Raw genomic sequence first — 72,089 nt, 5'->3', positions numbered from 1 at the left:
TAGCAAATTCTTGTTTTAAGCAACTGAATGTTAAGGTGGTTTGCTATACAACCATCAATAAATAAGACACTTTACTTTTAGAATGAATTATGAGACTGAAACAAGAAAGAATATAATTAAGTGTGTAATTTAATGTTTTTTAGTGTATTCACAGAGTTGTGAAACTATGACCACGACCACATTTAGAATATTTTCATTACTCCAAAAAGCAAAACCAAAACCACAAAAAACCTTAAATCCCTGAGTATTCAAACTATCAGTCTCCATTTCTCCTTCAACCATCCCTGCTCTAGACAAGTGCAAATATACTTTGTACTTCTATAGATTTGCCTATTCTGTGTGTTTCATGTAAATTTAATAATACAACATGTAGTTTTCAGTAACTGGCTTCTTTCACTTAGCATGTTTTCAAAATTCACTATATTGTAGTATATTTATAAATACTTTATTCCTTATAATTGCTGACTAGTATTATACTCTATGGATATGCCACATTTTACTTACCCATCTTTTCATGGTTATTTGGATTATTTCCACTTTTGGCTATTACTAGTAATACTGCTATTCATGTGCAAGTTTTTGTGTGAACATATTTTATTGTCTCTTAGATATATATCTAGGAATGGAATTGCTGACTATATGGTAACTCTGTTTAACCTTTTGACAAAGTACCAGACTGTTTTCCAAAGTGTCTTTAACATTTTGCTTTTCCACCAACAGTATAGGAGGATTCAAATTTCTCCACTCCTTGCTAACACCTGTCTTTTTAAATCTTTTTTTCAGTTATAATCATACATAGGTATGAGGTGGTATCTTACTATGGTTTTGAGTTGCATTTATGTAATAGCAAATATGTTGAGCATTTTTCCTTGTGCTTGTCAATCATTTGTATATATTGTTTGAAAAAAAATGTCTATTCCAATCATGTACTCATTTTTTAAACTGCATTATCTACCTTTTCGTTACTGAGTTGTTAGAGTTCAGGAGGCAAGTCCCTTATGAAATACATGATATGCAAACATTTTCTCAAATTTTGTTATTTTTGCACCATCTTGATGGTGTCCTTTGAAAAACAAATGTTTTTAATCTTGATGAAGCTAACTTCCTTTTATCACCCTCTTGTTATTTGTGTTTTTGGCATGATAGATAAAAATACTTTGCCTGATCCACGGCCATGAATTATTTCTCTTATGTATTTTTCTAAGAGTTTTATACTTTCAGCTCTTACATTTAGGTCTATGATACATTTTGAATTAATACTTTATCTGGTATAAAGAAAGGTTCCAGGGGTGCCTGGGTGGCTCAGTCATTAAGCGTCTGCCCTCAGCTCAGGTCATGGTCTCAGGGTCTTGGGATCGAGCCCCACATCAGGCTCCCTGCTCAGAGGGAAGCCTGCTTCTCCCTCTCCCACTCCCCCTGCTTGTGTTCCCTCTCTTGCTGTGTCTCTCTCTGTCAAATAAATAAAAAAATCTTTAAAAACAGAAAAAAAAAAGAAAGAAAGAAAGAATGGTTCCAAATTCATTCTATTACATGTGCATATCTAATTGTCCCAATTTCATTTGTTGAAAATCAGAGTATTTTTTCCTGACAGAATTTTCTTGGAAACTTTGTCAAAATCAATTTATTGATTGTCAATGTAAAAGTTGATATATGAACTCTCAGTCCTATTCCCTTTATATATATGTTTAACCCTATTCCAGCACTAAACAGTGTTGACAACTGTATCCTTTTTTGCCTTTTTGATTCACTCATTTACTTTTTTAATACTACCTTGTTGTTTAATACAGTACCTTTGTAGTAGCACTGAAATAGAAACTGTGACTCTTCCAACTTTATTTATTTTAATATTGTTCTCTCAACTGGAATCTCTTGCAATTCCATATAAACTTGAGGATGTACATTTACATTTCTGAAAAATAGCTGTTAGAATATTTATAAGAATGGCATTAAATCAGTAGATCACTTTGAGTATAACTTTCATCTTAACAATATTAACTTTCCCAGTCCATGAACATAGAATGGCTTTCATTTAATTAGGTCTTTTTAAAGTTCTTTCATCAATGTTTCATAGTTATAAGTGTACAAGCCTTTCACCTTCTTGGTTAAATTTATTCCTAGGTATTTGATTTCTTTTGATGTTATTGTAAATGTAATTATTTCCTCAATTTCATTTTTAATATTTTATTGGTAATATAATTTATTTTTGTACATTCATCTTTTGTCCTAAAACCTTGACAAAATGTTCATTAGAGTTAGTGAGAGGTTGTGTGCGTATGTGTGCATATATGCCTTAGGATTTCCTATATATAACATTGTTTCCTTCCAATAGTGATGATTTTTTTTTTCTATTTCAATCTCAATCCTTTTTATTTTATTCTTTTGCTTAACTGTCCTGACTAGTACTTACTATATAATGGTGAATATTAGTGGTGAGAGAAGACATACTTGTTTTGTTCTTGATCTTATGAGAAAACTTTCAATATTTCACAAATAAATATTATGTTATCTATTGGTTTTGTTTAAATGCCTTTCGCTAGTTAGTGAACTTCCTTTCTTCCCTAGTTTGTTGAATACTTTTATTCAGAAGAAGTGTTAGAAGTTGTCAAATTCTTTACCCAGTCTGACAACCTTTGTCTTTGCATTGAATTGTCTTATCTGTGTACATTAGTGTCATCATTATTCATATAATTGGCTTTATATCTCCTGATTAAATTTTCCTAATATGTCCTATAACTTTTTCCAAATTTTTTTCACTACTTTCCTTGGCATTAAGTGGGTATTTTCTAGTGTAACATCATAATGCCTTAATGATTTTTTATCATTATATTCTTCTGAATTGTTTTTTTTTCCAGTGGTTTGTCTAAGGTTTACCTTATAAGTCTTAATAGTATACTTCAGATTTCTGCTAACTTAATTCCAGTGAGAAGTCAAAATGTAGAAACATTACTCTGTAATGTAGCTTTCTTCCTCCCTTTTGTGTTATCATCTCTCTGCATGTTACATCTACATATGTTACATATCCAACAATGTATTCATATAATCATTAATTTATAAAACTTAATATTTTTAAAAAAACTGAAATAAGAGAAAAGTAAGTACATACTTCTTGAGTTTGTTATATCAACCTTCTTATTTACAATTTCTGATTCTCATCATTGTTCCCTTTTCATCCTTGGATAACAATGGTTTTAGCAGGACTTTCTTGGATTTTCTCTTTTCCTGATCTGTTAGGTCATCTGCCTCACACCCAGCTGTTAGGCTCCACTAATTGCAAGTTATGTTCTCTACTGTTTTCAAAATGTCCTGTTGTAGAAATTGCACTACAGTCTGAACCAAATAAATTCTGACCCCTTTTTTAGTATAGATTTTGAGGCCAGACTTTAATGTTTAAACATTAACTTCATGGCTACTTCTTTCCCTGAATCTCCCTAGAAATGTAACTGGCTTAAGGAAGCTGGTTGCTTTCATGAAGCTAGCAGGTCCATCATAATTGTTTACTACCCAAATCTCTACTGTTTCAAGAACTCCTTTAGATTTAAAATTTTTCACATTGTATTCCAACTAATTAATTAAAAAATAATTAATTTGGGGACAGCTCTGGAGCTCTTTGTTCTTATGGACTGTCTCTGTACCTGGACAACATCTCCGAGCTATTCTCCATAAAGGAGGTGGGAAAAATGCCCTGCTTCTCTCAGTGTGACACTTCTGCTTTACAAGCACAAAATTTGGCAATGATGGTAGCCTCTTGTCATCTTACTATGAAATCATCTCCTCATAAGGGAGATGGGTAGGGAGAACTTGAGCCCCAGTATTCAGTCTGCCATGCCTGAAGTTGAGACTCTACCCTAATCCAGAGACTGGGTGGAGGAATGAAGCCCCAGACTTCTCAGTTCCCTTGTGTAGAATTTAACTTATTTACGAAAAGCTGAGAGATGAAATATGTTGGCTTTCTGCTCTTCCTGACTAGCAGCTGTGGTCACTTTCATGGTCACAAACACCCAGAATGAAGCTTCCATCATGCCAACTTGAGGGGTGGAGGAAGTCAGGGAGGCATGAACCGTGGCTCAGTGTCACAGACTTTCCCTCTTCTTACCAGTATTTAGTATGTTTTCATTAAGAATGTATATTAATTGGTTTTTTTCCCCTCAGGAAAATTTCCAGAAACTTTTTTTTCTTTTAATTTTTACTAGGTAAGGTTCTTTTTTTCCACTAGAGTGTAGGTCCATGAAGCTCCTCATAGTCACCACTCCTTCCAAGGTCTGTCCTCACAGTCTCACAGTGTGGTTTCAAAGATTGATGTAATGATTATATATAAGTATATATAATATATATTTTGATTGTTTACATTTTGACCAAGTATATAATTAAATTATATAAGTATATGACCAAGTATATAATTAAATTAATGTTGTAATGCTTATAATATAACTTGTTGTATTCAAGATTAAAAAAAAATGACTGAAAGTAAAAATATGGGAGTTTAGTCAAGAAAGCAATTAGAACACCCAAAAGCCTGCAGTGATCAGGTAGCCACAGAAAAGTCTTGTTCAAAATTATAACTAACAAATTTTTTTAAATTCTGCTTTGCCTACTTTTTCCCCTTCAATATTCTTTCTATATAGCCAGAAAAATATCATATCTTATACTACACATGTGAACTAAATGATTTTCATAATATTCTCTTAAAGGACCTCTACTGCTGATGATAGTCAACTAGGAAAACATCTGCTCATCAGAATTTTTAATGTTTCTTACCAAATCACAAAATGAACACTACTAAGACTTCTGTTGCTTTACAAAAATAAAATAATACTAGACTGCTAAATATCAAGTGGATACACGTATTAATGAAGTTGTCTTTGTATGTTTTTGTCCTGGCTTCATAGTAAATATTCACAGAAAATAAGATGTATGTTTTAAAAATGGTGTTCATATCATTTTAGTCAGTTCTGGAATTTAAATAACAGCCTCAGGCAGTGAAAGTTAAATCTCAAAACCTGTGATCCACCTGCATCCCTTCTTGTAATGGACTCTGCAATAATATGACTTTCATAAATATTATAGTAAGAGCTTCACCTTGAAGCAGTTGAATTTCACAACATAAGTTAATGGAGAAATGAAAAAAATGCAGTCATATCTGTATTGTGTTGTGCCTACAAGGTTCAAATAAAATGAGATTAAAACACTGCAAGTTCAGGATATTTTGGCCAATTATTGCTAAGGTATTCAATAAATACTGTCAACCCCCAAATAGGATGCTGGGAACAATAACATAGCTTTCCAAGTGTGTGTATAGAATAACAAATTAAGAATATAGGAGACATATAAGAAATCAACTATTTTTGCACATTAAAAAAAAACACACACACACACAAAAACTTCACTCCTACCATACAATTAAAAAGGTATTTTTGCTGTAATGGTTAAATACCTCCTATTAGATTAACCAGTTCTTCTTCTAAATAACTATAAGTTATGGGGGAAAAAACCACAACTAATTGACAGCATTAGAGAATGAACAAAAGCAGGCAGATACTGGAGGAGTGTTGTCCCTTGTCAGAAGGAAAATATACTGAGTTACTGATATTTTGTCCTCAAGAACAGGCTCCAACTGTACCCTGTGGGCTAGTTAAATCCAAAGCAGAAGTCCTACAGTCTTTAAAGAATTAAAGGACTGAGTTTGGGAAGTCTACAAAAAGGGAAAATCTTGGAAAGGAGGAACTTATGGAGAGAACTCAAATCTTTGTATAGACTCTGTACAAATCTCTGGCTGATATCTGTAGAATGCATGCACAGACACAATCCAAGCAGCCAGGTAAAGCTAAAGTAACTGAGCTGAGTAAAGCCTAGTTGCTGCCTGATTAAAACAGCAAAAAAAAAAAAAAATTATCTTTGAGAAACATAACAGAGTCCAAAGTCTACAAACTGTATCATTCATAATATATCTGTTTAAGATTTATTTTATTTTAGAGAGAGAGAGAGAGAGCACAAGTGGGGGAGGGGCAGAGGGAGGGGAAGGAGACTCCCCACTGAGTGGGGAGCCTGATGCAGGGCTCTATCCCATGACCCCGACATCATGACTCCAGCTGAAATCGAAAGTCAAGTGTCCAACCGACTTAGCTATCCAGGTGCCCCCATAATATCTTTGTTAGAATCCAAAGTTACCAGGCACATAAGGAAAACAGCAAATGCGACCCGAACTGAAGAAAAAGAACAATAAATGGAGACCAACCCAGAGGTAATTTAGGTGTTGGAATGAATACACCATAAACTATTATATCTGTTCTCAAGGATATAAAGGAGAATATGTTTGTTATAAAAGGAAAATAAAAATTAAAGAACTAAAAATACAATATAGGAAATTAAAAAAAAGATCACTGGGTGAGCCTAACATAAGATTGGAGATGACAGACAATTAAGAGTGAAAGTAGATCAACAAAATAGTTATCCAATCTGAAGTTTAAAAAGAAATAAGACTGGGAAAAAATAATGAACATAACACCAAGGACTTATGAGGCAATATAAAAATACTTGACATAGTCTTAATTGGTGACCAAAAAGAGGAGGAGAAATCAAACATTCAGGGAAACTATTTTAAGAGATAATGGCCAAGCATTTACCCCAGATTATGGAAAGATGGAAATTTACATAGTGAAGAGGATTAGAAAAGCACAATCAATAAGAAAGAAGATTACACCAACCACATTATAGGCCAATTTCTGAACTCCAAAAATAAAGACAATGTCTTAAAAGGGGGCAGAGAAAAATACCCCAATGTATAAAGGACAAAAACAATTTACATAACTGCTTTCCTTTTATCAAAATGAGTGGATACCAGAAGATGGTGGAATAATATCTAAAAACTGTTAGAAAGAAAAAAGCAAACAAATCGAAATCAAAAGAAAACAATAAAACAGTTTTACATTCAGTGAACATACCCTTCAATATGTAAGTTAAATAAAAGACTTTCCAAATATAAAAAAGAAGATTTGCATAATAAAAAATACTAAAAGAAGTCCTTCAAGCAAAAGGGAAATTATACAAAATGGATAAGTGGATTTTAAGGAAAGAATAAAAAGGACGGGAAATATAAAATATTTGAGTAAAAATAAAAGATATGTTCTTCATCTATGTTTCTTAAAAATAAATGACTGTTTAAAGCAAAAATTATAAGACTGTCTTACAAGATTTGTGAGGAACAGAGGCATAAAACATATGGTAACAATGGCATACGGAATGGCAGAGGTAATAAACTATCCTACACTGTTGTACATTTTCTACATTTGACATGAGGTTGTAGAGTATTAACTCTAAGTAGACTGTAAAAAGTTACAAATGTAGATTATAATCCTAAAGCAACAAATAAAATAATGCAAATAGGTAAATATTAAATGCCAAGAGAGAAAAGATAATTCTAATTAAGTGTCTGAAATAAATATTCTTTCAAATAAAGAAAAGAAGAAAAAAGAAACCAAAAAGAAAAAGGAGCAAAAAAAAAAAAAAAGAAAATTCTGGACATAATACAACTAAAAGGATTGTAACTTTAAATGACAATGGACTAAACACTCTTATTAAAAGACAAAGAGTGAAAAAAAGGAATAAAATTGTAAAACCTAAGTGCATGTGGTCTGCAAGGACAAGTTTTAAACATAAAATACAGATAATGTGAAAATAAAAGGAGAGAATTACATCATGCAGTGGGTACACATAAAAACAATGAAATGGCCACATTATTATGGAACACAGAAGACTCTTAGACAAAAGTACTATCAGAAATAAAGAGGGACATTTATAAAAGTCTCAAGACATCATGAAGACATAACAATCATGAACATGTGCCTAATAGTAAAATAACAAAATTTACCAAATTAAAAAAAATAAACAAAACCATTATCCTAGTTAAAGATTTTAATACCCTTCTCTAAGCATCTGATAAAATTAAACAAATAAATCCGAAAATCCACAGATGATTTGGAGTATACTGTCAATTACTTTGACGAAACTGACATTTACAGAACACAGAACTCACTGAGAACATAATTTTTTTCTCAAAAGCACAAGTAATACTCACCCAAATTCGACAATTATCTTAGTCATAGAATAATAAACCAATAAATCCAAAAGATTGAAACACTGTAGAGTATATTGTCTAATCAAAAGGGAATTAAAATAAAAATAAACAACATAAGCTATCAAGGACAACCTCAAATAATTGGAAATTAAAATAATCCATGGATGGAAGATAAATCAAAAAGAAAATTTAAAAAAACATTTAAATGTGAAAGATGATAAAAACTGCATTACGAATAATCAGGAAGTGAAAGTGCGCTCATAGGTTTCCTTTAAACTTGAAATACTTGGTGTAGAAACAAAGTTCACATTACCCTTAATAAAATCTTAGATGGTTAATTCTTAGCTCATTTATCAGTAATTGTTTTGATTATACCTGAGATGTCACATGTGATAATTATATTGCACATATGCACCATTTTGGTATGTGCTGTAAGGATTGTAGGGCACAACCTTTGTGATCTGAACTCATCATTTCTTACAAATCTTAAATCTTTCTTTGCCTTCTTATTCAAAGGATAAAAAATTCTGAGAATTTTTTAAGTAACCCATTGTTCATATAGCTCTTCAGATTTACATTTTTTAATTGTTTGCAGTATTTCATTTTATTTTACTGGAAATAGAAACTCAGTCAGTTATATATTAACTTTATTTCAATGAAGTATGTGCATTAAAATGGCTGAGGATGAAAAATTTTGAGAAAAAATTATTATAGAAATCACTAGAGCAAATGAAGAAGTATGCCATAAGAACAGTATTTTATAAAAGTTAGAAGACAAAGTTATATTTAGATTAAAGCCTAGATATTTTACTGTTTTGTCAGTTCAAATAGTCTCCCATATGAAAAACTGCTTTATCTCTTCCATTTCACAGTTCCAATACAGTCGGTGGTACAGTGTCAGACAGACCCTAGGTTTGCCATGAAGTTCCCAAAATCTATTCTCACTAGTATATCTTGTAATCTATTATTTTCTTGTGCACCCAACTGCTATGCTGAGAGTAATTACAGTGGTAAATGATAATGTTTCTATTATAAATAATTTCATTTGATACTTTGATCTCTCTTATCAAGAACAGTAAGACATAATTTATACAAAAACTTCTCAACTGCATTTCATGTGTTATTCACAGGAATTTTAAGGAACACTTAAAGCATTCTAATTAATTGACTGCATGTGCTAAAATATATATATTATATAAAATATATATTTATATAAAATATATATAGTTTGCCTTTAAATTATAAAGGACATCTCAATCTTACATATATATGTATATATATATTTACAATCAACATAGAAGAAAAGTAAGCAGACAATTGTAAACGTGTTTTGACATTGTCAATACAGGTTGTGAGAAATGATCAGAAAATGTCTTTTAGAAGAAGTCATAAATAATGTATACATGGAAATCTGAAAAATAAAGGCATTTTAGCAGGTTATATAAAGAGAACTGGATGAACCAGAAGGAATTAGAAATGCCTAAATAAAGGGAACAAAATTTACAAAGAACCAGAAGTAAACGAGAGCATAGATTTTAGGGAAGAATAAGTAATGTAGAATGAATATCGTCTTTTCCCAGATGTCATATACGTGGAATGATATAACTTATAGCCTTTACTTCAGACTTCTTTCACTTTGCATAATGCATTTGAGATTCATCTACGTTGTTGCATGTATCATTAGTCCATTTATTTTAATGCCAAAGTAGTCATCCATGGTGTGGGTACAGCATAGATTTTATCTATTTACTAATGGACATTTCATTTGTTTTCAGTTTTCAGCATTTATGGATTACCACCAAATGAACACTACCACTATAAATATTGGCTTCTATGGGCGCCTGGGTGGCTCAGTTGGTTAAGCGACTGCCTTTGGCTCAGGTCATGATCCTGGAGTTCCCGCATCGGGCTCCCTGCTCAGCAGGGAGTCTGCTTCTCCCTCTGACCCTCTTCCCTCTTGTGCTCTCTATCTCTCATTCTCCCTCTCTCAAATAAATAAATAAAATCTTAAAATAAATAAATAAATAATAAATAAATATTGGCTTCTAAGCTTTTGGGTGAAGATGCTTTTCTTTCTCTTAGTAAACACCTAGGCATGGGATTTTGGGTCACCTGCTAAGTATATTTTTAAATTTATTCAGAAACATTTTCCAAGGTGGCTATAATTTTTGCATTTCCACCAAGAATATATGAGTTACCACATCCTTATCAATACTTTACATGGTAAGTTTGTTTTTTGTTGTTGTTTGTTTTTGCTTTTCCTTTGCTATTCTAATAGGTGCACAGTGGTACTCATTGTGACTTGAATTCCTCTAATGGTAACTGGAAGAATCTTAGGCAAATAAGTCACCAGTAGGTAGAAGCATGGACTAGTTTGTTCTGCCTTTGTAGGAAGGCAGGGAAATAGTTTACATGTTTATGATCATGAAGGAAAGAATATATGATTTATGTACGGAAGCATAAATTTAAACCTGCATACCTGAAGAAAAAGAGAGAACTGCTTGGCAATACTGGCCTGTCCTTCATTCCTTTTTTTTTTTTTTCTTTTTCCTTTTTTTAAGGATTTGATTTATTTGAGAGAGAGAGAAAAAAAAAAACAGGTGTGGGGAGGGGCAAACAGAGAGGGAGAAACAGTCTCTCTGCTGAGCAGGGAGCCCCAGACGGTCGTGGGGCTCGATTCCACGAGCTCGCCAGACATGGGGCTCTATCCCAGGAGCCTGGAATCATGACCTGAGGTGAAGGCAGACACTTAACCAACTAAGCCACCCAGGTGCCCCTGGCCCGTCCTTCATTCTGCTGATTGGTCAAGCTCCGTGTAGGAATCAATTCCCTTACCTTTGTCCAGCTGACTTGCGGTTGCACCTATTGCCCCTCTGGATTCCAAGACTGTCCAGGGGTTCAGAGGAACCTATTTAGTTTGCTGTCTGACTTGCTCTTTCTGAAGTTTTGTTCCTTACTAAGTGTGGGGGAAAGGTAAGTGGATAAAGGCAAGGATTTAATAAAATACATCAATAGTTTTGAAACAAATTTCTTGGCAATAAGAAATTTCATTTATTAACAATTTGAACTAAATTCTCACTAGTCTCCTGTTGGTTTTGTATCAACATAGCTAACTAAGAAGACTGGTATTCAAGAGTCCATTTATTAAAATAAAAGACAATTTAGGGAGGACTTTCAGTGTGCTCTATGGTAGTAATTAAGCTAAATAACATTTAAAAAAAACACTCAAAGGGCTTAAAGTTTAGTGATATGTAAAAATATAAACAGGTAATTGTAATGACATGTAGAAAATCTTAACACTGGGGTACTTATAAAGTGCCTTGAAAATGTAATGAAGACCAACGGATTCAACTTGAGATTCAAGAAAGAATTTTCTCAAGGACATTGCCTCTGAAATTGGTCTACAGGCTGACTGAGAAAGTATTAGTAAGACAATGAATCCTAAGAAATGGTGAGAAAATATACAAAAAAATACAAGCAAAGTAACAAGAATTGTGTAGTACCACAGTGTGCAGAAAGTATGGTAATTCGGGTGTCAAGAGTGTGTAGGGAAAGTGTCCTGGAGTAAGCTAAAGACGTTGGGAACATGAGCTCTTAAAGGTTCTTTTAAGAAAACTAAAGACTCATACTTAGATCTTAGAGATCAGTGATTTTTACATTTTCGTTCTTTTTCTTTGAGAATCTCATTAAAGTTTTGGTCTCCCTTCCTAGAAAAATCTATATTTTACTTACACACACACATACACACACACATATGCATATGTATGTATATGTATTTAAATGACTATATATAGATATATATAAAATAGTTAACTCTGGTTAACTCTGGAAAACACATGTTTGAACTATGTGGGTTCATTTATATGCAGATCCTTTATAGGACAGTACAGTAAATGTCTGCTCTCTTCTTTATGATTTGCTTAGTAACATTTTCTCCAGCTTATTTTATTGTAAGACTATAGTACATAATAAATATAATATACAAAATATGTGTTATTTGTGTTATCTGTAAGGCCTCTAGTCAATGATAGGCTATTAAAGTTTTGGGGAAGTCAAAAGTTACATGCAGATTTTTGACTGTGCAAGGGGTTGTCGTCCTTACTTGCCATGTTGCTCAAGGGTCAACTGTATTTATAAAAACATTTATGTTTACTTGAGTCCACAGATGGTGCATTTAAACTCACTCATAATCATCATCTCCAGCTCCCTATGTAGACAAGGGACTATCACTACTTTATAAGCAGAAGACTGTTTCTGTCTACTGAATTGAGAAAGAATTTAATGGCTACAAATCTGGATGTGGAAAACATCATGATGACAATAACAATAATTCAAATGACAAAAAAAGAGCTACCAATGCAAACTTTGTAGTAACGAACTCAGCTTATTAGTTGCACATAAAAACAGTATTTGTGACATAAAAAGTCATGAAAGTTAACATTTAATTGAAAAATTAAATGGGAAAACTAGGAAGTTTTATATATAAATATATATATTATACATATGTTCAATTTGACAAACCTATCACACTATATATAATTCTAGCAAATGGTTAGCAAGCAGATTTAAGGGTTTATATAGTTTCTATAATTAAATTAAATAATTTGAAAAGCATTTATGCATAATATATTAAATTTTTAAACACCAATAAACAAAGCCTTCCCACGTATAAATCTAATAAATTAAACATGTAAATATGGTTAATATTATGCTTTCTAAACATGTAGGTGGTATTTAAAAATTTGCAGTTCTCTTTTATCTTTAAATCTGAAGTTTGAATCTGTTACTCAATATTTGTAAGAGTAATTTATTTGATACTCTATTACACTTGGATCTCTTAGAGATGCTAAGTGATTAAAATGCAGAGATAATTCCTACAATATTTTATTAAAATGTTTTAATTATTTTTATTTATATTTAACTTTAAATTTTCCAGTGTTAAAGAAAATAATCCACCAAGAAAATTATTTTACAATCCTAAAAAATGTTTTTACAACTCTCCCAAAACTGAATTAGGATAACTTTCTTGGTAGGCTGAAATTGTTTATAGTCCTGAAAATTTGATCAGAATGCAAAATTTGGACCTGTAGAAACTCAAGGAAATATTTCTTTTTCTCTATTATCATGTTATGTTAGTCACCATACAATACATCATTTAGTTTTTGATGTTGTGTTCCATGATTCATTGTTTGCGTGTAATACCCAGTGCAAAAATATTTCTAATGATTATAAGAGTCAAGGTTGAGTCTTCCTTTATAGAACCAACAGGAGCTGCCAGCCCATGGTCTATCAGTGTAGGAGTCCCACAACCCAAGTTCTCTGTGCTCAAGTATAAAAATTTCTAATGCTCATTTTGCCCTGAGACTACAGCTCCTTATCCAGGTTGCTTTATCATTGTTTTAAACTCAACATATTGATCACTTCTTTCTATTCTGAATTATATTATATTTTTCCTACCCAAGACAATGTGACATGTTATTAGATTCTGTGTGTTTCTCGTGTTTGGCCCAAAAGCCATGTTCTTAGCTCATTCCTATAACAAAAGTCTGGTCTAGGGCAGTAGGAGAACTGATAAAGTGAGTAAATAATTTCTTTTTTTTTAAATAAAATCTACAGTCCTAATAGTTCTTCTTTGAAAAATAATGCAATATCATTTACTGTGGAGTGGATAAAGAAGGATAAACAATTTTTAGTGATTTTCACTTTGGGTATTATGAGTTTGCAGTTCTCTGATATAAGATGTTTTAATATTTTCATATGGGTATCTGAGGCACTTGACATTGGAAATTTTGATTTTAAGGCATTTACTTGATTGCAAATTTATTTTGTAATGTTTTGAGTTTGCAGTTCTGTATTTGAGACTAGTTGGAAAGGTAAGGTTTGAATACATGTACAAATCTAACCACAGGTGAGCTCCAGGTGATGAGCCAAGAAGGGCAAGGAGATTGACATGTTCCAAGAATGTACCACTGGACAACACTAAGGTTTAAAGGGAAATATCTAGGGGCACCTGGGTGACTCAGTCAGTTAGGCCTCTACCTTCTGCTCAGGTCATGATCCCAGGGTCCGGGAATTGAGCCCGCATGGAGCCCCTACATCAGGCTCCTGGCTCAGTGGGGAGTCTATTACTCCCCTGATTACTATTGACCTGAAGGTATGTTAAATACCTCTGTGACTAAGAGAAAGCCTAAAAGACACACAAAAGTCTTTTCTGCAGCAACAGTATATATACAAGTGAGTACCTGTATACACACGGATGCCCATGTTAAAGTGGGCTATTTTCTTGCAGTCAGGGTGGGATCTAAGAGTTCTTAATAGGAGGTAACATATACATGTCAGCAAGTCCAAGATTATTCTTCTACTAAATAAAATCACAATAAAACCCTAAACCAGAGAATTCTGAATCCATTTTGAATTGTATTGGCCAACTATGACTTAATCATGTTTTCATCTTTGATGAAAATTTAAGAAGCAGTTTTAAGAGTACTGACTTTGGGTTTGGTGCAAAAATCACTAAAGTTATAATTGTTTATATTGCTTAGTGTAGAATTTGATTCCAGGAAATAATTTCCATTATCTGGTTTTTAAACATCCTTCCTTTTAATAAACAAATGATAACAATCTAGCTCATTATATTCACTCTTTGCCTTGGTTACTAGAAACCTTGGGGCTAAGTTTGTTTTCTGTTTCTGCAGTTTTCCATAGATAGTATTTTCTGCTATAATTTTGCTCTTCTTTTTATTATATTAAATCATGTCCCTTTGTTATGATCCCTAGTTTATTAGACAGGTGCTTTAATATGACCCTTTTATGTGTTTAAATAAAGCTTCTATAAACATTGTACAAATCTTCTACTGACATTAAAAAAAAAAATTCTCTTGGGAAAATACCTAAAAGTGAAATTGCCAGATCAGAGGGTAGGTACTTACCTTTAAAAAACAAAAGAAAAAAGGTAAAATATTTGCACTAATTTACCCTAGCTCCCAGCAGTATATGAATGAGAGTGTTGGTTCTTACACACTGTCACCAAAATTTGTTGTTGCCAGTCTATTTAAATTTTAGCTGCTCTAGTTAATGCAGAGTTGACTCTATTACATCCCCTGCTGACCGATGATGAATAATGATGCTGAACACATTTTCGTACACTTTTGAGGCCTTGGCGTATTTTCCTTTGTGAGATATTTGTTCAGGTCTTTTGTTAACATTTTATTACCTTAAACATCTTGTTCTTGATTTGAAGGATTTCTTTATATATGTTGAATATAAGCCCTACCCAAAGTTATGAATATATTCTATATTTTTCCTAGTATCCGTATAGCTTTTGCCATATTTAAACTACTTAGACTAATTAAGACCATAAATTTGGATTATAAATCCTATGCATTAATATATGTATGGTATAAGACACTGTTTGCAGCTTTTGTCTCAAATCCATCCTGGTTTGATCCCTCCAACTTTGTACTTTTTCTCATGATTGTTTTGCTTCATCTTCTCATTTAGTTCTCTCTGTAAGGTTTAGAGTCAACTTTTTAATTGGTACGAAATAGTGTGTTGGCACAAAAATAGACTCAAAATGGGTGAAAGACCTAAATGTGAGACAGAAATCCATCAAAATTCTTGAGGAGAACACAGACAGCAACCTCTTGGACCTCAGCCGCAGCAACCTCTTGGACCTCAGCCACAGCAACTTCTTCCTAGACACATCACCAAAGGCAAGGGAAGCAAGGGCAAGAATGAACTATTAGGACTTCATCAAGATAAAAAGCTTTTGCACAGCAAAGGAAACAGTCAACAAAAACCAAAAGACAACCTACAGAATGGGAAAAGATATTTGCAAATGACATATCAGATAAAGGGTTAGTTTCCAAAATCTATAAAGAACTTATCCAACTCAACACCCAAAGAACAAATAATCCAATCAAGAAATGGGCAGAAGCCATGAACACACATTTTTCCAAAGAAGACATCCAAATGGCCAACAGACATATGAAAAAGTGCTCAACATAGCTCCACATCAGGGAAATCCAAATCAAAACTTCAATGAGATACCACCTCACACCAGTCAGAATAGCTAAAATTAACAAGTCAGGAAATGACTGGTGTTGGCAAGGATGCAGAGAAAGGGGAACCCTCCTACTCTGTTGGTGGGAATGCAAGCTGGTGCAGCCACTCTGGAAAACAGTATGGAGGTTCTTCAGAAAGTTGAAAATAGAGCTTCCCTATGACCCAGCGATTGCAATACTGGGTATTTACCCCAAAGATAGAAATGTAGTGATCCAAAGGGGTACATGCACCCCAATGTTTATAGCAGCAATGTCCACGATAACCAAACTATGGAAAGAGCCAAGATGTCCATCAACAGATGAATAGATCAAGATGTGGTATATATATATATATATATATATATATATATATATATATGTGTGTGTGTGTGTGTGTGTGTGTGTGTGTGTGTGTGTGTGTATATACACACACAATGAAATATTATGCAACCATCAAAAAACATGAAATCTTGCCATTTGTAATGACATGGATGGAACTAGAAGGTATTATGCTAAGTGAAATAAGTCAATCAGAGAAAGACAAGTATCATATGATCTCACTGATATGAGGAATTCTTAATCTCAGGAAACAAACTGAGGGTTGCTGGAGTGGTGGGGGGTGGGAGGGATGGGGTGGCTGGGTGATAGACATTGGGGAGGGTATGTGCTATAGTGAGCACTGTGAATTGTGCAAGACTGTTGAATCACAGATCTGTACCTCTGAAACAAATAACACATTATATGTTAAAAAAAAAAGAAGAAGAAGATAGTAGGAAGGGAAAAATGAAGGGGGGGAATCAGAGGGGGAGACGAACCATGAGAGACTATGGACTGAGAAACAAACAGGGTTTTAGAGGGGAGGGGTTGGGAGGATGGGTTAACTTGATGATGGGTATTAAAGAGGGCACATTCTGCATGGAGCACTGGGTGTTATATGCAAACAAGGAACCATGGAACACTGCATCAAAAACGAATGATGTAATGTATGGTGACTAACATAACAAAATAAAATAGAAAGAAAAGGAGTGTGTTGGGATTTTGATTGGAATTGCATTATGCCTATAAATTAACTTGAGGTCAATTGTCTTAAATTCAATTAATAATGCTGGTATTTGGTTTATGTATTTATTTTTAAATTTTTTCTCCAATGTTTTATAGTTTTCAGTGGAAGATTTGTAAATATCATTCATTCTTTTGTTATGTATTTTGATTATTTCACATATTGAATCTTTATTTTCCATTTTGGGGCTTCAACTATTTAGGAATAAAACAGTTTTTTGTATGTTGAACTTGTATCCTATGACCTTCTTAACCTATCTGTAAATTCTGCTCATTTATCCAAGTGATCTAATTAGAGACATAAAATTTATAAAATTAGAAGCCGAAAAAATCAGATCAAAGTGTAAGATATTATTTACAAATATAAGATATAATAAAGAAAAATACAGAGGATTTGATCCTGTAACTTCATGTAATAAATGTTTTTATTTGAATATGTAACATCTATTTTCCCGGACAAGTCAAATTCTAGAGGTTCTTCTCATACACATACAGAAATAATGTTTCACCAAATATCTGGGCATCTCGTAACCTGGTCAAGTTGACACATAAAATTAACCATCACATTATTTCTGTTTCTTGATATTTTACTTCAAGAATTATTTTATTTTCTTAATCGTGTTTATTACCTTCAATAGTCATTCAGATGAATTGTCTATTATTACATCTTAGCCAGTAGGCAAGAAGCTAGAGGTATTGACACATTGAGATAATGACTCGGATATGGGAAGGGTCACCCAATTATATATTAATTTATGAGTGAATACCTCAGTAATCGGTTTGAAAATTTCCATATATCCATGTCTAGTGTGAACACTGGATATCCACTATCCACCTGTAGCATGGTCATCTGGTAACAGATACCCAAATTAATTACATTACAACATCCTTAGGATAAAAGGGGTCTCTGTCTCTAAGGAGTGCTCTACCTAGGGCTGTCTCTTCACGATGGTCAAGCAATTTGAAGCAATTCCCTAACCAGTGACTAACAGAAATTTGATTTTAAGGAAAATAGTGTGCCCTGGGAGAAGGTTCTAAAATGATGTCAGGGTCCTGATTGAGGTAGATTTCTGGGACTATTTCCAGTCCCAGTGGAGAATTGGAATATTCATTAATAAACCCTAAGATAATATACTTTTTTGTACTGGATCTACAGACATATATATAGGTGAAGTCATAAGGTTAGTGCATAAAATTTAGCCCTGTACATAGCCAAAGGTTACAGTGAACAGTAGAACTGATTCTAGGATCCATCTGGTAATGGAAACAAAATTCTTAATATCCTGCCAAATTTTAGTCAAAAGAAACACAATGTTTTGGTATTTGATATAATAAACTTATATTGGAGATGTAAGAAAAGAACATGCATTGACTGAATCATTTTAAAAGATATTTGTCTTTTAAAATACCAGATTAGAAAATACATATGCCATCATTTCAACACATGTATTTAGATTTATATTTTCAAAATAGTTTTTAGAAATCTAAATAATGGATGCAGTATTTAAATATACTTCTCAAGTTAGATGCTAAATATTTAAGTTTAGCACAAAAATAATCCCTATGACCTCTAATATTATTTCATAGTTTTAGACAAAATTATCAATAGATGCTCTCTTTCCAGGATTGAAATGATTTTGCATATAGGCACTTTTCCGTCCTAAAAATATTTTATTTCTATACAAATGACTGTCAGAAATGTGTTCTAATATATATTGATGTGGTTATTACCCCATGAAGTAAAAGATTGTATAGGTACAAAACTTGGTACAAAAAAAAATAGTTATTTTTTTTCAAATGTGTGACTAACAACTACATCTAATTTATAAATATACATCTGCCACAGGATTTGTTACTTTGGGGAGTTTTTAATGTTCATTTCAAAAGACATCACAACTTGGAGTCAATTTAAAATATACAGTTTTTTCATATTTTGATTTCTTACAAAATGTTCTCTCAATTTAAGGAACATATGGCTCATTTTTTTTTTCCTATCAACCTGCTGACTAAATAATGAAACATTCCAAAACATTTTAAAATGTATAATCCAAATGCTATAAAAGAACAACAGTTTCAGTTGAAAGCAGCATTTATAGACAGACACAGAACAGGTTAACTATCCCAAGTGTTACACATAGCACACGGAGGGAACAGAGAATGATGCAAACAATTAAAGAGGAGGAAAATTGAAATAAAGGATGTATCAATATGGTACAAAACAGAAGAGAACTTACTGCATTTACAGTTGCAGGTTTAATTTCAAAAAATGCTTTCAGATTTACAAATTATATGTATCTTCTTACCACTGTCTATCATGCTTTAATATTTTGTTCCTCAATAAACCATAATAAAATAGAATCAAGTTAGAAAAAAAAGCAACAATATGGTTTATTCTTAGGATAGTACATTCCTTTTAAATGAAACATTGGCTAGAAAAACTTTAATAATATGACATATGCATAAACTCTATCTTGCATTTTTTATTCATTAATTGATGCTTCTCCATTCGATATCAAAAAAGTTCAGTTGTATTTTATTTGTACTCATAACTTTACAAGGGAGTTATAAGGATATGGTCTTCACCTTCTAACATAAAACTTATGATGATTCATTACCCCCCAAATTAATTTTTTCTATAGTCATTTATCGTCATCAAGTTTCTATCCTGTGTCAGGTTAGTTTGTCACGGCCATCACTGCATCCTCCATAGATTGACTTCTCAATGACAAGACATGCATTTTCAAGGTCACATTATCCTCCAGATATTTAGAACAGCACCACTCCACCCAGCATGTATTTATACGCATAGAAATGATTTGGCTTGTTTTAAAGCATATTTAGAGAGGTGGGTGGGGAGAAAATCAAGTCTCTATACTTAAAAGTGTTGTGCCTAGTATAGAATTTTGTGTCCCAAATATAATGGAACCCTAATATGCTCCCAAATGACAAGTTCACGTCTGTGGGTCTGGACGGTGGTGGGACCCATCCTGGCCTGGAGTGCCCTGGCAGCTGCTATTTTTACTTCAGTGATACAGGCTGCCAAGTGTTAGCCCCAAAGTACAGACCTTATCAGGTTCGCTGTGGGCTCCCTCATTCCCTCTGACACATACCTTCTCTACCTGTACCAAAAAGCAAATTGTTTTCTGTTTCATGAGCCACTTTGTACCAGAAGCTTGGTCAAAAGAAAGAGCAATGAATGCAAACTACAAAATAAATATGGAACACAAGAGTATCACTTAAGCTGGAGGGAAAAGAAATAATTATGATATAAGTAGTTAAAGTTACTGAAAGAGGGGTGCCTGGGTGGTGCTGTCAGTTAAACATCTGCTTTCGTGATCTCAGGGTCCTGGGTTTGAGCCCAGTGTTGGGCTCCGTGCTCAATGCAGAGTCTGCTTCTCCTTCACCCTCTGCCCCTCCCCCACTATGCATGTGCACGCTCTCTCTCTCTCTCTCTCTCTCTCAAATAAATAAAATCTTAAAAAAAAGTTATCGAATAGAGCTCAACTAAAATGAAGAGAAGAAATAATAACTAGAAGTTACCATCACTTGAAATTGACAAAGAACCACTGTTCTTAAAGAGATGTTTTTTAAAGTGTGAGACTCACCATCTTATTGGTTTCTTTAAAGTGGTCTATTCAGCTCAGTTAGTTAAACATGTGTTAACAACAAAGAATGTGCATAGAGTTTATTAGTTTGGTGGACTAGTCTGGCTCTAGCTGTACTGCCAGTCAGTCACTGCCTAAGGCAGACACTCCCATAACAAGAGAAAGCACAGAAATAAGTCATCAAGATTTAGTCTGTAAGTTACAGTTTGCAAAGCACTGTTTCTGGGCACTGAACTGTGACACCTCCCAAATCCATACGTTGAAGCCCTCACTCCAAATGTGGCTATCTTTGGAAATAGGGCCTACAAGAAAGTAATAAAGGGTAAATGAGGTTACAAGGATGAGGTCTTAATCTGATGGGACTGGTGTCCTGATAAGAAGAGAAAGAGAATCCAGGATCTCTCTCCATACCCAGAGAAGAAAGACCATATGAGGACACAGCAAGAAGGTGGCTATTTGAAAGCTAGAAAGAGAGGCCTCACCAGACACTGAAGCCTGATGGTGACCTTGATCTTGGACCCGTAGCCTCCAGAACTCTGAGGAAATAAATTTCTGTTGTTGAAGCCATTTATTCTGAAAACCTGTCTTGGCAGCCCAGGCTAATATAACTGTCATATTTATTTTTATTTGGCATAATAATAAAGCAAAATGGTTAACTATTATTGTTATATCAGTACTGGACCTAAGGAAATTAAGTGTCAGAAAGTTTGAGTGATTTGCCTCAAATTACCTAGGTAGTAAGTGATGGATTTATGATTCAAGATCCATTCCTTTTCATATAGAAAAGCTTTATATTTTACCAAGCGGCCCAGTAAAACACCACGAGTTTGGAAAATAGCCATATCTGGGTGGCTCAACAACAGCATTTTCATATGCGAGAGAAAATATTTTGAAAGAAACTTTTCCTTGAAATTAGAGCAAAATAAAAATATCAAAATATACAGCTGTAATATAGTTAGCCTGTCAATAGCTTAAAATATTGGAGGGTAATGAAATGATATGAAAGTTATCACCGTGAAGATGATATAGATTTGAGCCTTACTGACTTCAGTATGTTGAGACACTGTAAAAGGAAAATCACTGCTTTATGTCTTTTTGAAGCAATTTGCTAAACATGCTACACCCATTTTGACCTGCAAAAATCTAACATATAAATTTCTGTAACATCTTCACACTTTCTGAAAGATATTTCCATATTGATTCATAAATCTAAAAGATGTCTGTATCAGTTCTAGTGTCATCTGAGTTCTCTTTTTTGGATACCTCTTGATTTTACATTTCCTCACACGTAGCTACTTACTGGGGGAACACTGTGGTTTTAAAATTCATGTTGGCCACATTTATATCTAATTAACCTCCATATGCTGGAGTTACTCCCAACAAATTATATGGATATGTATCCTTATAGAGAATACAATTTCTCATAACTACGCCCCCACGAGTCCTATTTTTGAAGAAATCACTCAGTATAAGTAGCAGGGTAGTTAGGATAGAAACTGTTTAAAGAGCACACTTCTGTTACCATAGCAACTATAACTTCACGAGGTTCAAATCCAGAGTTTATATGGAAGCAACAGAATACTGACATTGACTTTTTTCCAGTTTGATTTTCTTTGAAAGTTAAAGAAAATCACTAAAGAACAAATTAATGAGAAAACATAACTCTTCTCTGTATTAGCCTGTGGTGACCTGAGCCAAGAAATTAGAAGTTATCTTACATATCACAGCAACAAAACAAGTAGTATCTAATGTGAATAGTAGCCTGTTTCTCTCTAATGGTACAGATCCCTTAGTGCTTATATTTTGAAACTGTAAATTTAACGTAAATTCATTTTAATAGTAACATGGGAAAATATTAATCACGATTTTAAGGAAACTACCCATTTGTCCCACACACAATCACTTATGTCTTAAATGAGATGTAAAACAATCCCAAAAGCAAATAAATTAATTTTTAAAACACTATTTTCATTGTTATGTTTCAAAATATATCTGATGCTTGGGGTGCCTGGGTGGCTCAGTTGTTAAGCTTCTGCTTTCGGCTCAGGTCATGATTCCAAGGTCCTGGGTTCGAGCCCCGCATGGGGCTCCCTGTTCAGCAGGAAGCCTGCTTCTCCTTCTCCCACTCCCTCTCTCGCTGTCTCTCTCTGTCAAATAAATAAAATCTTTAAAAAAGAATCCGATGCTTAGTAAGCTCCCACTTGATTTAGAAATATGTATTTGACAATTTCCAACAAGCTAAGAATACAAATTAATGAACTGAAATATAATGTAATGGGTAATTTCTGGGACTAAGGACCTCATTTGTGAAGGAGATGGACAATTAAGAGAAGAGAAGATATAAGTATTTTGAGCAATTCGGAGGAAATGTTTAATTTTAAGGTGCATTTGTATGTAACACACGGTACAATAATTCTAGCAGAATTTTTCAGCATCAGTAACTTTAAGTACGGAAAAAAAAACAAGTTAGAAGATGTTTCAGTTTTTTGCATACAATATTTTGTTAGGTTTTTAAATAATTGTTTTTCTCACCTGAATTACAATTAGATAATCTCATATAGCTTTTGATCAGAATTGTGAAAAATACATCCACCTATTCCACACTCAGAAAGCCTGGTAATCGCATGCAAGTTCATGCAGTTAATCTGTGATAAATACTTTGGCATATGTTAGAAATTCTAAAAGAATAATTTATAACAGGCACGACATCTGTTTAAAAAAGACAACTTGCTAATCAAATTCCATTTACTCTTTCTGTGCTCATTTTTCAGGATGGCGATGAGATGAACACCAGGCTGCGGCACAGGTGTGCCATCTGCATCACAAACACCACATCTTGGCTAAAATTCATGCACACGACTTTGATTTTATTCCCAGAAATGTTCTGGCACAAAACTATAAATGGCAGGTGGATTTAACTTATGTGGACATTTGAAGGGAAAAGGTCTTTTTTTCGTAGTATTATAGTGTTAGGTGTGAATTCCACTAGGCTTTTCTTATTAAGCAGGCTAAAGCTCTACCCTACTATACTCCCCAATACATAGAGCAACCAATAGATATTTTTTTAAAGATTTTATTTATTTATTCATGAGAGACAGAGAGAGAGAGAGAGAAGCAGAGGGAGAAGCAGGCTCCCAAGGAGGAAGGAGCCTGATGCGGGACTCAATCCCAGGACCCTGGGATCATGACCTGAGCTGAAGGCATACACTTAACCATCTGAGCCACCCAGGGGCCCCCCAATAGATATATTTGTACAAAACATATAAACTTGAAATAATCTGCCTCTTACCAGTTGCAAGCTTCCTGAGGACGGTAACTCTTAAAATATTTAAAACCTGTCCCAGTCTTTAGCATAGAGTGGGCACTGAATTTGTATCCATGGCTGGAATGCATGTGACTGAATCACGGGACAACAATATCCCCTGAAAGGGAGACACAGCTATTCGTTTTTGCATCTCATGTATTCACTCTGCAGACACATACTAGTTTGACCTGTGCATCTACAATTGCTGATGGAAAAAAGAGTTCTTTGTATCACCCTGACAGCAATTTTCATGGTAGAAAGAAATAATTCCAAGGTGTCATACATTTTCTTTTAACTACTATTTCCTCTAGTTCCTTAAAAACAAACATCAGGAATGTTAAAACTATCCCTTATAGGAAAATGGTGCAAAGGAAAAGCAAGTAGAATTCAGATCTCACAGACTCTTTATATTTCAAAATATTTGTTTGATTTAGGAGAAAGAAACAAATAAAATACTTGCATATCTTGAAAGAAAAGCTATTCAATAAGCTAACATACTCATCATTTCATTAAAAAAAATTGGAACTAGAATGTACATCCAACAAATAAGGAGCTCATTGAGCATAGATTTTAAAATTGTTTCAAAATCACCTAAGGACATGTAAAGAAGGTGTAAACTGCATTGCTTTATAATACCATACAATTGTTAGAGGCTTTTGTCTTATTTTCCTTCTGAAGCTGTTGACATGTAAGTGAGCTGAATTTTTATAGACATTTAATATCATCAGATTCTAAAAATCAGGAAGAGAAATTTTTTCACAATGAGTTATTCTTTGAAGTATTTACTTACTGAAATAACATTTAAAAAATTAATGAGGGAAATATCAAAATCATAAAAAACAGACAAATAAAACAAAACCAGGAAACTGCGAGGGTCAAGAATAGCCTAAGGAAACAAAACAAGTTAATGTAATATGGTATCCTTGATGGGATTTGGAAACAGAAAAGGGAGAGTAGGTAAAAAATAAGAAAATCTAAATGAACTACAGATGTTAGTAAATAAAAAAGGTATTAAATTTAGTTCATTAATTATAACAAATAAACCATATTAATGTAAAATGTTAATAATAGTAGAAACTGGATATGTAGTAAGTGGAAACTTTCTGTGCTATCTTCTCCATTTTTTTTTGTAAAAATAAAGCTGTTTTTAAAAGTGAAGTTTAGTAAATATTAATAAAAACATGTATATCAGGACACACATTTTCCCTTTCTCCTTGAGTTCAATATAACTCCACCAGACACTGGCCATGTTCTTAACTCGTTCTACTGGAAGGTCCCAATATTTTGTATGTTTGTTTCTTGATTGTTTACTGAGTGTCTCCCTTTTCTCTGAATTAGTCATAAGAGTTCTTCTCAGACACAATCCTTAATCTGTAAAAATACTACATCATGCTATGGTTACAAGTCATCAATCCCTTCCAAAGATGATACTTCTGCAAATAATAATAATTGGATAAAGGAGTCTTGCAAACCACTTCTGTAACTTATGAGTTACAAAAAATAAAATTCCACAATAATAAAGAGCAGCACTCTTAGTTACCAAACACACACACATAAAATAAATCAGTGCTTAAAACATTTTATCAACACAAAGGACTCCATCATAATTCAACTTGTATAACTGAAGATGATTTCTTGACAAGTTAAAAAGAGTGTCAAAGAAAAATATGAGCAAAGATGATAACCTGTGATTCTAAGGTAATATTTGATGAGTACTCATCAGAAAACAAGGTATAAGTTCCATACGGGAGAATAACCTTAAAAGAAAACAAATTTTAAAAGTAGCAGCAGCTCTTGGAGATGTTCTGAAATTAAGGAGGGACCAGTTAGTGTGATTTTGTGTTTGACTGAATGAGAGTTTATTTTTCTTCCAAATGAGCAAACCAATGCAAGGACGAGACAAGGGAGGGTGAGGGTAAAAGCAAGGAAAAACTAATTCTCACCCTATTCTGAATAAGGTAGAAAGTGTGGGTGTTGGTAAGTGGGGGATAAGAAACTATAAAGAGTTGATAAAATCAATATAAGAACAATTTCAGGAGCGATTAAATGATTCTTGGTGAAAGTAGACTATACAGAAAAATGGTGATTGGAAAGGGATTACTAAAAATCTGTATTTAAATTTGAAAATGACTGCCCAGATTTCTGACTTAAGAAAATAAATAAATGGTAATGCCACTAATTAGTATGGTCAACAGAATAGGATGAGCAGATCTGGGGGAAATTGTACTTAGTTAATGATGAGTTTAAGTTACTTGTGTAATAGTTTCCCTGTAGGTAGTTCAATATGAAAATGTACAGGTGGGGCGCCTGGGTGGCTCAGTCGGTTGGGCGACTGCCTTCGGCTGGGGTCATGATCCTGGAGTCCCGGAATCGAGTCCTGCATCGGGCTTCCCGCTTGGCAGAGAGTCTGCTTCTCCCTCTGACCCTCCCCCCTCTCATGTGCTGTCTCTCTCTCTCTCATTCTTGCTCTCTCAAATAAATAAATAAAATCTTTTTAAAAAAAAGGAAATGTACAGAAAACTACTTAAGTCTGGCATAGAGACCTATTTTTGTTGGTTATTATTCTTGGCAGGGTGATTTTTAGGTAAGATGGAGAATTCCCAGGAAGACTGTGTTCTCTGAAAACTAAGGGCAAAATACCTGTGATTATCAACACTTAATAAGTGCGTGAGGAACAGTAGTCAACAATATGATTGAAGGGCTGGTCTGAAAACGGGGAGAAAAACTGGCATTAAGCAGTATCATTTAAGATTATCAAGTCAGGGCACCTGGGTGTCTCAGTCGGTTAAGTGTCTACCTTCAGCTCAGGTCATGATCCCAGGGTCCTGGGTTGGAGCCCTGCGTCAGGCTCCCTGCTCACCTGAGAGCCTGCTTCTCCCTCTCTGCGGCTGTCTCTGTGCTTGCTCTCTGTTAAGTCAATAAATAAAATCTTAAAAAAAATTAAGATCATCAAGTGATGAATGTCAAAAAAAAAAAGGAAGGTTACAAGAGTATCTTGTGCGAACATAAACAATAAAAAATAGGGCAGAACAAGAGGAAAACTAAGACGTGGCCATGATTTTTACCTAATTGGAGAAAACTTGTTTCAGTAGCAAGTCTGGGCACCAGCTATAATTCCTCCAGGTTCTGCTCTCTGCATTATTGTGCAGAGATGAAAATCAGAATGTGAAAACATAAAGAAAAATGGACATTCAGACTGCACACAGCTGAATGGAGCCTAGAGGCAGAAGATCTTAAAATTTCCTGAGTCAGAGAAACCTCAACAAGAAGGTAATATTTGTGATAAATCTTGGAAGGAGAACATATATTTACCTGGCAAGGAGAACTGAAAGACAGTATTCCAGATGGAAGTAACATGTGTAAATTATAAGTTTTTGTCAGTAAAAGCAGAAGGTGCTCTGTATGGTACTTGTGTAGTAGATATTTTATGTACTTGTCAAAAATCTGTAATACTGTACATCATAAAAAGTGAATTTCAATATAAGCAAATAAAACAAAACAACCAATCAGTATATTGGAGAATCTTGAGCTGGGATGGAATGCAGACTGCGCTAAATGAATCTGGGTTATAAATATATGATATAACCTCACGAAAAGGGTTGGGAAATAAACAAACAAACAAACAAACAAAACAGAATACCTAACTAAGTAACTGTGGATAACAGTATTTTGACTGGAAAACTGTAAGACAATTACAACTGTATATAAACACTGCACTATGGTCTATAAATCTGAGTCTCATGAGGGAATGGATTAAAAATTCTGAAAGAACATTACATCTGTATCAGAGTTGAAAACAAAAGGTAAACAAATGTTAGGTAATTGAAGCCAGATTTCTTGCTGTCAGGAAAAAAAAAGTTACAAATAAGCAGAGAGGCTAGAATAAACCATTGGACGAGTTGGCAATATTTAATGTTTAATAGGTAGAAAGATAGATGAAAGGACAGAAAGGACAGATAGATAATTATAAATACATAGATATAAATGGGCTAGGCTACAAACACACATTTCCTATGATTAGAATTGCTCATTGGGCCTAGAAGCAGTAACATGCCAAGAGATCTTCATTTCTACGTATTATTCTCCAACAAATGGATCTATGCTTCTTTGGGGAAATTCGTGATTATAGTGCAGGGGCAGGAATGTGCAAGATAGGCCTGGAATACCTCATTGTGTCAGAGAATAAGGAAGTGTTCAAAACCCAAAACAAAAGACATGTGTCAAAGGGGACACAGGAGCTAAGTTGAAAAAGCTCCTGAGGGATTTAGAAAAATTTGAACAAAATAAATGATGTAGTATTGGATTTAACCAAAAATAATATAAGTAAACAAGAACACACTGATATAAATGATTAAAAACAAACAAACAAGAAGAGACAAAGTGTCCTTAAAGAATTCCATATAATATGTAGATACTGCCCTCTTCAGGAGGTGGATTTTAATCTTCTACCCATCCTCAAGTATGGAATATTCTTAGTGAGTATAGAAAGGGAAAAAATAGAAACTTCAGAATGGACAGACCTGGCAGACAATTTCTCAATCAAATGATCAAGTTAGGCACCAGAAGTGATGAGTCATGTTGATCACGTGCCCCATTCTATCACTGATGTCTCCCTTCATGTGACTAGAGATGAGAAAAGCATTTCACCTCTGTGGTATTCTTCCTAAAATCCAATCACCCCAGACCAAATATGAGGAAGACATGAGACCCATCCCAATTGAGGAGCATTTATCAAAATACCTTACTGGTTCCCTTCCAAACTGTCAAGGTCATGAAAGGCAAGGAAAAACTGATAAACTGTCATATGCCAGGGAGACTAAGGAGACATGGATGGCTAAATGCAAAGTGGGAACTTTAACTGGATCCTGGAACAGAAAAAGCATATAGCGAGAAAACTGATGTCAAAATAAAACCTGACTGTAGTCAAAAGTAAGGTGCCTGTGTTAGTCTCTCAGTTTGACACTAGTACCAAAGTTATGTGTTACTATTAAGAGAAACTAGGTCAAGGGTATATGAAAATTCTGTAGTATCTTGGCAAAGTTTTTATAAATATGAAAGTACAGCAAAATAAAAAATTTAAACATACGAGTAACCCTCACATCTCTTCAAAACTCATTTTCCATGCATCCATATACTGTATATTATAAAACGATATGTTTGGGTATATATAAAGGAACAAAAGATTTATAAAAGGAAATTATCTTTGAAATAAAGCATTTTGGCTCTAAGGTAACATATCAAATTTGCTTTGAGGTTCCATGGATATTGTAGTTGTGGTCCTTATCTTTTGTCAGTATACATTCAACCATATGAAGATGAGCTTTTTTAGGTGCTAATGTCTGACTTGTGTTCATAGCACACCTAAGCAGGAATTCTGCATGATCTAGATTTTCTTGAACCCCATCACATCATTTTTGAGTAGTCCAGAGCACTTCAGAACCTTCTTTCTGTTTCTTACCCATAGGATTCCTGACATCTTTTTTTTATCTTTCCTTTTTTTTTTTTAGAAGCGTGGAGAAATTCCCTTTAATTGTTCAGCTAAAACACCCCCATCCCAAAGCATGCTCTTTGTGTGTATTTTATTGACCTCGGATAAAGGAGACACTAGTGCTGGGTCTACACCACAGAGTGCAGAGAATCTTTAACCACTTAGAAAGAAGGCAGAAAGTGTGTACAATGTTCCACTGCAATAAAAGGTGGTCTAAAAAGAAAAATGAGTGTCTGCAGATGCAGAACACACAGAAGTGCAGATTAAGAGTAGTCCCAGGAGATTTCTTCACAGAGATAGAGAATATCCAGTGACAGTGCTGCCAGCCTCGTTTTCTAACCTGTTCAATCAGAGTTCAAGTTCCTTAGACAGGGCATAAAAGTCTGGCCAGCAACTAGCAGGAAAGTACAACTTTTCTGAAAATTTTGTGGGCTTTTTTTAATGCACTTTAAAGATTTTAGCAACTTACTTGAATTCACTTTAATATTCATAATCAAACAAATCAACATTCACATGTTCTCTGAAGTCCATAGAGTTGCAAATGGAATTTCAACGATGATTTAAAACTTCATTTTGTTTAGTTTTATCAGGCATGGTTGCTCTATCTTTCAAAAAAGAAATCACCATCACCATTTATCTTTTCTGTTGATAAAGTGTTTCTAGATGGATGACTGTTGTACTTTCCATCATAGCTGTGTACTTAAAAAACAGCTCTCATCAATAAGTACGAGTCACACTGGCCATAGCAAAGATACCATTTCCTTAGATTCCTAATGAAGAATGGATTTTTCGAAATTTAATTTCTTAAAAATTGTTATCCATATGCATATCTTTTCTCTTAAGCATAACAGAACATTTAAAAAAAGAAATGTGAATAAAAACATAAACTTTAATTTTCTTGTATCCTTCTCTAAGGTATAAAGAGATGTGATTTTAAGACAGATTTTAATAATTTGGAATGATCTTTCCTGATGATATAATCAGAAAAAAAATCAATCTGGTAGATGGCCATTTATTTTGAGTATAGTTCTATGTTCCATCAAAGCATGAATTAGTACTTATAATTACTATGTCAATTGAGAAAAAAAATCATAGCAATTAATGACTCTTCCTATGGAATTCTAAATAGGCAGGCAAGATATACCTGCTATTTAGGTCAGGATAAACCTTTGAATCAGATATTTTAGCTTACTGTGGTAGAATTTTTATACTTCCTAACATGTTATTCACTATTTTTTTTAAATGACTTAATATGTTAAAATGTTTGTTTGCATTTCGGAAACTTCAGATAGAACTTTAGAGTAGAAATGTCCAAACCAATCATTTTATTATGAAAGAATCCAATGACCCAAAAAATCCTTTCATAGCTATATACCCTAGAAACTCTTACATGTGTCCACCATGAGATTAATATATTTAAAAGAAAATAAACTATGGTTTCATGAATCTTACAAATATAGTCTAACAGGGAAAAAAAAAAGGCAGCCCTAGAACTTTCCATAGAGTACGAAACCATTTTATTTATTTATCTACTTGAGAGAGTGAGAGAGGTGGAGAGGTGGGGCAGAGGGAGAGGAGGGAAAGAACCTTAAACAGGCTCCACACCCAGCACAGAACCCCAGGCGGGCCTCGATCTCACAAACTTTGAGATCATGAAATAAGTAGAAATTAAGAGTCGGACACTTAACTAACTGAGCCATCCAGGCACACCTGAAGCTATTTTTATGAGTAAATATAAGCAAAACTAAATAACATATTATTTATAAGATCCTAACATTGATAAAATTATTAAGGAGTAAAGAAACTGATAAACAAAATTCTCATCAGTGGTTTTCTATGTGGAATGATGCAGGGATGGTGACAACAAGAGACATGGAAGAAATACAGATATCACCTCGATGTTATTAATAATAGTATTGGTGTGGTTTTGTGCTCCATAAGTATTCAATTCCCTGCAATGCTTTATGGCTTAGATATACATTCCACATATATTCTTGTATATTTCAGATATTTGTCAAAAAGGTATTTTTAAAAAGCCTTTGTTGATTGATACTGAGCTATTAAACCAAAGGGCACTTGACCTCCAAATCATACACAAATGTTTCATATGATCTCCAAGTTTAAAAAAAAATAAATGTCCACCATCCTTTCTACTTAAGAAGGGTAAAATAGTCAAGAATGTGCTTGTTCCCTCATAGTAGAGGAATTTCTTGTTGCTAATACCATTGTTATTTTTGTTGATAGCTGATGCTGTCATCTACCTATGCCCTGGGACGAAGTTTCAACTTGTTCTAACATCCCTTTGGGTAAAAAACATGGCCGTGCAAATTTAATGGCTTAGGCCTGACAAATACGTAGGATTGGCTACCTTTCTCAATTCCCACTGAGACATCCCCCCAACATAGTGCTTTAATTTTAGGGACTTGCTATTTATTGATTTTCTATTTCTTGGCATAATATTCTTATTTTCCCTTCAGCGGTTTTCCTACTAAATTAGATCTGAGTCCATTTGGATTATAATTAGGCATTAAAAAAGGAATATTTATAAGGGGAAATATCATTCCTAAATGATCTCCTAATTAATTAAACTTTTTAAAAAAGGATTATAGGGATGCCTGGATGGCTCAGTCAGTTAAGCTCTGCCTTCGGCTCAGGTCACCATCCTAGGGTCCTGGGATAGAGCCCTGCATAGGGCTCCCTGCTCAGCAGGTAGCCTGCTTCCCCCTCTGCTCCTCCCCCCACTCGTGCTTTCTCTCTCTCTCAAATAAATAAATAAAATAATAAAAAATAATTATACTGTGAAGTAGATCAGATGGTCAATATTGGTATGATGTATTAAACAAGAAAGATAATGGACAACTTTAAACTTGCTACTGTACTTTTTTGTATTGTCATTTGTTGCTTGTTCCACATTTCCAGTGAGGTATGGGTATTCACATATGAGGAATTTAATTATCATATCATTGATCAGAGTACAGATGAAATTAACTACACTTATTTCTTTAAAATCTATATGTGACAAAGCTTGATTTAATTTCACACATGAAATATCAGATATGGATAAAGTGAGCTGACAATACCAATTTTCTCTTGCAGGATTTTTGAAGATTTACTTGTCTACTTTGGCTTTAAAGATATAAAAGACCACTCTAGTTACCTAGCAGCTGTCATTACACAAGAGATACTATTCATCTAACCTTGAATTTCAAAATATTTAACAAGAATCAGAAAGGACCTGAAAAGACTGGAGGCCTCAAATATGTGAAATGAATCTTTATAAAAAAATGTTATTCTGGATTATAAAGATTAAATAAATCCAGAAATGTCACTAAATAACCTAGAACTCCAAATCATCATAGTTCCCTGTTGTTTGTTAAGTAATATAGAATTATCCACTTCATTACCATGATGATCTTCATTACTAGATTTCAGGAAGGAATATGAATAATGTTTTCTTATTTTTTGTATTTTTGTTTACTTTTCTATAACCAATTTGCTATAATTCCTGTGCAATTAAGCTCAGATGGGGTTTTCCAGAACACTGAGAATCCTGGCTTCTGGAAGCATAATATGTGTATGTAGTAATTAGAGGAAAATATATAAAACTGAGGTTCAGGGCCAGAAATGGTTTTGAATGTCAGGGGCTTTAGACGAATACATTGTGTATATGGTCATCTGTTTAAAAAACAAATGAAGGCTATCTAAAGAGAGTTTATTGTTCTTGCATACCATGAAATTGCAAAGTAAGACATTACTGCCATTGATTCAGTTACTTAAAAATGTTAGCAAGGACTCCAGCGATTAATATATTCTGTGCTATCTTTAGGCGTATTGGCTTTTTCTTCATGATTGTGGCTTTTGGAATTGAGATGTCTGCTGCAATTTTATGCATTATGTTCCTACAATCAAGGAGAGATGTGGATGGGTGACATCAGCTACATCACTCCCATTTTATCAGGAAATTTTAAAACTTTCCCACAAATTCCAAGTAGACTTATGATTATATCTCATTAACCAAACCTGTCACAGAGCTCGTGTTACTGAATGGTTGTTCCCAAATGAATATGTATCAAGGTTCATAATCACGCAAATGTAATTTACAACCTATTTTCATTTAAAGGCTCCTGTTTGAGATGGAGTTTGCATAGGTAAATCATAATGATTGTCAGGGACTCAAGGAAGTATTTAGCATGTGAGACTCATCTAGAACTAAGAATGAGAAATATTAATCAGACAATGGAGTGGAGGCTTTTGTTTTGTTTTGATGGCAATGACAACTTGCTGGGAAAATGACCATAGAAACGAAAACTAAAAGAAAGGGAAGTGATGGTTAATAGCTGTTAGTAATTCAAATGATATGGGGGAATAAGAAAATTAAATGTTAAAACACACATCTAAAGTTTGAGATTCATTGATTTGGAGCTTTAAGAAAAATACAAAATATAAAAAGAAAATACAAAATACAGAAAATACAAAAGCTAAAAAGAAAGCTTTATGGGAAATGGTGATAATGAGAAGAGAAACTTAGCTGCTTAGAGTATCCTGGTTTATATACAGTCAGCTTGAAATACAGCATTGGATCTTGGGACTAGAGATGCAGTCCTATCACCAGCTGAACATTAATAATAAGTGAAAATGTGGCAAGAGGAAAGTATAGAAGAAGTGTAAAAAGTGAAGTAAAACCAACACCTGGCATTCTAGTTTGTAGATGGTCAAAGGAAGCAGAGAAGAAACAAGGATAAAACAAAACAAAACAAAACAGAAAGAAGGAATCTAGACCCTTTATGCAATGGACAATGACAACATAGGAAAATACAGGTCCTAATTGCCAACATATGGTGCTCCCTTTATGGCAGCTTCATCCAGATACGGACTCATTAGAGATTAAAAGATTGTTTACTTAAAGAGATGGTGTCTTAGCTAAAAAAAAAAAAAAATCAGTTGTATATGTACACCACAATTTATCAATTTATCTATTAAGAGACAGATTATTTCTGTATCTCGGCTATCACAAATAAGGCTGCAATGGACACAGGAGTTTAGATATGTCTTTGAAATCCTGTTTTTAATTCTTGTGGATATATACTCAGAAGTGGCATATTTGTATCACATGGTAGTTCTCATTTTAGTTTTTTTCTTGAGGAGCATCCATACTGTTTTTTATAGTGGCTACACCATTTTACATTCCCACCAACATTGGACATGAGTTCCAGTTTCTTCACATTATTCACCAATACTTAGGTTTTGATTTTTTATTTTAATCTAATACATGAAAACCTTATTTGGATACATGAAGTACATGAAAACATTATTTGAATAAACAAAGAAATTATGAAAAAAAGAGTAACAGTAAGAAGAATTTGTCAATTGACATAGATGCCAAGAAAATGAGGAACTTAATGGCACACTTACAACTATATGTGAACCTAGGAGCTCAGTGATGTTCCTCCAGAAAGCATTTCTGATTTGGTGTGGGGGTAAGGAAGGGGTTAGATTGCAGAATATATTAAGTACTCTGTATATAGCAGGGACACCAGAGAGCAAATACAGAGTATTCTTTTGAGAAACCTGTTGTTGAAGAAAAGGAAAAAGATAAAGATATAAATAAGTATGAGTATGGAAGCTAATACTAGTTTTATTTTTAGGTACAAGTGAATATTGCTTTAGATATTTAATATATTTCATATATATATATATAAGCCTATATTCCCTGTTTCTTTCTTCCTTATTAAATTTAAACTCTCAAATAACCAAAGAAATACCTATTTATGTTTTAACTTTCTCAAAGGTTGAAATAAGCTGTATTTAAAAACAAATTGCACACATTGCAGAAACACTGTTTAAAGTAACATAAATCAGTGTTTCTAACAGTGTTTTATGGACGGTGTAATGTCACACCAGGACACAAGTTAAATAATTAGTGATTCCACAAAATCCTAAGTGATGAGGCTCTCAAATGATGTTCAATGTAAGTGGTATAGAACAGAGCCCAAGTTTGGCTAGACTAGACACCAGTACCTTGCAGTTCCCCTGGTAGAATGGAGTAACCTACATGTAAGCAGTATTACATTTACTATAAACAATATAGAAAAATTACATAGTTGAAGTTTATTGTTTGTTTTTAACATTGTAGTAGTTTGACTTAAGCTATTTTTAGAAAGCCTGAGACAAATTTGTGTGTGTGCGTGTGTGCGTGTGTGCGTGTGTGTGTGTGTGTGTGTGTGTGTACGTGAAAGGAAGTAGACTGGGGTGACTGAGTTGGTGCCACAGGTACGAAAGCCACCTGGCACATGCTTTTTTCATAGCTATCTGTCACCGATAAGGGGTGAATCCCTGACTTGCATTATACCTTAATAGTTATGCAAAACTATTGAATGACAATGAAGTGCAGAAGTTACAGAATAAATTAAAAACTTAATTTTAAAATACTTCTTATTTTCATTAATTTGCTACTTCTAGGAAAATGTTACCTTCAATATGTGAAGTTTCTGTCTGATTTTCCCCCCTAGACTCCATTAACTTAATCAAATCATTGTAACTTGGTGCTTGCCAACCACATTATCATGCATTATGTAGTTGTCTTTTAAATTCATTAGACAGAGACCTTCCATTTAAAGCACATTAGTTCCTCCACTCTTCTGAAACCTTTAGCCAGAGGTGGAAATTTATAAGGTCTAACACCATACCCAAAAAGAAAGACATTTGATTTGGTATTTTGTACTGAAGGGATAGCTGAAGCAGTTTTACCTATGAAATTAAAGAAGCTTAGCCTTCAGAGTCCCTCACTTATTCCTGTATCTAATTTTATATTTTAAATGGTCATTCTTTAATATAAAGTAGCATTTCTCAACAGGAGCACTGTTAGCATTTTGGATGAATAATTCTGTTTTGTGGGGGGCTGTTCTGTGCATGATAGGTTACTCGATAGCATCCATATATTCTACCCACTAGATTCTGATAACTATGACAATAAAAAATGTCCAGATAGCTCTAAAATCCCCAACCAGAGAACTGGGGAGGATGGTCCCATTTAAGAATCACATACTTAAAGATCCCTCCTCTCAAACTGTATAAGCTTCAACTACACAAAATCTAAGCTACATCTGGTTTAGACAGCAACTAGCAAAAGGAAGCATCAAAGAAGTTATAATATTACTTTAGTTATAAACCAGATATTATTTGTCCTTGAGTTTTTAAAATTCATACATTTTTATAACTTTTAACTAGTAAAATAGCTTAGAAGCTTGAGTTGTCTAACTTGTAAGTGACAGGCTTGCTAACTTGTCAGTGACACAGCTTTAAATAAACTTTTTACATTACACAGAAAACATCATTAAAATGACTGTGGACTGAATTCAGGCTACATACACCATTTATGCCTTAAGTGCAATGAAGAGTAAAGCACGGAAACTAGAAGTGGCTATTTCTATAATTGATGAAGTTAAATGTAAAACACTAGTTTCTTCATGTTATGCAATAACTTATTTCTTCCACAAACTGAAAACTTGATAAAGAAATGTAAATCCTTGAACCTAACCATACATTGTTATCAATGCATTCAGTCACGACATAAGGATATTTTTCCCTTCTTGGAGAATTCATTAGTACCTAGAACTCATAAAACAACAGTATATATGGAAGTACTGCCTCCATGAAAAATTGTGTTGATAAAAAGATCTTTCTATGCATAAGGATTCCTTGATTTAAAACATTTTAATGTTTGTAGTATTCCTTTTTGGTTTCTAAAAAGTGGCCATTTGAAGATGGGATAAATGGCATGAAGTAAAAATGTAAACCATGAAAGGATAAAATAGCTAAATTATTTGCTTCTGAAATCAATGAAAAATCAATGTCAATTTAAGTCAAAACTCCTAATTTTTGTTACTATCTTTAAAAACAGTCAATAAAGTATCATTGTTAAACAGGAGTATCAAGGGTGCCTGGGTGGCTCAGTTGCTTAAGCGACTGCCTTTGGCTCGGGTCATGATCCTGGAGTCCCAGGATCGAGTCCCACATTGGGCGGGATCCCTGCTCAGCAGGGAGTCTGCTTCTCCCTCTGACCCTTCCCCCTCTCATGTGCTCTCTCTCTCTCATTCTCGCTTTCTCAAATAAATAAATAAATAAATCTTTAAATAAATAAATAAATAAACAGGAGTATCAATTTAAATATATTTGCTGTTTAACAAAATAACATAACTCTGTAACAGCGACAGTAAATAAATATATCTGGTAATTATACATTATTTCTTTTAGATTTTCTGATTTCTCTTTCAATACTACCTAGAATCCTCTTTAACCTAAAGTATCGATAAGTCTTAAATATCTACTTTTGGGATAATACACTGAATCTTACTATCATTGCTTAAGAAAGGAAATATCACCACCAAGTGTGATTAACTAGTATCATCAGGTAGAGGGAAACTATTCCTTAGATGCCTCTCAATAAATACATTTCTTGATGTCAAAGAAGATATTAAGGGTAGCCATTAGCAATACTCAAAGATGAAAACAGAAGTGTTTTCCATCACACAAGAGACAGTAAGTATGAAAACTACAATTAGGAAAAAGTTTGTGTGTCTTTGTGTCTGTTGTAAGAGAGAAAGAGAGAGAAGGACAGAGATAGAGACAGAAAACCAGAGAGGGTCAGGGAGAAAAAAAGGCATTGGATTTTATGGGTGAAACATAAAACTGACCCCTTTAGAATCCTGGAAGTTATAGACATTCTAGAGAAAAGAGTGTTTAAGTGGTCATGAGTACTTTTCTAAGAGAAGAAATTATCTGTTTTTTTTTCTCAGCTTCCCACTTTTTTTTTTTCTCAGCTTTCCACTAAATAAGGATTTAGTGATCTAGAGATGTGAATATAGCTTATAATTAACTGGTTTGGTATAATTAGCTTTCTGGAACATAGTGTTTAGTGAAATGGAGAGAAAAAAATTCTACCTAATTATTGTAGTCCACAAGTGCTTAACTAGTATACAATTAATTGACTAATTGGTACATCTCTGAATCTGAAGGAACTTCACTCCAAATAATCTAGAGAATGATTCCTCAAAACTTGTCATTATTGGGGTACCTGCGTGGCTCAGTCAGTTAAGTATCCAACTCTTGATTTCGGCTTAGGTCATGATCTCAGGGGCATCAGATCGAGCCCCACGTGGGGCTCCATGCTCAGCGGGGAGTCTGCTTGAGATTTTCTCTCTTCTCTCCCTCTGCTCCTCCCTCGACTCTGCTGACATGAACCTGTGCCTTTTCTTTAAAAGAAAACAAAACAAAACAACAAAAAAACTTGTCATTATTTCCATATGTTCTGCAGCACCCAAAGATGAAAAATATTCCTTTGCAGCAATACTTAATAAATAATAAAGGCTCATACTTATTGGTAATTATGCTCAACACTAAGCTGAGAGCTCTCCAGGAGATCTCATGTCTCTTTTAATCTTTCCAACAAGCTAGTGAAGTCGGAACTGTTATTATATGCATTGTATTGATTGGAAAACTTAAGTTGAAAGGAATTGATTTACTAATGTTCAAGGTACTACTATAGGAAAAAAAGTGTGTTTCAAGTGTAACGTAGTTGCAAGTCCTATGGTGCTGTGACTGACCTCTCTATCACTGCTATGTGTTACTGTGGTACTGAATTATTAAATGAGCTTAATCGAAGGGAACCATCAAACAAATGTATTCAAGCTTATATTAGCCATTGTGTGAACAACTTTTCCAGACACTCAACATTGCCAATAATTTCTTCCTTCCAGACTTTGCAGCCAAAAGCAGAAGTATCTAAAAACATGTGTAAAAAATTTTTGACAAACCTGCACCAGAGGATTTTCCAAGTTATGTATAGGATTCTGAGGAAGGCTTTGTGCAGAAATACCAGTCATTGAAGAATTGGTCTAATTGAACTTGAACATATCTGAAGCAGACAGGAAACACTGGAAAGGCATTGTAAGATAACTGATATTTTTTGACTCCACCCAATGAGGAAACTGATTTCAAAGCACATTCCAATCAAATACTGGTTCTTCACACTACAATGGCTTAAGCACTCCACCTTTTGTGGAGAGCACCAGCAGCTTGAAGAGGCAAATGGTCGAGGATCATCAAATCTCAGAACATATACACCCAAACCACTACACAAAAAAACACTTCAAAGTTGCTAAGAGACCAGACCTTAATTGTTCTCACGACAAAGAAGAAATGGTAATTATGTGACGTGATAGAGGTGCTAGCTAATGTTGTGGTGCTGATCATATTGCAGTATATAAAATATGCCAAATCAGCATATTGTACACCTTAAACTTACACAATGTTATATGTCTATTATATCTCAATGATAAGAATAATAATCACTTCCAAGCAAGTAGCTTCTCTTTCAGAAGACTGCCTTGACTCAGCTTATTTTTTCTATATAGGTCACTCATTGCATACTTTATCTCAATTCAAACTTGCTTAATCTAAGTAAAATCTGTGTAAAGTGGATATTATTTCATATACATAAAAACCAAAGTTTAAGGTTATCAAAACACTTGCTCAAAACCTGTTTTGCTGAGGGACGCCTGGGTGGCTCAGTCGTTGGGCGTCTGCCTTTGGCTCAGGTCATGGTCCCAGGGTTCTGGGATCGAGTCCTGCATCAGGCTCCCCGCTTGGTGGGAGGCCTGCTTCTCCCTCCCCCACTCCCCCTGCTGGTGTTCCCTCTCTCGCTGTGTATTTTTCTGTCAAATAAATGGATAAAATCTTTAAAAAAAACAAACAAACTTGTTTTGATGTCATCTTTTGTTTTTATTATCTTTTCTAGTCTATCCTAAATTCTAACATGGCCATCCAGGCAATGGATATTAATATACTCTATTGCTTAATAATGTAAATTGAAACATGTAATTTCACAGTTGAATGTGACTAAGAGGACATATAAACTGGATGCATAATAAAAGGATGAGATCACCTGAATACTAAATTAAAGTTCCATAATCTATCTTTTTAAGACATACAAAATGTGTCAAAATGGACATATAGAAGAGAAAATTGACTTAATTTATACTGTTTCAAGGAGCTAAACTTAGAACAATATATAGACTCAATGGGGAAACATAGTTTGGAAGACTTTTCTAGCTGCCAAAATAAAATTACTTTTCTTTTGAGACATTTAGATTCCTAGATGGCAGGTGTTCAAGCAAATGGAGAATGCCTTGGGAGATAAGATGTGCAGTCAACTTTAGTGTCCAACAGTTTCTTCTACTAGATGATATTTTCACTTATATTCAACTGAGATGTTCTTTGAGTTGCTTTGTCATTATTCTAATGCAAGGAAATTTAAGCAAATGTAATGTTCTCATTCTAGAAAAGCCAATACATGGGCATTAGAATACAAATTATCCCTGATACCAAGCAATCCAGTTAGAATCTTAACATTTCCATGAAAATAATACCAGAGATTGATCAAACGTTTTTGTCTTTGGCATGAATACTTTTGATCCCTGATTCTTCACCTAGATTAATGTTTCTAAATTTCCAAGTCAGGTGTTAACTTTACAAAGACTTCTATTACACTCTCTACTCTCTTTATTAATCCTGGCCGAGTTTCTCACTTCCTCAGTTAGGCAACTTCTCCTTTGTAATTATTGCGTCCATGTTCTATCTCATCTACAAACTAATGTGCTACCTGGAGAAGAAAATAAAAAGTCATTTCTTATTGGTCTTTATTCTTAGCTCCCTAGTACAATATTTTGCAAGTACTGGGGGTCAAAGAATTATTTATTTTATAGATAAAAAAATTAATGATTACCTGAATAAAAATTATTTGATATTATTATATAATATATCAATTACATAGAAACATAATAAAGGGTTAAGATTTCATAAAGATACCTAACAAATTAATAACCTATTAAAAATAAATGAAGAAATTATCAATTTTTTGAAAAGATGTAGAAAGAAATTGGATCAGGAGGCAGAAAATTTGGATTTACATCCTTTTTTATTTTATCACTTAAGAATGCTGGGTCCTTGTTTCCTTCAGCTTTAAAATGAACTTATGTTATGCCTAAATGTTATCTATAAATACCCTTTAAATTTGCAATGTATGTTGCCTTCAGGCATTGAAGATACCTGATTAAACTTTTAACAAACAGATAAGGTCTCTCTGATTACAAGGAAGCATGACATTTGTATGGTGAAGATGCTATTTGAGGTCCCATATGCTAGAAAATATTTTAAAAATGTGTTAAGATCCAGAGAATAAGGTATGTTTGTTAATTCATTTTCATAATATTCAAAATAATATTGGTATTAGCAATTTCAGCACATTAAGATGAATTGACTTAAAAGATTACAGAAGTTTCTTTTTTTTTCTTTTTCACCTTTTTGCTGTAAACGTTAATTCAAAATATATGTGTAATGTGTGTTTCCAATAGCCATTGTAGAACCAGACTAAAATGGAGTCATTTATGTCAAGGACAAAATGGAGACAGTTGACACAGGTGAATAAAAGAAACTTAAACTAATCTTACAGGAATTTACAGCTCATCTCAGAATTTAGCAGAGGACACCATCCAATTGCCAAACACCAAGTTTGTTTATGCTATCTCTGGACTTACTATTTCTTTGACTGAACTACCCTGATCCAGAGAACAAAGAACACCACTAGGCAACCAATCAGCTGAAAAAGTCAAATAACTTCTACATTTGTCCCATCAGAACCCTTAGTCTGTGAGCAACTTAACTGATTGCTCCTAGAGCCTTGAGTTTTCTAACTTGTAAGTTAAAAGCCTTGCGATGAAGTCATCTCTCTGCCTTATTTATTCAATATGCAAAGCTTGGTTTTTGACACCACATAAGCACAGGCTCAAAGATCTCAAAGGACCTTATTGACAAAACAGATCATAAGAGGTTCCAACAAGCTGTTATAGCCTAGTGGGCTAAAGCCTTCCTTAATACTGATTTATAAGACAGTAAGTGCTATTAAAGAACAAAACATGGTAATATTTTTAAAATGATTTATTGGTTTACCTATCAGCACAAGAATAATGAATAATAAGCATCTTAATAGTGTATAAATGTGTGAAAAGTTTGTATTTCCATACATTACTGAGAACATATCACCATTCAAGGGAGAGAGTAATTTTTATAACAAAAGAAAAAGTTGAGAAAATAAGGATTAGAGTTTGAGTCAACCTCAGTAGATTTAGCTTAGTATATTTCAGAATATAGTTGCTTTAGTTCAAATTTTTGACTTTGTGGCTCACCAAATACAGCTAACAGAAAAATATGTTCCATGTGGAGAAATAAATTTTCATTTACAAAATTCTAAATTTATAGGTAAGTTCAAAGACAGAACTCATAAATCAGCATATGGTTTTAGTTTAGGAATGTAATTTTGAAATGTCTTTAACTGTCCTAAATAAACTTCCTGATTCAAACCACCCAAAGATAAATCATATTTGCCAAAGGCTAAAATTAAAGTGCATAATATGTCTAAGCAAGATTGTGTATTTAGATTGACTTATAGATATTTAACAATTATATAAAGTGATAATTGAATGATTCTGCAGAAACAACATCACCACTTAGATCCAAATCCTCACTTTATCATTGTATTTAGATTAAAAAAAAAAGATGAATTCCTTCTTCAAGGACTTAAAATGGTAGGAATAATATTCAAATATAATTTGAACTGCAAATACAAGAGTATACAATAAGGGTCTTAAAAGCCTGGTATTTTAGAAACTGTTGTGGTCAGCCTACATAGGCATGGGTGGCATAGATTCCCACACCCCAAACTGGTTCAAATGTTGAAACTGATGACATCGTACCCACAAAAATGAGGAGGGGAGGGAAAACATCATTATTACTCATCTAATTGAAGCTTTCTGGGGAAAGGAGAGAAGGCTTCCCAGAAGGTCTCAAACTGGGTTAAGAGAAAGGAAAGGAAGTTAATTTGCAGTTTTCTTGTGATTAGGGGGCAGGCATGAGATGAATGTTCCTCCATGCTGCTGAACTGGAGCACCGACCCCCATAACTTCCACTCCATTTCTACCCATCCATTCCTTTACAGATTTCATAAGTTCCTGTTATTTTTCCTTTATTTAAGAAAAAAATCCTCAAAAGCTATGCATGCTACATTTTTTCTGTTTTTTCATTTTCATTTAATATATCCTAAAAAAATCACCCCATATCAGTTCACAGTTTATTCAACCCTAATTTATTGAATCAATTTCATTTATGGTCAAGTAAGGTTTTTCCTCTTTATTTTGCAATAATAAATAATGGCCCAAAGGACATCATACATATTTTTGTAATATTAGAAATATTACCTGAGTAACTTTTCAGAAGTAAGATTAGCTGGGTCAAAGACTAAGTGGGTAGATACTAATGATACAGTTCTAATATCCCTCCAAAGAAGATTGTATCAGAATGCTTATTTCCCACAGCATTGTTAACCTAAGGTATTGTCAAGCTTTGGCTCTGTTGTCAAATTAATAAGCTAATAATATATATTTGTGATTAATCTATATAATCTATATAATGCAATAGCTGTTAGCATTTTATGCATTCTATAGATATTAAAAACTTTAAACTTAAACTCATCCTAGAGAACTGTGCATATATACATATTGCTCACTTAAACAAAGTTTTATTTAAAAACTTCAGGCTGCCTGCCTTAACTTGTCATGGAAATTTACTTTTAACATGCTCTATTTCTTCAGAGAAGTCTTAAAAGCTATATACCTCATGTTCTGTAGATAATTAGTACACGATGGCCAATAAGTGAGAATGCGGTTTGTTGGAGAATCCAGCTATATGTAACACAACGGAAAAAATATGTATACATGTATGCAATAAAGGAAAATGTGCCCCTTTTTTCTTCCTGCCTGATTACTTCAGCTGCCAACATTGATCTGCCTTGGTGATCCCACTTCTCAGGCCTTTGGACTTGGTCTGAATTATATCACTGTTTCTCCCGGGTCTTCAGTTCACAGATAGTAAATTGTAGGACTTCTCACTCTTCTCAGTTGTGTGAGCCAATTCCTTATAACAAATATTTTCTTATACATATGTCCTGCTTGTCCTATTTCTCTGGAGAACCCTGACTAATACAGCTTCCTAAGACTGTGGCCACCAGGAAATTCTCATTTTCAAGCTAACGCCACAGTTCATTCTCCATGAATTCATCAAAATTACCATTTAAGTGTTCCTATGACATTATGGTCCCAATAGCTTCTGCTCCAGGCAGTCAGAGCTTGTAACTCTCTCTCTCTGAATGCTTCAAATCTACAAAGTCAGATTTTGGCGTAGTGGTTTACCCTGCAACCTCGGTTCTCTGAAGGGTCCAAGAAAAATATTTATTTCCAGTTTATCTTTTTTTTATTCTCTTAAAGACAAGAGTGGTGACTTCCAAGATCTTTACATATTAGAGGTGAAGTTGAAGTACTATTATTTTTCTTAATAAATTCTTAAATTATAGCTTTATATAAAATCCAAAATATATACAGATTATGAATGTGTGTCTCACTGATAATTATGAAGTAATTACAATTGTGTCAGTGTGACTTAAAGTTATAGAATTTGAACAGTACCCCATAAGTACCCCTATTGTCCCTTCTCAATCACTAGTCTATCCTTTTTCTTCAAGGTAACTGTTATACGGACTATGCTATACTACTACACCTTCATAGAGTGTTGCTTATTTTTGTAATGTGTATAAATGACATCATTCACCATTTATTATTTTGTGTCTGGCTCATTCAATTACTCCTTTTGAGATTTATGCGTGAGATACCACAATCAAATACTTTTTACTACTCAATGGCAATTCACACACCCCCATTTTTAATCATATATATTTTGGCATAGTTTAGGATTATGAGTTACATGAATATTTTATTTTAGTAGATAGTGTCAATCAGCTCTCCAAAGCATTTGCACAAATTTACACATTTTAAGACATTTCATTGTATGTGTTATATGAACTTAAAACAATAAACTTGTGGTATAAAAGGAAGAAAAATCATATATAAGTTAATTCATTATAATTATCATAAGTTAAATTCATTAAAAATTATAATTTTTTAAAGTTTTACCAAATCAAGTTTTACAACTCTTACTGGAGATCTGTCACTTAAGAATAGATACCCATCTGCTATTATGCCTACATGAAGGTGGCTGGGATGTTTTGAAAATGACATGGTGATTTTTAAGTCATTTTATATTCCTTGTCATTCAACCTCAATTATTCATCCTTGGTTTGGAATCACTATTTACTACTAATTAAATTAACAATGATGCATACCTCTTTCATTTTATCATAGAGAACTTGTATTTTAAAGTTACCTATTCATTTTATTAGGTTTAAAATACTATTATAAGCACCATCATAGGTGCTTTCCTTACTCTGGCATGCCTATAAGTTAACGTTAACCTTTTAAATTTAAATACTTACACAACAGGAGATTCATATATTTATGTGTATGTGTGTACACATGTGATGTGGAGCAAGCAAGCTGGGCCCATGGATGTGAGTGCTGCCGGCCTCCTGGGCTGTGCTCTGCATTGCTCCTATGCTCCCTGTACCCTGGAGGGCCATCAGAAAGGACCATACTGCCTGCACACCACCAGCTGAAGGTCTGCACAATGTGGAGGCTTCACCACCAGGACTCTGGCCTTGTCGCTCTCAGCCCTTGGCACAGGGCTTCATGCAGTCTGCTGCTGAGAGTGATAGGCATGTGCAGCAGGGACCTCTTCTGGGCAAATACCAAATGCAAATACAGCACAGGGGCAGGCTCTGCTGGCATCTGCCGGTCTCTTAGGACCCAGGGCTCCTTTGTCAACCCAGCCCAGCTCAGATCTATATTCTAGGAAGTTTTGGTTTTAGTCCTGGGGGCAGGTGGGTTCTGCAATGGGCAACGGTGCTAGCATAGCAGCAGAAGCTGCTGCTCCCCTTCCCCAGGCCTGGGCAGGGCTGGATCTGGTATCCAGTATTCAGAAGTCTACCACAGCATCTTTTGTACAGGTTATTTCAGTATCCCTGGTACACTTACATTACGAGGCCATGTGGATACTTTTGTGGGAGACTGGCAGGCACTGCACCTGTGTTTTAGCCCCTTACAAGGGTGGAGCCTTGAAAGGCCAGTCCCTTCCTGCATGGGCGCCTCAGTGCTGGTGCTTCAAGCTGCTTTTGCACCCCCCTCCCAGCCCTCCACGGGGATGAAATAAGTATGAGTGTGCTGGGATCTTAATGTGAGATATAAAGGAATTGTATCCTCAGTTGCAGAAGGCAATCTACTTTAGTGAAGCCACTGATTCAAATTCTAATCTTTCTCAGAAATATCCTCCTAGACACATCCATAAATAATGTTTAATTGAGCACCCTGTGGACAGTCAAATTGACACACAAAATTAACCATCACCTACGCCCCCACTATTGCATGGGCTTTAACTCCAGGAATCCCACCAGGTTCTTAAGATGAAGATTTCAGAAAGATTCCCTCTTGGCTCTGACAGAGGGAGGGGACAACTAATCATTTTTAAATCCTTTTAGAAATTTCTGTATAACAAAGACAGATTTTTCGGCAGGAAAGACTTTACCAGAGTCTTACCCACTGAGGAAGAGGTCTCCACCAACCATAGCTTCCTTTTACCGTCCTATCTCAACTAAAGTATGAAATAGCTACACCACTACAGAAAGACGTGTGAAGGTCACACCCCAGAGACACAGGCCTGGCAAAAGACTGACAGTTAATTGTTAAGATTCTTTCCCCACACATCTTATTATGACACCAGCAGGAACAAAGTATAGTCGATTGCCTGGTAACACAAGTGTGTTCACTTCATGACAACTTATTGGCCAACACTGAACATGTGTGTGCTTTTCTGTATGTTAAAAAAATTATTAGTGGATTCTGTATTTGAATATTTACCTACTTCTTAAAATTTATTTATGACCTCAAAATCAAGACTTAGGGAGACTGATTATTTACAGCTATGCACAGAATGGTTAAGAATTTTAGTTTCCTGCCTGAGTGGCTCAGTTGGTTAAGCGACTGCCTTTGGCTCAGGTCATGATCCTAGAGTCTCATGATCGAGTCCCGCATCAGACTCCCAGCTCAGCAGGGAGTCTGCTTCTCCCTCAGACCCTCTCCCCTCTCATGCTCTCTCTCTATCTCATTCTCTCTCTCAAATAAATAAATAAAATCTTAAAAAAAATTAAAAAAAAAAGAATTTTAGTTTCCTGACATGTGGTCCAAGCTGAAGTGGAACAAAGAGATGCTCTACCTTCTCATTTTGTTCATCCTGTAAATATGCCCCTTTTGTGGGGAGGGGTCTATTCAATGCTACCCTTTAAAAAATGTTATGCTGTTTTTGGTGATTTTGTTGTTTAAAATTGCCCCCAAGTTGAGTGCTGAAATGGGGTCTAGTACTTCTAAATGCAAGAAGGCTGTGATGTTCCTTTTCAAAAAAAACAAACGTAAGTGTTAGATCAGCTTCATTCAAGCAATGAGTTATAGTGCTGTTGGTTGTGAATTCATTGCTAATGAATCACAATGATACTTCCATAAAAAAAAGAGAGGAATTTTACCAATCTGTGCATGAAGCTGCTCATGTAATGCTCAAGTAATATCTACAGTGTGTGATAAAACTATTAGAAATATGGAAAAGTGGCTAAATTTTCAAATTCATGAAAAAAAAAAACAAGAAAAGCCTAATCCAGGCTCAGGAAGATGTTAAACTCTTCTCAGCTAGTGCTGACTAGTTCACACATTTCAAAAGCCAATTGTGGCATAAAAATGTTAAACTTACAGGTGAGGGAGTTTCTGCAGCCAGAAGCTGTAGAAAACATTTTAAAAATATTTATCTGCTAAATGTTATATAGCAAAAGCATTATATAAACAAGTAAGTTTTCAGTATTGTAGAACAGTCTTGTCTTTAAGGATGTTGGCAAATGGACCAACATAACACAAAGACCATTTCAGTTGGTGAAAATGTTCTGATCAGAACTGTACAGGAAGCTAACCCTGTATGTCCCCAGCGGTAATAGTTCAGCATTAGTTAATTCAGCATTCCTGGTAACATTTACAGAATATAGACTATGGTGGATAATACGAATTGGCTATATAATAATAGACAGCTGAAGGACATATGAGACACAAACTATCTCTAGGGAGGCGTGCTCAAGAAAGACCAAAGGCAAAAAGACAAACATGAGGATATTAGAGGAATGTGATGTCTCTGGCAGCTACAGATAGAGCAAATATTAAATGTAGCCTAGATCCTAGCCACATTAACATAAATCCTTATACTGAATGACCAGATGGACAATACCAAGTGGTCTAATACATAAGTGAGAAGTAGAAAGAAAATATATTTGAACAATAGCTAAAATTTTTCAAATTTTGAGGGTAAATATGAAACCTCACACCTAAAAAAAAAACTTCTTAGCAAATATGGAATTAAAACAAAGGAAAAACACCAAAGTATAACATAAACATATTCCTGAAAAATAGTGATAAAGAGAAAAATCTTAAATCTTATTATATATCCAAAATCTCACTGATCCCCAAGCAAAAGAAATATGAATGAACACCTGATTTCTGAAAAACAGTGATAAAATGTATTAACAGCAGCCAGAGAAAAATGACACATCACATACAGGAATTCCAAAAATGAATTATAGTCAATTTCTTGTCAAACAGTGTGCATGCCAGAAGATAATGAAGTGACTCTTTGAAGTCACACAAAACAAATAAACAACCAAAAACCCTAAAATTTTGTATCAAATAAACTATTTTTTAAGAATGAAGGCAAAATAAAATCTTTGCAAACAAAAAGAAAAAATATAAAGAATGTTCACCAGCAGACCTGCCATATAAGATATGTTAAAGGAAGTTCCTCATGTAGAAACCCAATTTTAGACAGAATTTTATAAACTTGTAAAGCCCATGATTCTTAAATAGGAAAACAAACCTACTAATGAAATTGTGAGCTAGTACTCCAAAGCAACTAATATCATCCTTGGAAGCAAACTCCTCCAAAATGTAGTGAGACAAAATAGCAACCTTTTTTTCTTGTAATGTTCTTGGGTTCTGTGGATAAGGAATTTGGGTAGGATATAGCAGAGGTTGATTGTCATTGCTTCACAGTGTCTGGACATCAGCTTGTATGACTTGAAGACCAGAGGTACCACAGTGGGTGGAGGCTGATATTAACAGTAGCTCCTTCACTCAGAAGTCTGGCACCTGAGATGGAATGACCTAAAGACAAAGAATGCCAACCAGAACACTTCTAGTTGACTAATTGATTTGTTCTGGTTCCTTGCATCATGGTGGTCTTAGGACACTCAGACTTCCTATCTGGAGGCTCAGGGTTCCTGGTCTAAATATTCCAGTGGCCAAGGAGAAACTTTCATTGGCTTTTTATTCATCCTCAAAAGACACACAGCATCACTTCTGCCATACCTTGTCATAGCAGTTAAGAGTCTGCCCATGTTCATTAGGAAGGGACACTGATCCTACTTCTCAATGGCAAGAACGTCAAAGAATTCACTGTCATTTTTTTAAGCATACACACATACCTATACCTTCTGATTATCCATCAATCTTTATCACTATCTTTTCTGGAGCCACAAGGTCTGCTGTTCATTGCTTCTCTCTGAATATTTGCTCCAACTCTTGAAGTCTTCATCCTTTTCCTCAACCAACTTCCCTTTCTTCTTAAATACAACTCAAATGACTACCAACAGTCATTCTACATCTTAACATAAGGCGTACTACTTACAATAAGAGAAATTATCCCTTTATGAATCTGAGAGAGTATATGACAGGCAAGGCACCATTTTAAAATAAGACCACTCAAAATTCATGAGTCAGTGACTGGCACTGAATGAGACAGGACCAGGAAACGATGATAGGAAATGGAGTGGAAAATCTTATGACTTCCCCTGCCAACGGGGTTTTCTCTGATGTTTCTGTGAAAGCCTTCCTGGAATGCATATTACTATGCACCACAGTAAGTGTTTTACCAATGTCATAGAACTATTGGTTTATGAGAGCATATCACTGGAAAATAGAATCCTGCTATAACAAAATTGTAACCAGCACAAGTTAAAGACCATCTATTTAAAATAGCATTAAATATACAAGATAAGAGTCAAACTATCTATATAATTTTCTCTTTGCGTAATGTCAAGGCTGTTACACATTGGATGATCTATGAACAAGGCAATATAGCTGAGGTAAGGTTAATTCAGAACTACTTTTCTGATCTTTGAAAGAAAAGTAAAGGACCCAATATCATGCTTTTATATTACAATATACCAATCTCTTAACAAAGAGGGGGAAAAAAGTGTTTTATCTTAAAAATCACTTTTAAGTGATTTTTTCAAAACTTCAAATTGAGAATGAGTTAGAGGAAATTCTCCTTTCTTGATGAAATGATATAATAAAAATCTTACTCTCTAAAAATTTAATTAAAATATATCAAACATTTACCATACAATAGTTGCTATATAGGCAGTCCATTTCTACCTTCTATATTAAAAGTCACAAAAATCCTAGGAGGCAGCTAGTATTATCTCCATTTTCCAAATAATATTACTGAGACTTAAGGGTTTAATAACTTAACTAGTATGGTATATCTATAAGAACAGGAGAAGAAATTAGATTTAAGTCTGTCTTATTCCAAGTGAGGGAATAAAAAAAAATGCCTGATAGTAGACATTCTACCAAATCGGTAGATAAGAGGCTTAAAGCATAATTATAACTTTATTTGGATAAAGAGATGTAACTTTTCTTATATTGAGATATTAAGGAGATCAACTAGACAGGATAAAAATAAGTAGGAGTAACATACTGAGTACACACATCATAAACTATGGACCACAACTTGAACCCAAATCTCATTTCAACCGTGATGCAACATTCTCACCTTCTTACCTTGTCATAATATTTCATTCATTTGGAATTCTTATTACAACTTCTTTAACAATCACCACATTAACTTATTTATGACCTACATAAATCTCCCCTACTCCCCTCCTCCAATTAAAAATAACTTCATAGAGCACTAATTCATGATATTACCCAACAGTGTATTTATAGTAACTTGCCATGTATTATTCAAATTAATTATTGTAGTGGCATTATTTTTATGAGTTTGGTACATTCAAGAAGATGTGGATCAACGTTACTAATCTTTTACTTCCTATAGCACTTATGAGTGTTTCTGTACATGGAAGCTTATCAATGCAAAATAATACTTTGGGAATAGGAAGCAATCTTAAGTTTTTGGTTTAAACTTGAAAAAATTACTTCAAATATACTATGCATTAGTTTCTGGAAACAAGACAATTACCCCAAGAGCAAAATATTATTTCCTCAATCATATTAAGTTTTGATATTATTTAAAGGTCTTATTTAGATAAAATATGCCTTAATGTGTTTTTGTTATCTTTAAAAGACATTCAGTTTAATCACTGTAACAATACTATTAATTATAAGAAATTAGGAAAAATAATTTAGTAGACAGTATTTCGCCAGTAGTTTTTCCTTGAAGATTGCACTCAGCACAAGTTGTGAGCTACTTTCATCTAGTGCCAATAATATATCACAACCACTACTAAAATTCTTCTCAACAAATAGGTTCTATGCTTCAGAAAGACTGACCTATGAATATATTTTGACTAAGATAATTCTAAGTATCTTGTTGAAATTATTCTGCTTGCCTCATTGAGGTCTCACCAAATAATTCACTCTAAATTGCTACATACATGCAACTAGACACAACCAAAAAATTACTTAAATGTATTAAGAACTGAAATATGTTATAGCCTTTCATTATCACCCTCAATTGGGAAAAAATATGTAGACTTTTTTCCTAATTAAAGAGAAAAGTTTGCTTGGAAAATATTAAGAAACATATGACAACTTTAAATATGGTAGGATTAGTGAAGTAGATCTATCATTTTTTTAAAATATATCTTTTGGACTAATCAAACATCTGCCAAAGTTTAAGATTATTTAGTTAAACACACACACACACACACACACACACACACACACACACACACAGATTTTGAGAATATCTTCAGTAGGGGGTGTTTCGTAACCCAGATAACAACACTTCCTTTGAAATGCACAGGAGTCAAGGACTATCTAATGTTTCATAAGAGTACAACATCCCTGCTAAACTCTGAGAGATTTGGCAATTCTGATAGTTTTATAGCTGTTTAAATCATCCCCAAATCAACACTGTTCTGCTCAATTTGATTGGAATCTTTTCCTTGCTTCTATTTGCATATGGAACTCAGTCACTCTACTTGGATTCTTTAAAATTAAATATGTGAAAGGTGAATAGGTATATCCTTCACTCTGTAACATATCATAAATAGTTAAGGTTTTGTTCTGTGGCAACATTACTAAAATCATGGATGATGGGAATTTAAATTACAACACAATGGAAAACATAAAATAAAATTGGGTGTTTTGACAGCCCACAGTCCTTTCCATTCTGCTATTTTCATCCTCCTACTGCATGCCAACTCCTGTCTACCAAACACACCACCTCCTTCTACATTACTACTATCATCCCAACACCTCCATTATCACTACCACCAGTGTCATTTCCCCTAAGGAAATGTCTTAAAAAAATAACTAAAGTAAATAAAAATTAAGAGAAAGTTTCCTATTTTGTAAGCAAAGTAACTCAGCTCTTATGGACATGCTTTTCCTTCACCCTCACCTTTCATACATTTCCTAGGTCTAATTGTTTCAACATCTAAATAGGCTAGCAGGTGTTTTCCTAACTCATTAATGGTCCTGTCACTAGTAGGTGCCAACTTTTAAGATACTTTAAACACATGTTCCTCAATTGCATGTGTTGAAGAGTACAACTTATATATGACCATATTAATGATAAATTATGTATATTGTTCCTCCAGGGATTTGTAAAGAAATTATTATCATATAATTCATTTCTTTAAAATACAACAATTTAATTTCTGCTATTAGAGGTTACACAGTAAGCCTACTTTAGTAGATTCTCCTGGGCTTACTGAATCTTCAAATATTTTATTTAAGATTTTCATGTATATAGAAATATATCCATAGGTACTTAGGTGAATGACAGTGTTTTTTCATTCACCAAATAGTGAATTCTTCTTTACAAAGTGAAATTCTCCTTTTCGAAGAAGAAAAAACTGACTTAAAGTCCTCTTTATGGGACAGAAAAAGAGAAGTGTCTATTTTAACACTGAAATCAAAAGGATATTCTCTGTTGAATAAGAGAGAGTGTACAAGAGATATTCTTTCTTGCATTTTAGCACAGCATCTTTGTTACAAAACATCTTTGACTACCTGTGATTTATGCAGCACAATAGCTTTTTTATGACACTTATGTTAATCTTTTTCCCCTTTCCATTACCTGAGCATATCACTATGTTTTCTTGTTGAAATAATTTGGGCAAGTAATTTGCAAATTTCCTCTGACAGCCCTTAAGGTACAATAAATTTCTTAAATCAGTAGGAGCACTTGAAATGTGTTTTCAATATCCCTGTTGCAAATGAAACTAACGAGCTATAAATGTGTAAGTGTACAGAAAATCAGAAAGAATGAACTTTTCACTTATACAGAATTGGATGTTTCCTTAATTATTTGTAACCCAGGGCCATAAGGAAGTTTCTCATTTTAAAATTAAATCTTATAACCAGGATTTTTGTTTGTATGCCTAAGTATATTTAATGAGTTTAGATGAGAAAAAACAAAACAACAAACTTGACCAAACATATATCATTCCTTCTAAATAAGTTTTAAGATATTTCCCATAAGTAGTACTACATTAACATATAAAACTTGAGTTTCCTGAGCACCTATGGAATAGAATACTAAAGGTTTTGCCTAGTCCAGGTTTTGAAGTATATTAAAGATTTCTTTTTGTGACTAACAATGACCATGGCAAGTGCAGGTGGCAGGGGATACAATATACTGCTGTACATTCTCCACAAGATGGTATTCCATATCCTGTATATTTTTAGAATTCTGTTTCTGATATACTTTAAAATTTTGGATCTTAAAAAAATGTTTATGTTCTTTCCCATTTTTGACAATTGTACTTCTACCCTTGGAATAGTATGTTGCTGCAATGAAACTGTAGGTCTTAAATCAGACAATCACAGAATAAAATTTTTCTCTTCCACTTACTAATTTAGGCAAGTGACTTAGTCTTTTTAGATGCAGGAATCAGGTTTAGGACTGGCAACACATACAAGAAAACCCATTATAATAAAGTCTTAAATGCATAAATAGCTATATGTCTCTCAAATAGTTTAACTACAATGGCCAGAGGTCTTGAATTGCTAGGATGACTTCATTAAGTCATCAGGAAACCAGGCACCTTCTATCTCTCTATCTCTACTGCCATCTTCAAGCTTCCATCTTCAAGGCTACATGATAGCTGCTGAAGCTCCAGCAATTATATCTTTATTTCAGGAAGCAGAAAGGTGGGAAAAGGGAAAGACAAATGGTATTACCTAACCCAGCAGTTTATTTCCTTTGGGAACCTTTATGTGATTTCCATCTTTCACTTACATTTTATTGGCTCAAACTTACTCACCTGGCCATCATCAGCCACTATTCCATTTACTATCACTGACTAACCACCTCAAACTAAGTGGAATACAAGAATAACTATTTTATTATGTTGATAGTTTTCATGAGTTAGGAATCTAGAAAGGGCATAGGAAGAATGACTTGTCTTTGGTTTACAATGTTTGTTGACTCAGCTAGTGAGAATCAAAACCTAGGAGCAACTTGATGACTGTAGGCTGGTATAATCTGGAGGGATCTCACTGACATATCTGGAAGCTGATAATCAATGATGACTGAAACTTTATCTAGGACATCTACTTTAGTCATCACCATGGGGGCCTTGGGCTTTATTAGAAAATGGCCTGGAACCCAAGAGTAAGCATTTAATGTAAAACAGGAAGAAGCTGTATGTTCTTTTCTAATCTAGATTTGGGTAACACAGTATCATCTGAATGCAAACTTTTCCTGTATACATACAAAACCTTCCTTCCCACATTAAAAAAGAACAGAATTAGACTTCACTCTAAGTGGGACAGTGACACATTTTTAAAAAAACACATATTGTGGGAGATAATGTTTCTTATTTTTGGAAAATTCAATCTCTTGCCTTTACACTTGAGTCTCAGAAAAATCTAGTCGTCTATCTGAGTGCATTTTACCTCTGCAAAAATTGTGATTTATCTCAAAGAAAATGCAAATACTAATTCAAAATGATATACATACTTTTAGGTTTACTGCAGCATTATTTACAATAGCCAAGACATGGAAGCAACCCAAGCAGCCATTGATAAATTAATGGATAAAGAATATGTGATGTACCACACACACACACACACACACATACACACACACACTGGAATCTTATTCAGCCATAAAAAGAATGAAATCTTGCCATTTGTGACAACATGATGGACCTAAAAGGTACTATGCTAAGTGAAATAAGTCAGAGAAAGACAAATACCATAGGATTTCACTTAAATGTAGAATGTAAAAAAAAAAAAAATACAACAAATATATTATTAAATATAGAGAACAAAGTGGTGGTTACCAGAGGGGAGTTGGGTGGGGGATGGCCAAAATAGATAAAGAGGATTAAGAGCTACAAGCTTCCAGTTATAAATAAGTCATAATGATGAAAAAGTATACCATAGGGAATATAGCCAATAATATTGGAATAATGTTGTACAGTGACACATGGTAACTAGACTTATCCTTGTAAGCACTGAATAATGTACAGAATTGTTGAATCCATATGTTGTGCACCTGAAACTAATATAACATTATATTCATTACTAAATTTTAAAAATTGTGGTTAGGCTTCTTCTAAGAAAGAAGGGGAGACAGGATATTTAGCAGTCTTTGAATAACCTCCGTTTACTGATTTGTAACATAAGTAATATAATAGAATCTATCTCTAAAAGTTAATATCAGTGATAAGTGAAAAAAATGTCAAGGATAATTTTGGGGGTATTGCAGAGTAAGATGGTAGCTAAGAGGGTCCCCCACAGCCTAATAGTTTATGACACATAGATACCATGGGCCCTTTTGTTACATATTGGGCTCTTACTGCCATGGATATCTTCCAATGTATTATCACAACCCATTGAATCTCAACCTTTTCAAGTCACAGTTCAGACAGAAAATAATAATATTTTCTAGAAACTGGTGTGTCGAAGGTTGCTCCTAGGCTGAAGTGTCAGAACAAAGAGCTCTGGGTCACTCGGTCCCAAACCAGTTCACTTATCCACTGAGGAAATCAATACCTCTACACATCTTTAACACAATCTCTACCATTATCAATCCTTCTTGGGCCAAGACCTTTTATTCTACAAACTACTTGAGATAATTTTTTCCTTTTACCTCCAAGTAAATGACCACTTCATCAATCAAAGATACAAAATTTAACTAGCAATTTATGTGATCTATAAAAAAATTATTTCCTGACAATGACAAGGTTAAAAGAATCAAAGTTGAGGTTTGAGCAAGAAGACTCAGAAAATGAAGATGCCTGGAGCCAAGTGCACTAGATCTATTATAGAGATGTGAGATGAGTACACCTCACCAATAACTACACTTTTCTTATGTCTTGCTGAGCAACTGTGCTTACTGACTATATTCTTGGGATAGAGGACACATTGAGTCCCAAATGGGGCCACAGTGACTGTCACCAATGGGTGTCTAATGTAGGGATGATTGACTGTCAAACTGGAGATGGCAGGATTTGTGCTTATTAATATTTCAGATTTACTTGTTCCTTTAATCTCCTTCTATCTATGACATTCTTCTTCATGCCTCTATATAGACCATTTATTCCATCTTTTATTTTGCATTACTTCCTATTCATAACACAATTATGAATTCTTCCTTTGTCTCACAAGCTACTTGATTACTCACTCTCTAGGCTTAACACATTCTCTAAGTTTCAAGCATTCCTTTTTTTTTTTCATCATCTTTAGCAGAATTGAATAGTCTTCAATAATAGAGCAAATAAACATTGCACTCCAGTAATACAATTGTTTGAAACTATGGCTATGTTTAATGAATGAGACCACAGGCACCAGAGGGATTCTGAACTTCAGACCGCCTACACCCCTTTCTGAAAATAAACAATATTGTTCTTGCCATTGAAATCCCATGTTTTGCTTGCCAGTGAAATTCCATGAAACTACTTTTCAGGAGCTAATGATAAGGATAAGTTGTGTACTTACTAAGAGGACACTCCTCTGGTTCTTTTGACAGGTAGTGCCTTTAACACATTTTACTTTCCCTTTTGTTTAGTTAGGATGAGGATTCAGACAACCTCTCAGGTAATTAGTCTCTAGATCTGGCTTGCCAGTAGCTCTTGGCAGAACACTAATGTGCAAGAAAACACTTCAGGAGATATACACATCTATTTTTCCCAGGAAAAATTCATTTATTCATATACATTTATCGACTGCTACTATGACCTGGGCACTGCTGGAGGTAATGGGCCTGAAATGGTATGCAAAACTCCTGTGCTTGAATATGCAGAGGCAGACTGAAATGTACCTCTCGTATCTCACTCAGAATTTCATTTGTGCAAAGTATAATTGCCAGCGGCAGCTGTTGCACTCTGAAATCTGTCACTGTTTTTGTGACACTTGAGGCCATGCCTTTTGTGAGAATGTCCTTACCAATAACCGAGTGAAGCTGGGATACTCAGGTGGGCCCATTCCAGGGAGGTGTGGAACTGCTCTGATGGGACATTTTAGTCAAGGACTCTACCATAGCTCTTCCTAATTCTCTTAGATCCATACAACAGTCTAAGGTGTTTCACCCCTCCTTCCTTCCTTCCCTCTTTCCTTTACTCAGAGCCAAGTGGCATCAAGGTCTGACAACTTTTCAGACTCCCCCAGCTCCCTTCTATTTCCCCCCAAGTTTTGTCCCTTATAGATCTCTTGCATGACCAATTCTGTCTTGTGGCCTATATCTCAGAGGAAGCAGACTAACCTAAAGAACATCAGAAGAGAAACAAAATGAAATACATGATATGTTAGATTTTGATAAATGCTGAGGAGAAAAAAATAAAGCAGGAGAATAGAGATAAGCAATACAAGGTAAGGGGAACGCTGCTTTATAGAACTTGGGCAGTGGAGGTCATAGACTTCAGGACATGAAGCACCGAATATGTGGATATTTCAGGAAGACTGAATTCCTGACCTGAGATTTAAACCTGGAAACAATGCTGTGCCAGCTCAAATTGGGGGCCACATCTAGAAGAGCAGCAACAATTTCCCCCTATTCATGGAGAAATTTATCTTATTCATATTAATACACGGAGAAGAAGTGCTATGGAGTAATATGGATCAAATATAAACAAAAACTCTAGGCTTACATAGCCTCAGATAAAAGGAAGAAAAAGAAATCTAACAGAGGATCATGGCATTCTGTAAGACAATACTGAAGGGCTTTTGGAATATAAGTGCGGTTCAGTGGGGTGAGGTCCAGAGCTGACAACCAAGAAAGAATTCTTGAGACGCCTTTGGTGCAAAATGGTGGTTTATTAAAGCATGGGGGCAGGACCTGTGGGCAGAAAGAGCTGCTGCACCAGGCATGTAAGGGGTGGCTGATTATTTACTATGGGGTTGGGGAAGGTAAGGAAAAGGGAGGTTTCAAGAGGATTTTCATATGTTAAAGAAGACTCACAGGATACCGGAGGCCATGCCATTGTCAAGTTAAGGCTGTTTTTCCCTTGCTAATGTCTTAGCAAGACATTAACATGAAGATAGTTGGGAGCTTCCTAGAGGAACAATACACTCTGCCCACCTCAAGTATCTGTCAGTGAGCTGCAGGTTATAAAGACATTTAATTGCATCTTCATTTCCTTCTGGAAGCTAGGTTATTGATAGAAATGCTTTGTTCTTGTAGATTGCTAAAACATTTGTAAACTGAGGGAGACTCTTGTCTTGCAGGATTGTGATCTCTGCAAGTTAACTATTTGTTTTTCCTCTCCTTAGCTTTAGGGCAGCCAGGAGTGCCTGAGGAGTGTCACATAGATCCCACGGTGGGGGTTGTGGGGTGTCAGCTCCTGCTTTGTCCTCAGCTTGCCTTCTGTTCCTTCATCAAATACTAGAAATTTTCATCTAGATAATATGATTAGAATTAGAGAACTTCATTGAGAGACCATGGTAATTTACGGTAAATAAAGTTACTTTAAATGGTGTAGTGTATGTATCACAGATGGGCCAGTATACTCTCAAATGGGGGAGATGGTTCATAAGGTTACTAAACTATGCAAATTTAGAACTGTACCTAGCATGTTATAAAAGCTAAACATATATTAGCTATTATTATCTAAACCAAGTGAATTTTAACAATCATAGACAGGATATATATCAGCATTACTAAAAGTACTGAGAACTCTTGCTCATTGAAGAGTTATGGTGTGCCAGATGTTAGGTGTGCCAGACAGTTCAGTAAGATATTTTTTTACTAACTACTTGAGTCATAGGTGAAAATAAAAGATAAAAATCCAGCATTTTAATTTATCATAATTAATTTCTTGGAAAATTACTTTCTTGAAGGCCTCAAGTAGAACAACTTTTGAAAATACATATAAATAAGAAAGGGGATTTTAAAATGGAAAAACTATAAGTTACAGAAGTATCTTTTGCCTGAAAGTTTACCTTGAGTATATATTCATAACTTCAGAAGCAAAGATAATTTGAATCATATACATATTTCCACTATTAATTTGAAGGATTAGAGAAAGAAATAAAATTTATCTTTATTTTATTTTTTGCAACATCCATGCCATATCATTGAACAAGTTGTAAGAAAAAGAGCATCACAATATAATATAACTTAGCCTTTACTTTTTAGACTTCAGATCAACCCAATTATATGCATAACTGACCTGCCTGTCTTGCCAATTTTATGTATAACTGTCTTGCAATTCTGTGATTCAGCTGAAAAACATAGTAGTATAAACTATGAAGCCAAATTGTTATTTTAAGCACTCAGAAAACTAAAAAACTCTCATGATGCATATTACAAAAAGAGTAATACATTTGAACACAATGACTCTTAAATGTTTTAGGGCCTCTAGACTACTTTCTTTCATATAACACTTTACATGCTGTAGCTAAGTTAGTGATCAAAAAATATTTTATATTAAGTTTCTAAAAGTGACATTATGATATATTCCCATGTCATTAAAATTTTCTTAAATAAAGATTGCACCCAGATATTTTTAAAAATCAAATAAAAGTCTGTGTATTTGAGTGAAATAAATCAATCAGAGAAAGACATGTATCATATGTCCTCACTGATATGAGGAATTCTTAATCTTAGGAAACAAACTAAGGGTTGCTGGAGTGGTGGGGGGTGGGAGGGATGGGGTGGCTGGGTGATAGACATTGGGGAGGGTATGTGCTATGGTGAGCGCTGTGAATTGTACAAGACTGTTGAATCACAGACCTGTACCTCTGAAGCAAATAATACATTATATGCTAAAAAAAAAAAAAAGATAGCAGGAGGGGAAGGATGAAGGGGGGAATTGGAGGGGGAGACAAACCATGAGAGACTATGGACTCTGAAAAACAAACTGAGGGTTCTAGAGGGGAGGGGTGGGGGGATGGGTTAGCCTGGTGATGGGTATTAAAGAGGGCACGTTCTGCATGGAGCACTGGGTGTTATATGCAAACAATGAATCATGGAACACTATATCAAAAACTAATGATGTAAGGTATGGTGATTAACATAACAATAATAATAATAATAATAATAATAAGGATTTTCCCGAAAAAAAAAAAGGTCTGTGTATTTGGAGAACACACTTTCCATACAAGAAGTTCACAAGTTTATTTAAGGAGGTTTATAAGTTAATAATGTAGATATAGTATGTCCAATAACAGTGACCTAAATTACTCTGAACTCTTTTTTCTCTTAAAAATTGGCACTCTTTTTAAACATTATAAAAATGTATAAACATTAGTTTAAAATGGATCTGGTAAGACATTAAACTGTAGAATTCCTAGAATATAGGCAAAAAGCTCCTTGACATAGGTCTTGGCAAAGATTTTTTTGGATATAACACCAAAAACACAAGTAACAAAGGCTAAATAAATAAATAAATAAATACGAGCAAATCAAACTAAACAGGCTATGCACAGCAAAAGAAACAATCAGCAAAATGGAAAGGCAACCCATCGAATGGAAGAAAATATTTGCAAATCTTACATCTCATAAGGGGTTAATATCCAAAATATATAAAGAACTCATTGGGGTGCCTGGATGACTCATTTGTTAGGCATCTGCCTTCCACTCAGGTCATGATCCCGGGGTTCTGGGATCCAGTCCCTCATCAGGCTCCCGGCTCCCCAGGAGGCCTGCCTCTCCCTCTCCCACTCCCCCTACTTGTGTTCCCTCTCTCGCTGTGTCTCTCTCTGTCAAATAAATAAAATCTTTAAAAAAAAAAAAAGAACTCATATAAATCACTAACAACAATAAAACCCTTAAATGATCCAATTAAAAATGGGCAAAGAAACTGAATAGACATTTTTCTGAAGACATCCAAATGGCCAACAAGTACATGAAAATATGCTGAACACCATAAATCCTGAGGGGAATGCAAATTAAAATCACAATGAGATATCACATCACACCTGTTAGAATGACTATAAGTAAAAAGACAAAAGATAGCAAGTGTCTGCAAGAAAATGTGGAGAAAAGGGCACTCTTGTTCACTGTTGGTGGGAAAGTAAATTGGTACAGCCACTGTGGAACATAATACGGAAGTTCTTCACAGAGTTAAAAATAAAACTACCATGTGATCTAGCTATCATACCTCTGGGTATAGGTCCAAAAGAAATGAAAACAGGATATTGAAGAGATATCTGCAAGTCCATATTTATTACAGCATTATTCATAATAGCCAAGGTGGAACCAACCAAAGTGAATGTCAATGGGTGAATGGATAAAGATGTATATATACAGTAGTCCCCCCACTACCACAGTTTCACTTTGTGCAGTTACAGTTCCTACAGTGAACTGCAGTTCAGAAGCAGATGATCTTCCTTCTGATGTATTGTCAGAAGATCAATAATTGCCTAATGCCACATCACAATGCCTGTGTCATTCATCTCACTTCATCTCATCACACAGACATTTTATCATTTCACATCACCACAAAAGGAAGGGTGAATAGAGTATAAGGTATTTGGGAGGAAGAGAGAGAAAAGACCACATCTTATTATAGTACCTTGGTATAATTGTTCTATTTTACTGTAGTTATTGTCATTAACCCCTTACTATGCCTAATTTACAAATAAAACTTTACTGTAGGTACATATGTATAGACAATAACATAGTATATATAGAATTTGATACTATTTGTGGTTTCAGGCATCCACTGGGAGTTTTGGAACATATCCCCCCCACACACATAATGGGGGGGGAACCACTGTATACAACAGAATATTATCCAATCATGAGAAAGAACAAAATCCTGCCATTTGCAACAACACAGATGATACCTTGAGGACGTTATGGTAAGTGAAATAGGTCAGCCAGAGAAAGACAAATACTGTAAGATATCACTTATATGTGGAATCTCAAAAAACCATACTCCTAGAAAAAAAGCAAAAAAAAGAGTAGAATAATTCAGGGGAGGGAAATAAGGAGGTGTTGGTCAAAGGACAAACTACCAGTTAGAAGATGAATAAATTCTGGGGATCTAAAGCATTGTATTGTGATTACAGGTAACAATACCTTACTATTTACTTAAAAGTTGCTAAGAGAGTAGATCTTAAATATTCTCACCACAAAAAAGAAATGGTAACTATGTGACCTGATGGAGGGATTAGCTTTGTCACTAAGGTGGCAATCATATTGTAATGTAAAAGTGTATCAAATCAATTATGTTGTAAATCTTAAATTTACACAATGTTATATGTCAATTTTATCTCAATAAAGTTGAAGGAAAAAAAATTTGAATATCAAAAGACCCAGAATAGCCAACTCAACACTGAAGGAGGAGAATAAAGTTGGAGGACTGAAACTATCTCATTTCCAGACTCACTTACTATAATGCTATAGTAGCCAAGACATTATAGTACCAGTGAAAGAATACATAAATACATCAATGGAACAGAACAGAGAACCCAGAAATAGACCCACATATGTATAGTCAACTAATCTTTGCAAAGGAGCAAAGGTAATACAATGGAGAAAAGAGAGTCACTTCAGAAAATGGTGTTGGAACAACTGGACATCCACAAGCAAAAGAATGATTCTAGCCACAGACCTTAAACTTTTCACATATATTAATCTGAAATAGATATCACTGTAAATATAAAACACAAAACTCTAAAACTCCTAAAGATAACATAGAAAATTAAATGACCTCGAGCATGATGATGACTTTTTTCATATAATACCAAAGGCACGATCCATGACAGAAATAATTGATAAGCTGGACTTCATTAAAATCAAAACTTCTGCTCTGAGAAAGACACTGTCAAGAGAAAATGAAGACAAACCACACACTGGGAAAAATGTGTGCAAAAGATACATATTTGGATAAAGGACCATTTTCCAAAATACCCAAGGAAATCTTAAAACTCAACAATAGGAAAATGAACAGACTGATCAAAAAGAAAATGCTAAAAACCCTGAAGAGACATCTCACAAAAGACCTACAGATGGCAGGCAAATAAGCATAAGAAAAGATGTTTCACGCCATTTGTCATCAGATAAATGCAAATTCATACAACAATGAGATACCTCTACTGAGCTGTTAGAATAACCAAAATGTGTAACATTCACAAAAGCAAATGCTGGTGAGGATGTGGAACAACAAGAACTCTCTTCTATTACTAGTGGCAGTGCAAAATGGGACAGCCTCTGTGGAGGACCATTGGTGGATTCTTACAAAACCAAACATAATCTCACCCTATAGTCCAGCAATCACACTCCTTGATATTTATCCAAAGGAACTGAAAAATTACATCCGCACAAAAACCTGCAAGCAAATATTTACCTAGTTGCTGAAACTGGGAAGCAACAAAGATGTCCTTTAGCAAGTAAATACACAGAGATAAATAAACTGGTACATCCACAGAGCAGACATTATTCACTGCTCAAAAGACATGAACTACCAAGCCATGAAAAGACATGGAGGAAACTTAAAGGCATATTACTAAGTGAAAGATGCCAATCTGAACATACTACCTACTGTATAATTCCAGCTATAAGACATTCTGGGAAAGATAAAACTATCGGTACAATAACAAGATCAGCAGTTGCCAGAGAGGCCAGGGCAGGGAGCACAAAGAATTTCTAGAACAATGAAACTATCCTTTATGATACTATAATGGTAGATAAATGTCATTACACATTTGCCAAAATCCAAAGAATGTATAACACCAAGAGTGAACCCTAATGTAAACTATGGACTTTCATGACAACATGTTAATGCAAGTGCATCAAGTGTAACAAATGTACCACGGTAGCTCAGGATGTTGATAGTGGAGGAGTTTGCATGGAAGTGGGGTCAGGGCATATATAGGAACTCTCTGTTCTTCCTGCTCAATTTTTCTGTGAACCTAAAACTGATCTAAAAAATAAATTCTATTAAAAATTATCTGAATCAGGAAATGAAATGTTCTGCGTGAGTAGAACTCTGCACTCTCATAATTATGTTCCAGTTTACTTGTAAAAATGACCATATCAACTAAGCCAAAAATCCAAGACTTGGAAACTCTTAATAAATATACCAACCAGTAGCAAGACCGATGAAAAACAAAGGGAAAGAAGAGTTCAGTTATATTAGACATATAAAAATGGGACACTTCTCCACACACCCTAGAAATCATTTTTATAAGGGCATATTTTGTGGTGGACACACCCTAAGGTTACCTATAATAAGCCACACCCTTATATAGTCTCCTCCCCTTAAGTACAAGAGCAACCTGTACTTGCTTATAACCAGAAAAATACAGAAAAAGTAAATGTTGCAGATGTAATTAAAGTCCCAAATCTGTTGATTTTGAGTTAAATCAAAAGATTAGCTTGCATAGACCTGATTTACAAGCTAAAGTTCTTAAAGAAGGGACAGGGACTTTCCCTAAGGTGAGAGATTTTCTCCTAACTGGTAGTGAAGAAGCAAGCTGCTGTAAGTTCTTTATCAACAAGGAAATAGGTTTTGCCAACCACCCAAAGTCGCTTGAAAACTAATCTTCTTCCCAGTTCAGCCCCTAATGAGAATATATCTCTGCAGATTCCTTAACTGAAGTCTTTGGATGCCTTGAGCAGAGAACACAGGTGAGCTATACTCAGATTCTTCACCAGTGCAAAAGGAGATAAAAAGGTCCGATGTTGTAACCCAGTAAATTTGTGCCAACTTGCTAGGCAGAAACAGAAAAGTAATACAGTTAGCCAAGCGTACAGGCGTGATTTAAGAATAACAAGAAACTCTAAAAAAGAAATAGTCTTTTACAAATCAAATCAATAGCCAAAACTTTCCCTCTGAAAACATAGGTGCTCCACAAATTATCAAATTTTAATTTTAGGAAAATATCAGGGACAGAGATAAACCTATGTATTATACAAATAACTTGGACAGAGAGTAAAAGTTGAAAGCTGTTAAACTCATTACCTAGTATAATTTGCCTTCGGAATGCAAGAATGTGTTAGTATTGAAAAATTATCATTGTAAATCACCACATTAACAGCTTGAAGATAAAAAGAAAAACTCAGAGTAGATCCAGAAAAGACATCTGATAAAAATGTACCAATTATGATAAATCCTAGCAACTTGATAAATCTCTCCGCCAAGAATCAAAGCAACATCATACTGAAAGGGGAAAAATGTAGTCATTTCCTTTACTGTAAGCAAAATACCAGTTTGCACACTATTATAGCTTACAGTCAGCAAAGTACTAAAAGTCCTAGCCAAAGAAATATAACCAAAAAGTTGAGGACCAAAAGCAAAAAATGAAAAGGTGATTTTCTTAAAAAGTAAATAATGATGCCGAAAATCCAAGAAAATCAATGTTCAGTCCTCCTCAGCTAAGATGTTCTTAGCAGAGTAACTGTATCAAATATAAAAATAATAGCATTCAAATAAATCAACAATAGCAAAGAATTTATATATACAAAAACCACGAAAAAGTGCCATTTAATATGACAGATAACTTATTATATGATCCTACAAGAACTTTTCAAAAATTAAAGGGAAAGTTAGCTACATCACATTGCATATCAAAATTAGGCACTATTAAAATTTTTAAATCTCTGTGATGTCAAAAGCGTAATGAGTAAGGTTAAAAAATAAAGAACTGTGGAAAGATAGTCACTATATGACAACAAGTAGCTAATTTAAATACAAAATTGAAAAACAACCATATATCAAAAAGAAAAAGACAAACAAGAACAACAAACAACAAAAAAGGAGAATTAGCAGAAGAGGAAAAACCAGAGGCTAATGAATATATGAATTAACTACAACTGTGATGACAGTTTATTCTATTAAATTAGTAAATATTAGGTACTCTCAAAATCCCATTTTTTTTTTTTAGATTTTATTTATTTGACAGAGAGAGACACAGCGAGAGATGGAACACAAGCAGGGGGAGTGGGAGAGGGAGAAGCAGGCTTCCCGCAGAGCAGGGAGCCTGATGTGGGTCTCCATCCCAGGACCCTGGGATCATGACCTGAGCTGAAGGCAGACGCTTAACAACTGAGCCACCCAGGCACCCCAAAATCCCATGTTTTGGCCAGCATGAGGGAAAATGGGAAAGAAGTACTAATAAACTGCTGGTGGGATCATAAATTTCCTAAATATTTAAGAGATAATTTCCTGAATAGCTGGTATGATTTAAAGTGCTCATTGCCTACATCCATCAAGAGTCCCATAGGGAAACAAAGATTCAATGCAGCATTGTTTGAAAAGCAAATTTGTAAAGAAGTCTCATTAGAAATGGAGGAGCAGGGAGTAGGAAATACACATAAATGATAATTCCATTAACAAGTTTGAGAAAACATGAAGTATATGTTATTACAGTATACGAAGTAATATGTGAGAATAGCATGAGAGCACAAATTAAGAAAATTTAAGTTAGATTTACTTAGGAAGTGTGAAGGAGGAAAAGCTCAAGCTGAATTTTAAAAGACATTAATAAAATCCTATCACTCAAGAATAATGATTGGAATGAGAACAAAGCTCTCAATGAAACCTGTAGGAAACTCTAATTTTAAGGTGTAAAAAAATAGAAGTAGACACTTCAAAGAAATAAAAGTACTCCTCTATCATATGCCTGGCCATCTAATAAGCCCTTCAAACAACTTTCTTAAAAATATCTTGTATGCATATACTATCTCATGTCAAAATACAGAAATTAGGCTTAGATAAGTTAAAACGGTCAAATAAGAAACTCCCGATGGCCAGAAACATAAGCCTTTCCTCATTCTGAAATTCCTCTCCTAAGAACTAAAACTCATAAACATGGTAAGAACATGACTTCACAGAAGGCAATAAAGATTCTCAAAGGGATTATAGATACAACAGAGAAGTGAAATGAAAATTACACAACTGGAGAGAATGATGGATGGCATTTGGCAGAGTCACTGAAATAGGATAAAGTCAGTATGTGTGTGGTGGTAAAATGATTGAGAAGTAAGGACCAAGGGATACTAACTGTGCTATTTTGAGTGACTGCACTGTAAGGAAAGAAAATGAAAGGATGCTTATTTAAAAAGAATTATATGGGTTTTTATCTGAGAACATTTTATGGCTATTTAAAAAATGATATTGTAGTCTACCAACATCATTCTGAAATTATAGCCAGTGCAATAAGACAAATTTTTATTTATTTATTTATTTAAGATTTTATTTATTTATTTGAGAGTGAGAGAATGAGAGAGAGAACTTGAGAGCGGGGGGAGGGTCAGAGGGAGAAGCAGACTCCCTGCTGAGCAGGGAGCCCGATGTGGGACTCCATTCTGGGACTCCAGGGTCATGACCTGAGCTGAAGGCAGTCTCTCAACCAACTGAGCCACCCAGGCGCTCAAAGACAAATTTTTTTAATGTGGACTAAAGATTGAAGGGCAATTAATAAAACTATTTCATTCACAAATAATAGGATTGTGTATAGCCAGTGCAATTATATGTGATTATATATATGTAAATGAACAAATTATATACAAATCATAAGCATGGAACTTAGCAATGGCAATATACAAAAACCAAGTTCTATATATGAGGAAAATCAATTAGGAAATAAAAGATAAAAGATAATATTTCCTGCAAAAGAAACAAAGTGCATAGTAATAAATCTAACAGAAGAGGAACAACAGTCCTCCCCTAAGAGCTACAAAACGTGAATAACATTAATTAAAGATCTCAATAAATACACTAATCCAGGTTCTGGGTTTGGGAAAATCAACATGGGAAACATATAAATTTTCTGCTACTTAATATATTGATTCAAAGCAATCCCAATAAAATTCCAACAGCAAAATTAGCTGTTTCCAAAATTTATATGAAAAATAAAGATTTGGGGCACTTGGGTGGCTCAGTCGTTAGGGTCTGCCCTCAGCTCAGGTCATGCTCCCAGGGTTGTGGAATCGAGCCCCGCATCGGGCTCCTTGCTCGGCAGGAAGGGTGCTTCTCCCTCTCCCACTCCCCCTGCTTGTGTTCCCTCTCTCGCTGTGTCTCTCTCTGTCAAATAAATAAATAAAATCTTAAAAAAAAAGAAAGAAAGATTCAAGAAGAGCTTGTACAATCTTGCAGAAGTATTAAAAAGCTGAAGAACCTTTATTCCCAGGTATAAAGATGAATTATAAATATATCAGAAATATGATAGTATACCATTAGTTCAGAAATAGATAAACAAGGAGAATACAATAAAGTACCCAATAATCTGTCATTAAAGTTAATATGCAGTGAAGTGGGGAATAGTTTGGTTTTGGGAGTGGGCCAATTGGATAGCCACTCGCAAAAATATGAACTTTGAGACTGCAGCTCTGAGGCGGTGGTGGGCTGGGGGCTGGTGCAGGTGCAGCGCCCCTCTCCCACAGCCGCTCCAGTCTCGCGCACACAGCGCCTGCCTCCATCACCCGGAGCCTGAGCGAGGCCGCGGCCCACACGCCACAACCAGGAGAGACAAGCAACAGTAGCAATCAGAGAGCTCCAACAACAGCGACCCAGAGACTGGAGCAGGACTGCCTTTGAACTAAGAGAGACCTGGTACCTTACCCATGTCCTGAGCTCCCCCACCTTCCCATATTCTTGGATGGTACTTATGTGGCCTGAGGCCCGGGCATGATTGACTCCTCATGAAGGTGGCTATTATCGTAGACAACTAATTTTTTTCCAGAGAATATCTTTTTAAACCTCCTAGAATTTATACAACACCCGATGGAAGATTTAAGTGCAATGCGGGCTGCGTCTTTCCATGACAGATTTCCACCCAGACACGTGGAACACCGCCTGGTCGGTCTCCACTGTCCTCACCTCCTTAGCTTCATGACCCAGAAGGGCCCCACCCGGGCCAGTGGAGAGACTTGACACTTCCCTGTTCGCAGCCCGAAGTTTAGCGTTTCACTCAAAAGACAAAATGTTTTGTGACTTATTTCCTTAACTCATGGAGGAAATTAAAGAAAACCAGAAAGCATGAGACGAACTCAGCTCAAACTCTGGGCTTACCAGACATGGCTCCAGAGGGAGCCGCACCACGGTCTGAGGGGGCTTCAGCTCCTCCACGGGCTCAGGGACTCCAGCAGGCCAACCGGCACCATGGACTCACCGGTTAACTAGAGCGTTACAGGTGGCTTCAAAGCCTTCCTTCGCCTACACCGCCAACTACGTGCTGAGCTGTATGTCGCACGGGGGAGCCCCCGGCGGCCCGAAGACAGGACGCTGGGCCAGAAGTGCCGCTGACCGGGTCCCACAGCCCAAGGCTGGGGGTAGCATTTTAAAAACCCTTAAAATTAAGGAAACAAAACTTAAAGTGTGTAGGTAGTTTGGATTCTCAGTCCCTGAGTTCTGTCAGGGCTGTGGTGCTCAGGTGTTGATGATGAGGAGCATCATGTTTTGGATATGTAACATCTTTTGTATTGTCTTTTGGTCCTGTTTTAGTAAACCTGTTTTTTAATTTTTATTAGATTTAGTCACTTAAAAATATAAAACTCGATGTCTATCAAAAGTTTTTTAGTATTAAAAAATCACATTTTAACATTTCTGAGTATTACATGAAAATATTTGGTTAAAGTACATGACAAACAGAAGTCACTTAGTAAATGTTTGTTGATTTTCAAACTGAAAGATTTTGCCAAATAAAATGACAAATGCAACCCTATGTAACTATTTTATAACAAGTGTAAATTATTTCACAGATCTTTTAATGAATAGTATTCATCCCTAGGACAGTTCATTAACCATTAGCAAAGGATTGCTTTCAAAATGCTTTAAGTCACCTTCAACAGATGAATTTATTCTGTATTTTCAACCCAATGAAACATAGTGGAAAAGTATTCTGAAAGAGAGTATATAAAATAAATAAGATCACTTTAATAACCTGGGTAACACATACCTAATTATATCACTGAATTCACAAAAATTAATTCCAGGTGTATTTTACACTTAAATATGAAAGATATAACAATACTATCTAGAAGAAACGATATCTTGATATTTATGATTTTCATGATATTGAGGTAAGCAAGTATTTTTTAAACAGGACATGAAGACAAAAAGGATAATTTGACCTACATTAATTTAAACAAACTTTATTCATCAAAAGATACCATTAAGAGAATGAATAAGCAAGTCACAGACTAATTTGCAGTCCGTATTGCTGACAAAGAACTCATAGCCAGTGTATATACAGTCCTCTTACAAATCAACAAGAAAGAGACAGTGTATTAGTCTGCTTGGGCTATTGAAACAAAACACCGTAAACTGAGTGGGCTCAACAAAAGTAATGCATTATTTCAGTTCTGGAAGCTAGAAAGCCTAGCTCAAGGTGTCAGCAGTATTGGTTTGTTCTGAGCGCTGTGAGGGAGAAATGTTCCCTGTTTCTCCTCTAGATTCTGGTGGTTTGCTAGCAATCTTTAGTGTTCCTTGGCTTCTGTTGTATCAAACTGATCTCTGTCTTCATCTTCACTTGGCAGTCTCCCCGTGTATATATTCATCTGTGTCCAAATGTTTCCCTTTTAAAAGGACCAGGCATAATGGGTTAAGAAACACCCTAAACCGGTAGGACCTCATCCTACCTAATTATATGTGTAGAACCACTAGAACAAATAAAATGAAAAAGACTGACAATAGCATGTGTTGTCCAAGATGTGAAGTAACTAGAACTCTTATATACTAATGGTGGTAGAACAAGTCAGTACAAATGGCTTGGAAAACCCTATGGCTTCCTCTACTAGCTTTAAGTATTCAGTAATTCCATTCTCAGTATATGTTGCAGCAGCACTGCTT

The 72,089-nt window shown here is 34.7% G+C and overlaps 1 pseudogene; it reads left to right on the top strand.

The window, feature by feature from the left end:
- The first annotated feature begins 46,460 nt into the window (after window positions 1-46,460).
- Window positions 46,461-70,417, top strand: LOC113915855 (annotated as a pseudogene).
- The last annotated feature ends 1,672 nt before the right edge of the window (window positions 70,418-72,089 follow it).

The sequence above is a fragment of the Zalophus californianus genome, chromosome 1, assembly GCF_009762305.2.
Source record: "Zalophus californianus isolate mZalCal1 chromosome 1, mZalCal1.pri.v2, whole genome shotgun sequence".
Taxonomy (NCBI): Eukaryota; Metazoa; Chordata; class Mammalia; order Carnivora; family Otariidae; genus Zalophus; species Zalophus californianus.
The sequence above is the reverse complement of the archived record's forward strand: the minus strand, read 5'-3'. Positions and strand labels throughout refer to the sequence as shown.